Source organism: Muscardinus avellanarius (genome assembly GCF_963383645.1).
Source record: "Muscardinus avellanarius genome assembly, chromosome: 12".
Lineage (NCBI taxonomy): Eukaryota > Metazoa > Chordata > Mammalia > Rodentia > Gliridae > Muscardinus > Muscardinus avellanarius.
In genome coordinates this window covers 19,711,938-19,784,026 of record NC_137798.1, presented here as the reverse complement: position 1 = coordinate 19,784,026, position 72,089 = coordinate 19,711,938, and the positions used below count along the sequence as shown (strand labels likewise).

The 72,089-nt window shown below is 37.5% G+C and overlaps 5 protein-coding genes and 2 pseudogenes across 7 annotated transcripts; 3 read left to right on the top strand and 4 right to left on the bottom strand.

Moving 5' to 3' along the window:
• Positions 1–21,251: 21,251 nt before the first annotated feature.
• LOC308271372 (olfactory receptor 4F3/4F16/4F29-like) lies at positions 21,252–22,193 on the top strand (the record flags this gene model as incomplete). The annotated part of the gene is made up of 1 exon (XM_080707670.1): positions 21,252–22,193. The coding sequence occupies exon 1, from the start codon at positions 21,255–21,257 to the stop codon at positions 22,191–22,193; it is 939 nt and encodes a 312-aa protein (XP_080563796.1). The 5' UTR covers positions 21,252–21,254.
• Positions 22,194–27,600: 5,407 nt separating this feature from the next.
• On the bottom strand, positions 27,601–28,566 carry LOC308270892 (olfactory receptor 4F15-like; the record flags this gene model as incomplete). Its single annotated transcript, XM_080707048.1, has 1 exon — positions 27,601–28,566. The coding sequence occupies one exon, from the start codon at positions 28,564–28,566 to the stop codon at positions 27,601–27,603; it is 966 nt and encodes a 321-aa protein (XP_080563174.1).
• Positions 28,567–30,676: 2,110 nt separating this feature from the next.
• On the top strand, positions 30,677–32,683 carry LOC308271345 (TGF-beta-activated kinase 1 and MAP3K7-binding protein 2-like; annotated as a pseudogene). Its single transcript has one exon. The product of its transcript is annotated as a TGF-beta-activated kinase 1 and MAP3K7-binding protein 2-like (transcript).
• Positions 32,684–39,417: 6,734 nt separating this feature from the next.
• LOC308271371 (olfactory receptor 4F3/4F16/4F29-like) lies at positions 39,418–40,359 on the bottom strand (the record flags this gene model as incomplete). Its single annotated transcript, XM_080707669.1, has 1 exon — positions 39,418–40,359. Exon 1 carries the CDS (start codon positions 40,354–40,356, stop codon positions 39,418–39,420), a length of 939 nt encoding a protein of 312 aa, XP_080563795.1. The 5' UTR covers positions 40,357–40,359.
• An 11,214-nt stretch (positions 40,360–51,573) lies between these two features.
• On the bottom strand, positions 51,574–52,515 carry LOC308271374 (olfactory receptor 4F3/4F16/4F29-like; the record flags this gene model as incomplete). Its single annotated transcript, XM_080707672.1, has 1 exon — positions 51,574–52,515. The coding sequence occupies exon 1, from the start codon at positions 52,510–52,512 to the stop codon at positions 51,574–51,576; it is 939 nt and encodes a 312-aa protein (XP_080563798.1). The 5' UTR covers positions 52,513–52,515.
• Positions 52,516–58,461: 5,946 nt separating this feature from the next.
• LOC308271376 (cofilin-2-like) lies at positions 58,462–58,955 on the top strand (annotated as a pseudogene). Its single transcript has one exon. The product of its transcript is annotated as a cofilin-2-like (transcript).
• Positions 58,956–61,382: 2,427 nt separating this feature from the next.
• On the bottom strand, positions 61,383–62,324 carry LOC308271375 (olfactory receptor 4F3/4F16/4F29-like; the record flags this gene model as incomplete). Its single annotated transcript, XM_080707673.1, has 1 exon — positions 61,383–62,324. Exon 1 carries the CDS (start codon positions 62,319–62,321, stop codon positions 61,383–61,385), a length of 939 nt encoding a protein of 312 aa, XP_080563799.1. The 5' UTR covers positions 62,322–62,324.
• Positions 62,325–72,089: the final 9,765 nt, after the last annotated feature.

Genomic DNA, 72,089 nt, shown 5'->3' with positions numbered 1-72,089 from the left:
TGGACACATATAGAATATTTCACCCAACTACAGCAGAGTTTACATTTTTCTCAGCTGCTCATGGAACCTTCTCCAAAATAGATCACATCCTGGGACAAAAAATGAGCATTAGGAAATTCAAAAAATGCAACATACTTCTCTGTGTCATTTCAGACCATTATGGAATGAAATTAAAAATCAACTATAAGAAGATCCAGAGAAACCACATAAACATGTGGAGACTGAACACCACACTTCTGAATAAAGAAAAGGTCATAGAAGCCATAAGATGTGAAATCAAGAAATTTCTAGAAACAAACAAAAGTAAAGATACAACATATCAAAACCTCTGGGACACTTTGAAGACAGTATTAAGAGGAAAATTTGTAGCACTGAGTGCTCACATAAGAAAAACAGAAAATCTTCAAATAAATAACCTAAAGACACACCTCAAAGCCCTTAAAAAACAGGAACAATCTAACCCCAAAGCCAGTCGAAGACAGGAAATTATTAAAATTAGAGCAGAAATTAACAAAGTAGAGAATTTTAAAAAACAGTACAGAAATGAACAAAACCAAATCTGGTTTCTCAAAAAAATTAACAAGACAGATAAACCACTAGCCAATGTAACTAAAAAAAAAAAGAATCAACTCAAATTATGAAGATAAAAAATGACAAAGAAGTCGGGCATGGTGGCGCACGCTTGTAATCCCCGCGCTTGGGAGGCGGAGACAGGAGGATCACGCTAGTTCGGAGCCACCTTGCTGGCTTAAGAGACCCTGTTTCCAAAATATGTATATATATATATACATATATATAAATATATATATACATGTATATAAATATATATATATTTTATATATATATATATAAAATATGTATATATATATATATATATATATATATATATATATATATATATAGCCAGGCGTGGTGACACACTTGTAATCCCCGCACTTGGGAGGCTGAGACAGGAGAATCACACAGGTTTGAAGCCAGCCTCAGCTACTTAGTGAGGCTCTCAGCAACTTAGTGAGACCATGTTTCCAAAAAAGGTCTGGGATTATAGCCCGGAGGTAGAAAGCCTCTAGGTTCCACCCCTAGTAACACACACACACACACACACACACACACACACACACACACACACCATATATATACATATATATGTATATATGTATATATATACGTATATATATATATATATGTATATGTATATACACATACATATATATATTAGGTCTGGGAGTGTAGCCTGGAGGTAGAAGGGCTTCCAGGAACCACAATACCACCAAAAAAAAAAAAAAAGAAAGAAATAACAAAGGAGATATTACTACTGACAGTGTAGAAATCCAGAGGATTATCAAACTGAGTCAAGAAGATATAGAAAATTTAAATCAACCAACAGCAATCAAAGAGAATGAACAGCAATAAAAAGCTTACCATCAAACAAAAGCCCAGGACCAGATGGTTTTACAAGTGAATTCTATAAAACCTTTATAGAAGAGCTAACCCCAATACTCCTCAAATAATTTTGTGAAACAGAAAAAAACAGGACTCTCCCAAACACATTCCATGAAGCCAAAATCTCACTAATACCAAAACCGAATAAAGACAGTTCAAGAAAGAAAAATTACAGGCCTATATTTCAGATTAACTTGGATGCAAAACTATTAAACAAAATACCAGCAACACGCATTCAAACCACATGAAGAAAATCATACACCAGGACTAGGTAGGGTTCATCCCAGCGATGCAAGGCTGGTTCAACATACAAAAATCAATTTATGTAATTCATCATGTAAACAGAATCAAAGACAAAAATCACATGATCATTTCAATAGATGCTGAAAAGGCATCTGATAAAATTCACCTTCCATTTATGATATAAACACTGCAGAGCATTGGAATAAAAGGAACATATCTCAACAACATAAAGGCAATTTACAATAAGCCCACCGAAAACATCATATTAAATGGGGAAAAACTTCAAGAATACCTCTAAAAACAGGAACAAGACAGGCTGTCCATTATCATCACTTCTCTTCAATATAGTACTAGACACTTTGGCAAGAGCAATAAGGCAAAAAAAAGGAAATCAAAGGAGTACAAATAGGGAAAGAAGAACTCAAACTTTTACTATTTGTAGATGACATGATACTACATTTAGAAAACCCAAAAAATGCAATAAAAAGGCTTATAGAACTGATCAACAAATTCAGCAAAGTGTCTGGATACAAAATCAATCGTAAAAAATCAGAAGCTTTTCTGTATACCAACCATAAATCCACTGAAAAAGAAATTCAGAAAACACTTCCATTCAGCATCTCCCACAAAAAAATAAAATACTTAGGAATAAACTTTTTTTTAATTTATTTTTTATTGGTGCACTGTATTCATACATCATAGTGGGATACAAACTTTTGTAGACATACATGCACACATCGCCCAGTCAGCCCCCACCCGATCCCCACCCCATTCTCTCCCCATCCCTCCCTCCCATGCTTGGCTTAGTGGTTGACATCTAGTATTATAGCAATTTATCCAAAATTAAAAATGATAATCTCACATAACAGTTTCATTTGTCTGATACCAAGCTTTTGATGACTTAAAGATAACATTTCAATATTTCTTTTTGCTTTCTTTCTTACCAGAGAATATTTTTTCCTTTTTTTTAGGTGAAACTATCATATATTTATTTTTCATAAAAAAATCTATCCTGATATGGAATATGTATTCTAGATACCCAAAACAATCTCGAAGCAAAAACAAAGCTAGAAGATGTATATTTTCTGATTTCAAACCATATAAAGCTACAATAATTGAAACAGTGTAGTACTGTTCTAAAGGCAGATATATAGACCATTGGAGTTAAATACAAGCCTAGAGCTAACTTCTTCCCTATATTGTCAAGTTATTTTTGACAAGGTTTCCACGAAGATTTGGTGGTGGAAATAATAATCTTTTAACTAAATATTGTTGAAAAATAATAATTACATGGAAAAGAATAAAATTGGACCCTTACCTAATCCCACATACAAGTATTAACTCAAACTAGATAAAAGACCTAAATATAAATCTTAAGACTATAAACTTTTAGGAGAAAATCTGGGTCATAAAACCTCACAACATTGAAATTGGCAGTGATTTCTTGGATATGATTTCAATGGCACAGGCAACAGAAGAATATACAAACTCCCTAAAAAATAAAAGAAAATATTGTATATCCAAAGACAATGTAAACAGAGTTAAAAGTTAAGAACTCAGAGAGAGCCAAAAAGAGATAAAGGATGCAATTAATGAAGTAAAGACCTCAATTCAAAGCACAAACAACCGATTAGACCACATGGAGAACAGAATCTCGCTCTTAGAAGATGAGCAATCCAAAAATGAATGCATAGTTTCTAATCTAGAAAAAGATATCCAACAGCAGGAATCTGACATTGAAGAAATATGGGCCCATCTTAAGAGAGCTAACCTAAGAATAATTGGAATAGAGGAGGGAAAAGAAAGTGATACCAAAGGGATCAACAATCTCTTCAAGGAAGTAATAGCAGAAAATTTTCCAAATATAGAGCAAGAGGTTGATACACAGATCCAGGAAACTTATAGAACTCCCTTTAGACAGGATCCGAGAAGAGGATCCCCACGCCATATAATTGTCAAAATGACCAATGTGGAAGCCAAGCAGAGAATCTTAAAGGCAACAAAAACAAAGGGCCAAGTGACATTTAGAGGCAAACCAATTAGAATCACTCCAGACTTCCCAAACCAAGTCATGAGAGCCAGAAGGGCTTGGAGTAATATATTCCAAACTCTGAAAGAAAACAACTTCCAGCCAAAAATTTCCTATCCAGCAAAACTTTCTATCAAATTAGATGGAGAAATAAGAAGCTTCCATGACAAACAGAAACTGAAGGAATTTATGTCTTCAAAACCAGCGCTAGAGAAAATACTCAAAGAGATTAACTACAAAGAAGAAATAGGTAACACTCACCAGAACCAGAGAAACAAGAGTTTCCATCCAACAGACAACTAAGATTGGTTATCTGTGGAGATTCATTATTTATGTTAGTCTTTTACCTATCTCTAAATTGTATTGTTTGCCTTTATTGTTGTTAATTTTTAGGATTTCTAGTTGGAATATTAATATACCTTCAGATATAGCATTTGGAAATATTTTATCCAATTCTATTAGTAAGGAATAAACTTAAACAAGGAGGTAAAGGATCTCTACAAAGAAAATTATAAAACATTGGAAAAAATAATCAAAGAAGATCTTAGAAGATGGAAAGATCTTCCATGTTCAGATAGGCAGAATAAATATCATTAAAATGACCATCCTTCCAAAAGTGATCTATAGATTCAACGCAATGCTCATTAAACTACCAAGATCATTCTTCACAGACATAGAAATATCAGTTCTTTAATTTATTTGGAATAACAAAAATCCCAGAATAGCCAAAGTAGTTCTCAGCAACAAAAACCATGCATGAGGAATCAAAATCCCAGACTTATAATTATACTATAGCCAGGCATGGTGGTGCACACTTGTAATCCCCATGCTTGGGAGGCAGAGACAGGAGAATTGAGCAGGTTCAAAGCCAGCCTCGCTGGATTAAGAGACCCTGTTTCCAAATAAATATGAAATAGGACTGGAAGTATAGCCCTGAGGTAGAAGGGTTCCATCCCCCAGTACCACAAAAAAAAATTATACTAGAGAGCAATAGTAGTCAAAAGAGCATGATATTGGCACAACAACAGGCATACAGACTAGTGGAACCGAATGAAGATACAGAAACAAACCCACACACCTATAGTCAATTAATCTTTGACAAAGGGGCCAACATCATATACTGGAGAAAAGACAACCTTTTCAACAAATGGTGCTGGGAGAACTGGCTATCCATTTGTATAAAAATGGAACTAAATCCTTACCTCTCAACATTCACATGAATCAACTAGATATGGATCAAAGACTTAGAAATTAGACCAAAGACTGTGAAGTTATTAGAGGAGGTCATAGGCTCAGTACTCCAACATATAGGCACAGGCAGTAACTTTCTCAACAAGACCTCCAATGCTCAGAAAATTAAAGCAGGATTTAATAAGTGGGATGGCATCAAACTAAAAAGTTTCTTCTTATTAAAAGAAACCATCAAGAACCTTAAGAGAAAGCCTACAGAATGGGAGAAGATCTTTCCCAGCTATCACTCTGATAGAGGGCTAATATCCAGAATATACAAAGGGCTCAAAAGACTCTATATTAGCAAAACAAATAACCCAATCAAGAAATGGGCTACTGAATTGAATAGACAATTTACAAAAGAAGAGATACACATGGCCAATAGATACATGAAAAGATATTCTACACCATTTGCATCTCAGGGAGATGCAAATCAAAACTACACTTAGATTCCATCTAACCCCAGTCAGAGTGGCAAGCATAAAGAAATAAAATAACAACACATGCTAGCTAGGATGTGGGGAAAGATGAACTCTTTTAAACTGTTTGTGGGAGTGCAAACTATTTCAGCTGCTATGGAGATCAGTGTGGAGATTTCTTAGAAAACTGGGAAAAGATCCACCATATGATCCAGCTCTACCACTCTTGGGTATTTTTCCAAAGGGGTTAAAATCAGAGAACTACAGTAACATATGCATACCTGTGTTCATTCAGCACAATTGGTAATAGCCAAAACATGGAACCAATCCTCCATCAACAGATGAATGGATTACAATATTATGGGAAATACACACAATGGAATTCTATTCAGCCATAAAAAAGAACAGAATAATGGCATTTGCAAGAAGATGGAAAATTCCTGGAGAACATTATGTTAAGTGAGATCAGCCAAACACAGAAAGAGAAAGGACCTACGTTTTCTCTAATATGCCCAAAATAGGAACCATTGGGGTTACCAGAGGGACTCCAGACAATGGAGGGGAAATCTCAGCAAAGCTAGAATGAAAGGATAGCAGAAGAAGGCTGAAGTTGAGTAAAAGTACAAACATAGCATGGTTAACCTGGACACTCATTGTTGGAAGAGTGGAAGGAAAAATGGGGGTGAGGGAGAGGGCATCAAGCACAGTTTAAATGTATGGCAACCAAGGAGGAAGCACCTATCAGTCCTGCTGACATGTTGCTGTAAAAGCAGCATTCTGACAAAAGAAAGAAGCCAGCCTTAATTTGAACAAAGCACTGACAAGTGAAAGGTGACAGGAAAGAAAAAAAGCTAGATGGCAGAGCAGAGAGCAAACAAGTACCCTGCCTGACTCCAATGGCTGGCCATTGACATCTTGCCTCACCTTGCTGGGACTGCCAAAGATCCACAGCAAAAAGAAAAAAGAAAAAAAGAAAGAAAGTCAACAACTTGAAACAAACTAAGCAGTTGCAGTTCATCAAAATTGTAAGCCGTCTTCTCCTGTGCAGAAACAAGTTTTGACTTGCCTCACTGGTGGCCAAGCTCACCCTACCCTCCAGAGATCCAGGGTGGCATTCAACAATACCATAAGTGAAACTGCCATCCCTGCAGGAGACCACCCAGCACAGCCACAGGGACTTGCACTTCAAGCCATAGACTTGCAGACTCTGAGACTGGGATTCAGCCTGCTGTTGCACATAGCAGAGGTTTGGATTAGCAGACTGCCCTCAGGGTTAACAGGCAAAAAGGCCTATAGTCCCCAGGGCTCAGATCCCTGGTAGGACCTTAAGAGATCACCAGAGACCACCCAATTGTGGTGACGGAGAAGTCAGCCCAACCCAGCCCTAATTGTGGAGAACATATACAGTGGGTCTGCTCCTAGTGGTAACCACCACCTACACAGGCAGGGAGAAATTTTGGCTCAGCATTGGGGGAAAGCATGGAAGGAGACCTTCATTTAACACTAGATCCAGCCACATTGATTCTGGCTGCCTGCATACACTGAAAGAGTCTCAGAGATAGGTCCATTCTAAGAGTTCAGAGACTTGGATCGCAGCAGGAAAGATGCCAATGGCACTTGGCGCCTGCATAGAGACTGCAGAGGCCAAGTTTACTCAGTATTCATATACTTGTAGGGTTGCATTATTTTGTTGTTGTTTTGTTTGTTGTTGTTTATTTTGAAAGTGTGCCTGTTTACTCTCTTCCCCACCCTTTTCACAAGCCTCTTCCCTCCTATATAACTTTGTTCCTTTTTTATCCTTTTTTTTTTCATTTCACTTCTTTGTCTTGTATTAAATCCACTTCATATCACTATACTAGATACTCTACATTGGTTACTAGAATTCTACTACATATACACTATCTCTAATTTCCACTATGTACCACCTTAGCAAACTCATACTCTCATTGTATTAGATCCTATCTGTGACTTTATTCTTGCAGTTACAACTTCATCACTTTCCTTCAAAACTTGCCCTTGCATATACCAGCTGATACCTACAGACACCTACTGAGAGAACTCTATCAAAAGCAACAAAGAAGGAGGAATAACAAAAAAAAAAAAACAATGAGCTCCCACAACCCCACAATAACAGAACCCAACAACAGAAATGCAGAGATTGCAAGAAGGACAAATCAGAAACTGAAAATTAGAAATGATACAAGATTTCCAAAAAGAATTTAGAGAGCCTAAAAGAAATAAAGGATGCAATCACTGAAGTGAAGGCATCGATACAAACTATAAACAATAGATTAAACCACATGGAGAACAGAATCTTGTTATTAGAAAATGATTACTCTAAAAACGAACATATAATATAATTTAGGAAAAAATTGACAGCAGGAATTGAACATCAAAGAGATATGGCCCCATCTTAAAAGAGCTAACCTAAGGAGATGGGGAAGATGGTGAATGAGTAAAGCAGTGTCTATGAATACTGCTGACACTCGGTCTCCATAGCTTCAAAAATAATGCCTTACATAGCCAGAAAATACTATCAATAGAGCAATAAAAGCTATAAATACAAGTAACAGAGAAAATGAAGACTAGAAGAACAACCAGAGAGCAGAAAAGAAACCTGCCCGCCTTGTGGTGGCAGCTGCCCGCTGACACCATCTTGCCTCAAAGAACCAGATTCCAGGAATGAAAGCAAGGAGCTGAAGTGACCAGTTGCAGTCCAGTCAGTTGTAATTCAGCAGTTCTTTCAGGGCAAAGACCGGCTAGAATTTCCGTTGGCCAAGCCCATCATGCCCTCCAGGGATTCAGAGCAGAGCTCAAAACCAGAAAAGAAATACACCAGCTTCACGGCCAAGGGCATGGCATTAACACCATATTGCCAACAGTGGTGGCAAGTTTACCACGCCCACAAGAGCTCCAGCCCAGCACGCACCACAATCATAAGTGAAATTGTGGCCCCTACAGGAGAAATTCCAACACTGCACCACCAGGGACTCGCACAGCTTAGATAAACTCCCTGGGTCTGAGATCTTGCAGTTCAACCCAGGGAAGGAGTAGTGGTGGCAAAAATTACCACACCCTAGTCGCAGTTTCCTGAGGAAAAGTGCCCCACCAGTCACCCTCAGGGCACATTGGCAACTAACTCCCTGGGTCTGAGACTTTGCAATACAACTCAGGGAAAGAGTGCTGGCAGCTAAGATTACCACACCCTTCAGAGATCCAGAGCACAATAAGTGAAGTTGTGGTGATGTATTCACTCTGAGCCAAGTCATTTCCATGATCCACATTCTCAGCAGGTAAGTGAAGATGCTATTTGAAAAGAAAATGGGCATAAACACCATGCTGAAGTTGATGAAGGAAGTCATGGAAAACCACCTGTTCTTCCCCCTCCACAACCCCAGGTAGATCTTGATTACATTGCTGAATGCTTTGTTTATGGTCTCCCTGTTTACAGGAGATGAGGTGGAGCAGGGCAGGCAAGATTTAATCAGGGAGTTAGACACACTTGATTCTATCTATGAGGATACAGCAGCCCCCAATGGCCATAACTCAAAGTTCCCATAAAAAAAACTCTATTGGAAGGGAAAATCTATGGTTTCTCATGAACAAGGTGGGAAAAAAAAGATCAGAAGGAGAAGATACCTGAAAATAATACAAAATAAAAAGTTCAACAAACAGATAAAAAAATATAAAAAGAATCGCCGGGTGTGGTGGTGCACGCTTATAATCCCCGCACTTGGGAGGCAGAGACAGGAGGATTGCGCAGGTTTGAAGCCAGCCATGCTGGCTTACGAGACCCTGTTTCCAAATAAAAATATAAAAATAGGTCTGGAGGGTAGCCCAGAGGTAGCAGGGTTTCCAGGAACCCCAGTATATATATATATATATATTTTTTTTTTTTTTTTCAAAACAAGTACTCAGTAATTAACTAAAAAATTACACAGAGCTTCAACAGAAAACTTGATCAATAGAATGAAGAACCAATTAGCTTAAATATTGATTTAATATTGATTGATTCTTTTTTTTTATTGGTGCACTGTATTCAAACATCATAGTGGGATACAAACTTTTGTAGACATACATGCACACATCACCCAGTCAGCCCCCACCCGATCCCCACCCCATTCTCTCCCCATCCCTCCTTCCCATGCTTGGCTTAGTGGTTGACATCTAGTATTATAGCAATTTATCCAAAATTAAAAATGATAATCTCACATAACAGTTTCATTTGTCTGATACCAAGCTTTTGATGACTTAAAGATAACATTTCAATATTTCTTTTTGCTTTCTTTCTTACCAGAGAATATTTTTTCTATTTTTTTGGTGAAACTATCATATATTTATATATTTATTTTTCAGAAAAAAATCTATCCTAATATGGAATATGGACTCTAGGTACCCAAAACGATCTTGAAAAAGAACAAAGCTAGAAGATATATATTTTCTGATTTCAAACCATATAAAGCTACAATAATTGAAACAGTGTAGTACTGTTCTAAAGGCAGATATATAACCCATTGGAGTTAAATACAAGCCTAGAGCTAAATTCTTCCCTATATTGTCAAGTTATTTTTAACAAGGTTTCCACGAACATTTGGTGGTGGAAATAATAATCTTTTAACTAAATATTGGTTTTTGTGTGTGTGTGTGTGTGGTACTGGGGTTCCTGGAAGCCCTTCTACCTCCGGGCTACACTCCCAGACCTATTTTTACATTTTTATTTGGAAACAGGGTCTCCTAAGCCAGCGCACGAGGCTGGCTTCGAACCTGCGCGATCCTCCTGTCTCTGCCTCCCAAGCGCGGGGATTACAAGCGTGCGCCACCACGCCCGGCTAACTAAATATTGTTGAAAAATAATAATTAGACTTCCGGGAAGATGGCGACCGAGAAAAGCGGGGCTTAAGAGCCCTGCTAACAACCAATCTCCATTACCACAAAATCAGCACCTTTCATAGCCAGAAAACACCATCACCAGAGAAATAAAAAAATCACCAGGCTCCAGAGAGAAAGTGGACTGAGAACAGAGCTCAGAGCCACAGAGGAGATACACGGGCCTCACACCCGAGGACGCGGCAGCAGCGCCATACTGCCGGCGGCAGCGGCGACTTCACCAGACGGCTACAGCAAGCCGAGGTGAGCCGCTGTGGAACAGCCAGGCGGGATTTCTCGCCGCAGGTAAAATCTAAAGCTCCCAGTGGCTGAGCTCAGCACACTCTGCAGGGATTCAGAGTGGAAATCAAAACGAAGAAGAAATACACCAGCCTCACGGCCGAGGGCGTAGCAGCAGCGCCATATTGCCACCGGCGGCGGCAGCAGCGAATTCACCGAGTCCAGTACAGCTACATCTGCGAACTCAAGAACAGTGAGTCAAATTGCGGGCCACAGAGGAGAAATCCCAGTACTGTACTCCCTGGGACTTGACCCAGTGGGGGAGGGGTGGTGGCAGAGATATCACACCATAGGAGAACGTGCAACCTGGCACCCCCCACAGTCTAAAGCAGCCTCTATCGACTCTCTGGGTTGGAGACTCTGTGATAAAACCCAGTAAAGGAGTAGTGGGGTCTGAGATACTACAGACTCGAGATCCAGAACACCTTAAGTGAAGTCATAGTGACCCAAGGGAAGAACCCAGAGAAGGCACAAACTTCCGAAATCATGGGAAAGAGGAATAACACTGGAGCAATGAATGCCCACAACCCCACAACATTAGAACCCGACAAAACAGAAAATCAGAGATTTCTAGAAGATCAAATCAGGAAAATAACTGTAGAAATAATAGAGGTGCTTCGAAAAGAACTCAGAGAGAGCCAAAAAGAGATAAAAGATGCAAGATAAAAGATGCGTTCATTTTTGGATTGATCATCCTCTAAGAGCGAGATTCTGTTCTCCATGTGGTCTAATCGGTTGTTTGTGCTTTGAATTGAGGCCTTTACTTCATTAGTTGCATCCTTTTAATTTTTTCAAACATGGAACAAAAGATCGATACACAGGTACAGGAAACTTAGAGAACTCCCTTTAGGCAAGATCAGAGAAAAGGGTCAACACACCACATAATAGTTAAATTCAACAATGTAGAAGACAAGGAGAAAATGATAAAGGCAACAAAAGCAAAAACAAAAGACCAAGTGACATTCAGAGACAAACCAATTAGAATAACTCCAGACTTCCCAAAGTAAGTCATGAAAGCCAGAAGGGCCTGGGGTAAAATATTCCAAACTCTGAAAAAAAAAAAAAAAAAAAAAAAAAAACTTGCAGCCCAAAATAACCTACTCAGCAAAACTATCCCTCAAGTTAAAGAGGGAAATTAAAATCTTCCATGGCAAACAAAAGCTGAAGGAATTTGTCTTCAAAACCAGCACTAGAGAAAATATTCAAAGAAATTAACTGCAAAGAAAAAATAAGTAATAGACTCCAGAACCAGAGAAACAAAAATTTCTACCCAGCAAAAAACTAAACAAAAAACAAATCCTACCTCAAAGAGAAGTTAAATCTCAATATGTTTGGAATAAAAAAAATCTCTCACTAATCACACTGAATATAAATGGCCTCAATTCCCCAATAAAATGACATAGGGTGGTAAATTAAAAGCCAGAATCCATCTATCTTCTGGCTGCAAAAAAAACACACCTCACAAGTAAAGATAGTTACAAACTAAAGGTAAAGGGCTGAAGCAAGGTAATCCATGACAATGGAATTCAAACACAAGCACGAGTAGCAACTATGATATCAGATAAGTTAGACTTTAAGCTCAAGCTTATTAGAAGAGACAAAGCAGGTCAATTTTTACTGGTAAAAGGAACAATCCAGCAAGAGAAAATGATAGTCAACATTTATGCCCCAAACACAGGTGCAGATATTTTCATAAAACAAACTCTTTGCCACAGTAAGTCATGCAGAAGTCCCAATACAGTAATACTGGAAGACTTCAAAACCCCTCTCACACCAGTAAACCAATCTTCTAGAAAAAAAGTTCAGTAAAGATGCCTCAGATCTAAAGAACACCATCAACCAAATGGACCTACTAGATATATATAGAATAATCCACCAAACTCTATCAGAGTTCACATTTTTCTCAACTGATGAAACCTTCCTCAAAATAGATCACATCCTGGGCCATAAAGTGGGCACTAGCTAATTCAAAAAATGTGACATACTTTCCTGTGTCTTTTCAAACCATACTGGAATGAAACTAGAAATCAACTATAAAAAGACCCATAAAAACCACATAAACAGGTGGAGACTGAACACCACACTGCTGAATGAAGAATGTGCCATAGAATAAATAAGGGAAGAAATCAACCACTAAGCCAAGCATGGGAAGGAGGGATGGGGAGGGAATGGGGTGGGGATCGTGTGGGGGCTGACTGGGTGATGTGTGCATGTATGTCTACAAAAGTTTGTATCTCACTATGATGTATGAATACAGTTCACCAATTTAAAAAAAAAGAAAAGTTAAATGCAGGAGTAGATGTGAATATGGAAGAGGTGAATGTGATTTGGTGAGAGGCTTTGAGCTGCCACTGCTGTAGACAAATGGAGTCAAGGAGTGTGGATGGAAAAAAAAAGAAATTTCTAGAAACAAATTAAAATAGAGATACAACATCTCAAAACCTCTGGGACACCCTGAAGGCAGTATTAAGAGGAAAATTCATAGCACTGAGTGCCCACATAAGAAGAACAAAAAATCACCAAATAAGTAACCTAATAATACACCTCAAAGCCCTTGAAAAACAGAAACAGACTAACCCCAAAGCCAATAGAAGGCAGAAAATTATTAAAATCAAAGCAGAAATCAATAAGTAGGCTGAGGTTGATTAATAGAGGAGCTACATCTGAATATGTGTAAAAGTATAAATATAGCATGGTTAACCTGGACACTGATTGTTGAGAGGGGGGAAAGGGGAGTGGGGGGCACCAAGCACAGTCTGAATGTATGCCATTTTCAATATGATTCACATAAAAATAAAAAATAATAATAAATATTAAGAGGAGTCACAATACCTGATTTTAACTATACTAAAAAGCCATAGTAATAAAAATAGCATGGTAATTGCACAAAAAACAAATACATAGACCAATGGAGCAGAATAGAAGACTCAGAAACAAATACACACACTTACAGCCAACTGATTTTTTACAAAGAGGCCAAAAACATACACTGGAAAAAAAAGATAACCTGTTCAACAAATTGGGTTGGCAAAACTGGTTAACCATATGCATAAAAATAGAAATAAACCCCACTTTCTCCCTTGCACAAAAGTCATTTCAAGATGGATCAAAGACTTGGAAATTATATCAGAGATTCCTTGAAGAGGACATATGTCCAACACAGCAACACATAGGCACAAGAAACTAAAAGGCAGATCAATACATGGGATTGGATTAAACTGAAGAACTTCTGTAAAGCAAAGTAAACTATCAAGAACCTCAACAGAATGGGAAGAGATTTTTGCCACCTACTCCTTCAAAGGAAGACTAATATCTAGACTATACAGAGAACTCAAGAAACTCAGTATTAAGAAAACAAATAATCCAATCAAAAATGGTCAAGTGAATTAAATAGACACTTTACAAAAAAAGAAATTCAAATGAACAATAAATGCATGAAAAAATTCTCAATATCATTAGCAATCAGAGTGAAGCAAATCAAAACTACCCTGAGATTTTACTTAACTCCAACTAGAATGGAAAACTGTATGGAGGATCCTCAGAAGGATAGAAAAGAACTTACCATATAGTCCAGAAATACCACATCTGGTATCTACTAAAAAAATGGAAACCAAACTATCAAACTAATATATGTGTATCTATGTTCATAGCTGCACAATTTACAATTGCCAAACTATGGAACCAGCCAAGATGTCCATCAACAAATGAATGGATTACAAAACTATGGCATATGTACACAATGGAATTTTACTCAGCCATAAAGAAAAACACAATTGCATCATTTACAGGAAAATGGATGGAATTGGAGAACATATGCTAAGTGCGATTAGTCAGTCACAAAAAAGTAAGAAATCAGATGCTCTCCCTAATATGTGAAAGTTAGGGAGAAAATGGGTCATAGAAAGAACTATAGAAGAAGGAGATTCTGTAGATGAGCAAATAAGGTGACCTAAATGAGGAAGATGGGAGGGGGGAGAAGAAAATTTTCTAATGTACATGACATACATTTACAAACATATCAAAGTGAACCACTAAGCCCAACATGAGAAGGACGGAGGGAGAAGGAATGGGGCAGGAATTGAGTAAGGGCTAACTGGGTGATGTGTGTATGTATGCCTCCACCATCTCGTACTCCATTAAGAAGTATGACTACAATGCACCAATAAAAAGGTTTTTTTTTAAAAGAGAAAGTAACATAAGGTATCCAAACATGAAAAAAGTTAACTATTTGCTGGTGAAATCATCTTATACAGAAAAAAAATAAATAGCTCTAAAAAACTGGTAAGACTGACAAATTTAGTAAATTCCTTATATGCTCAGAATATACAAAACTACTGTGAAAAAAAGTCAATGAAATATAAAACCAAACAACATCAGGGTAAAAGTGTATGCCTTATATTCTTGTGAACACTTGTTATTGGTTTGAAGGTCCCTGTACTCAGAAAATAATATGGAATACAACTGATAATGGACTCTGACCACCTGAGATTTCTCCTGTCACTAAACCAAAGTTGGGAAACAATCTATCTGACACTTTGTGGTCTGAAATAAGATTAAAAATGGAAACTATCTAGCCATTTATGGAAATAGTGTTAAGTTTCTATATCAAGACAATTAATTCTCCAGTATAGTATATTCTATCTTCCCATGTTAGTAAATGCATGTTAACTCATACATGCATATTTTTACCTAACCCTTAAAATCAAACTTGTGGGTTTGGGGGCTGTTTGAAAAGAAATGCTTCTGTTTGGGGGACAAGAAAAAGATTATAATGAAGAACATGGGGTTCAGGTAAGTTCATCTCTTTTGCCTCTCAAATTCTTCATCCATGTTGAAGGTCATGGCTGGGGAATGGTCAATTTAGGGTCTTGTGTGGCATGAGTCCCAAGCAATGTATTTTTTTTCTTGGGATCAAGGATAGCAACACCTAATGGCATAACACATCACAATTACCAGGGTGTCATTTTTCATCCACAAAAGGAAAGGGAGTATTAAATCCAGAATGCAGGGGATTCATTGCTATGTTCTTTTTTACTGTGGATTAAACCCAGGCTCATTCTACTCCTAGTTATACCCTAGCCCCATTTTATTTTTATTTTGAAGCAGGGTCTCACTAAGTTAAAAGTCTCACTATTTGCTGAGGCTGTCCTTGAGCCTGTGATTCTCCTGTCTCAGCCTTGTAATTACTGGGATTACAAGTGTGCACCACTGCACCTAGCCATTTTTATGCTTCTTAGTATTCCATTTTCTAGTGGTTCTCACTAACTGAAAATTAGTGGTATCCCATTAATAAAGGATCATTTCAAGATTAATACACTACAGGAAACCCTTTCACTCCACCAAGTAGAATACTCAGCCTATAGTAGGTACCAATGAAAGATAAGGTAAAATTGGAATTCTTTTGTCAAAATAGCATTCATGAGCAGCTACACAACGTGGGGATTATTAGAGCTATGCATTAATTATATATTTCCTTCTAGTGAATTCATAAGAAGTATACACATGGTGGGTCTCATTGGGGAATTCAATCATTTTGCAATGACATAATAATTAATCATTTTTGTATGAAGTTCAGTTTCCTCATTCTCTTCCTATTGTCACCTTGATAAAAAGAGAAGAGTTTTTACAAAGCATAAAAATAACCTCCTTTCATCCCTTTGGTTTCAGTCTCTTTACTTTGTGTCTCGGGGATCTGATCTCAACAGGCTGTGCAAAACAGTCTTCGCTGCCCTCTATTTTCTTTTATTAATAAATTTTTATTGGTGAATTGTAGTCATACATCTTAATTGGATGAAAAAATTGTGAATAACCAGGCGTGGTGGCGCACACTTGTAATCCCCGCACTTGGGAGGCGAAGACAGGAGGATTGCGCAGGTTCAAAGCCATCCTCGCTGGCTTAAGAGACCCTGTTTCCAAATAAAAATATAAAAATAGTTCTGGGAGTGTATCCTGGAGGTATAAGGGTTTCCAGGAACCTCAGTACCACCAAAAAAAATTTGTGGATATATGCATGCATACATCACTCAATCAGACTTACCCGGCCCTATCCTCTTCCCTCCCCTCCCTCCGTCCCATGCTTAGTTTTCTGATTAATGCCCTATATTTTCTGTTGGGTTTGGCAAAAGTATAACTATGACAAGAGATTTGATACCTAGAATCAGATGTTTCATTTATTTCTCTTCAGTGTCACAATGAGATGGGTGTCTATTTCTATATTTTCAAAACTACTCTTTGCCCTTGTCCCTTTAGACCCAGGAATGGTAATGTTACCCTTGCTGTCACTAGCCTAGGGTACTTCACTATTTCTCACTTTTCCTTACTCCACTCACAGCTTTGAGAACATTCTCGTTTGTCTCTCTCTGTTTATTTAGTTTGAGTGTGCCATCTATCTCTTGTCCTGGCAGGATCCTGACTGATACAAGTGTACAAAATTAAAAGTCAAAATCCTGGTTTGCCTAACATTCCCACTGTCCTGAAGTATTTACTGAAATATTTATTGTCTGTTTGTCTAGAATATCATTTACTTGTTTACTTTGTTTATTTGTTGTTTATAGGTACTGGTGATTGAACCTACAGACTCAGAAATGCTAGTCAAGTACTCTACCACTGATCTACATTCTAAGCCCTTTAAAAAGAAGTCTAAGACAGGGTCCTAGTAAGCTTTCCAGGCTGGCCTCAAACTTATGATCTTCTGCCTCAGCAGCCTCCCAAGTAGCTAGAATTACAGGAGTGTGCCACCAAACCTGGTTCATATAAGTAAATATTTATATGTACAGCAACATAGCCTACATGCTGGTTTCTTATTCATCATTTTACTCAAGAGTGTGTTTGGTTGTCTTTACATAGAGTCTAAATCTTTTTCCTTTTTAATAGATGTTTTAGGAATTCCTTCTAATCAGCAATTGTATTTATAAACTATTCAACAATCTAGCATAAATCTATTAAAAAGATAATATTCGACTCTTGTTTCTTCTTTTTCTCTGGTGTCTTATTACGAGTTTTCAAGATGTTTGGTTTCTATGGTCAAATCAAATAGGGCTCTAGGGACAAAGTCCCTTGACCCATGAGGATTATCCAAACTCTTGTCTACACAGTATCCCTTGGTCACTGTCCTCTAGAGCTGTATTCAGCTTCATTTGCACTGGTGGCTGGATTTTATGGCACTTTGTGCTGGAGAACACAGCAAGATCTCAGACTCCAGGAAGATGCTCTTTTTTTCATGTAGGTAAAATGGCAGATTAGAAATAAATAAAATAATAAGGAAAGCCACTTTAGTTTTTTAGTCAGACATGATTCTTTTATTGGAATTCCTGTGGACAGAAACTATCTCCTAAAGCGTGTAAGCACCAGGAGAATAATTGTGGAAAATGAAATGGTTATGAAAATTGGAAACGGCTAACTGATCTGGGTTTTTTTATTCTATATTTTTAATTGGTGCATTGTAGTCTCATATTCTAATACAGACCATGTTGACAATGGCATATAATCACACAGTACTTGGTGCCCTCCTCCGCCACTCGCCTCCCCATTTTCTTTCCTTCCAATACCAAGTGTCCAGGTTAACAATGTTATGTTCACATGTAAACAAAACAGGGAAGATTTGATATGGACTTTTAACCAGACTTATACTGTATCAGATTTATGTGAAAAAATACTAGAAATAGTCAAATAGTTTTATAATGTTTTGGATTTAGCACATTGTTATTTAATCACCTGGTTGCAAGTGATGATTATATGAATCATGTTCACCCTCTTAATTTAATAAATAGGTAAGATAAAATTTGTGACACATATTAATGAAGCAAGGGTTGCTATAATTTTCTCTTCATTGAAGTTTCAAAATTATAAGGTTTATATATTGTTACTTCTCAATGGAATCTAAAAAAGTTGAACTGCTAGACAAAAAGAGTAAAATGATGGTTACTGGATATTGAGGGCTGGGGAATCCGTGAGCTGTTGATAAAAGATCACAAAATTTCAGTTAAATGGAAAAACTAAGTTTAAGAGATTTTATTATACATCAGGATGACTACAGTCTATAAGAGTAGATTTTAAGTGCTATCACTACAAAAAATAAGTATATGTGACAATTTATATTTTAAAGTTTGATTTAGTTATTCCACAATATGTATATATAGTAAAACATTATGTTGTTCAATATAAATATATAAATTTGTATTTGTCAACTAATCATTTAAAACAAAATGAATTATAAACCATCTGTGAAAAGAAAAACAAATTTATTGGGAACTTGACAAGTTTGAAAGAAAAAAAAGATACCTAAATAACAGAAGAGCTCATCAATGCAATCAAATATTATAAGGCAAAAATAGAGAAATTCAAAGGAAGACATAATCATATGCAGAATCTACATTTAATATGAAGCCTGAGGTAGAATCTGGAATCTTGTACTCACACTGAGGTTGATCATCAACCTTAATCTACTTTGACTCAAATGAGAAATTCAAACTAGTCACTGAGGACCTTTATGTGTGACTACTCTTCTAAGCACTGTGGAATTCAGAAAGAAAGATGTTTCGTGGAGTAGAGTTGCAACCCATTGACAGAATTAAAAGAAAATCCTAGAAACAAAATTACTATCACTGAGTGTCAATGATTACATGTAGGAAATAGAACTTAAACTAAGGCAGCATGTGGAGGATTATAAGTGGTTGTAGTATACTAGACCCCGTTCAGAGGTTTTAGTACCTCTGTATATAGAAAGTTAACTTTGTGGTTTTGGTCAAGTATTTAAAATATTTGGGAATTGATTTAATTTTCTGATCTGTAATGATTAGATACTTTCTTAAATTAACAATCTTCAATTTATTGGTAGGTTCTAAAGTTAATGTCATTGATTTAGGTTTCCTATACTATGTTGAAAACTTCCTCTTAATCTAAGTTCTACTTTTGTTTGGACATATTTCTCAGGGTTTTTCTCCACCTTTTCTTCTGCACTCACCTGTGTCAATCTATACCCCCAAACAAGTGAATTTTATTCATTGTTTTAGCAAATATTTGCTTGTCCCTGTTGAATATCTGGTGTGATTCCTAAGTTTTGATACACTGTATTGAGTAAAACACACATGATCTCTAATGTTTTATGGATATAACCTGTAGGTAATGATGAATTAAATAATAAATCACATTTTGGTAAATACTACTAGTAAGTAAAGTACTTTTTGAAAGCAATTTGATTAAACTTATGTAAGATAATTTTAATTTCCATCACTAACAGAATGTGAATATTGTACTGATCAGAATCCTTTATTAAAATATCTTTTGTGAGTCGGGCTTGGTGGTGCACGCTTGTAATTCCACACTTGGGAGGCAGAGACAGGAGGATCGTGCAGGTTCAAAGCCATCCTCGCTGGCTTAAGAAACCCTGTTTCCAAATAAAAATATAAAATAGGTCTGCGAGTATAGCCAGAGAAGGGTTCCATCCCCAATACAACAAAAAATAAGTAAAATAAAGTATCTTTTGTGATAAGAAATTTTTATGGTTTTTGCTGGACAGTAACATCTTTTCATATTCATTCATTCATTTTATCTCATGAATGGAATGCTATTATGGACAAATACAATAATGAGAAATAAACAAATGCTACAGTCATAAGATTCTCTAATTTTTATCAGCTAAATTTTATGAATTAAATAAAATTAAGCTCAAAAAGTTTAAGTAACTTGCCCAAGATCAATATTTAGATGGAATACAAACCTTGGTTGTATGAATACAAAATCCATATTCTTTCTGCTGTGCTATATGGCTTCTCTAAATAAATATTAATTATATGATACTGTGATAAATTACATAAAGATTTGCAAAAAAAAATCCTTTCTACTGAATACTGAAGCTTTTCATAGCTTTAAGCATTTCAGAACATGAATTATTTTCACTGCTCAAATTACCTGTATCAAGAGACCAGTTCTTTTTCACATTAATTTTTAGTTCTCCATGGATAGATGCTTTTAGAAAATACAAATCAAAAACATGGGTACCTCTGTAATGCCAATTGCTACAGAAGTTTCTAAACACTTATTCCCGAGCTGTGTGCCTAACGTGATGCAAAATGGTAACAGCACACAAACCTGCACCTTTCTGCTAACCTTTTGTCATTGATTTCAGGATCCCAATTATGGATAAGTCATAATGCATACTTTCAAGAAGCTTACAGTTTCCTTGATGAATAAGATGTATCCAGTTTTCCATAAGGGACAGTAAAAACTGCTAGTAACAATAAGGCAATACTTCACAGATGGGATAAACTTTAATACTGAAGAATATATTCCCAGAGGTACGAAATGGAAGGAAAGGTGTGTTTTCCCAATGAAAGTTTATTCACTTGAAAGGGGATAAAATAGTGACCAGTGCCAACCATCTTAGTTTTGAACCAAAATCAGAGGGTTTTAATTTCTCTTATCCATGGTTTGGTCTGGATCACTCCTATGTTGATCTTCTTATTTCTCATGATCATGGATATCTTGGCATCTAGCTGTAAGGATCAGACAGGTAATAAATACAGAGAGAACTCAGGGGTAGAGAGGAGATGCACACAAGAGCCACCCACTTTACATCTCAGAGACCATGAGCATGTTAGATCAGTTAAAATACTAAAGCATTAGATTTTGTGACATTGATTTCTCTCCTTCTGCTCTATTATTGATTGTCTCAATTCAGGTTTTCTCCTGTCATTCTTCCTTAGGTAACACTGTGAACAAAGCCGATGGATGGAGTGAATCACTCGGTGGTGGCAGAGTTTGTGTTCCTGGGACTCACCAACTCCTGGGATATCCAAATACTCCTCTTTGTGTTCTCCTCCACATTTTATGTGGCCAGCATGATGGGAAACTCCCTTATTGTGTTAACCGTGGCTTCTGAGCCTCACCTACACTCCCCCATGTACTTCCTCTTGGCCAACCTCTCCTTCATTGACCTGAGTTTTTCTTCTGTCATTTCCCCCAAGATGATTTATGACCTTTTCAGAAGGCGCAAAGTCATCTCCTTTAGAGGCTGCATCACCCAGATCTTCTTCATCCATGTTACTGGAGGTGTGGAGATGGTGCTGCTCATGGCCATGGCCTTTGACAGATATGTGGCCATATGCAAGCCTCTCCACTACCTGAGCATCATGAGCCCACGAATGTGCATCTTCTTTTCAGTGGCTGCCTGGGTGGTTGGCCTTATGCACTCTGTGGTTCAATTGGCTTTTGTAGTGAACTTGCCCTTCTGTGGCCCTAATGAGTTGGACAGCTTTTACTGTGACCTGCCTCGACTCATCAAACTTGCCTGCACAGACACCTACCGACTGAAATTCATGATCACAGGCAACAGTGGTTTCTTCTCTGTTCTCTCCTTCTTCATACTAATCATTTCTTATATTGTCATCATATTCACAGTTCAGAAACACTCTTCAGGGGGCTTGTCCAAGGCTCTATCCACACTTTCAGCTCACATCACTGTAGTAATCTTGTTCTTTGGTCCTTTAATATTCTTCTATACACAGCCATCTCCCTCTACACACCTGGATAAGTTTCTGGCCTTCTTTGATGGAATTCTTACTCCTTTTCTGAATCCCATCATCTACACATTAAGGAATCAAGAAATGAAGGTAGCAATGAGGAGAGCATGCAGACAGCTAGTGAGTTATAGGAAGATCTCATAAGAAATTGGTGGTATTGTGAAGCACACTCACAGACTACTGAGGTTCACTGTGATGTCAAACTCAGATAAAAACCTCATTTTGTCTACTTTTATTTGATCCACCACACTGCTATTAGCTTTATTCTTTTTCTTTCATTTAAGAGTGAGGAATATTCACTTCTGAAAGGCGAGGAGGAATTATATCTAAAGTATTTATAAACCAAAAATTAATCTCCAACTTTAATTCCAAAGAGCTAATATCTGTATGAAATAATTATTAGAAATATCTAAGAATAGCTGGGCATGGTGCACACGCTTGTATTCCCACACTTGGGAGGCTGAGACAGGAGGATCACACAGGTTCAACGCCAGCCTCAGCTACTTAATGAGGCTCTCAGCAACTTAGTGAGACCCTGATTCCAAATAAAATATAAAAATAGGTCTGGGAGTATAGCCTGGAGGTAGAAAGCCCCTGGGTTCCACCCCTGGTACCACAAAAAAAAAATTATCTAAGAATGCAGGCTATTTAAAGACCTTCAGAAAAGTGAGAATTCTCTCCTTTATTCATTTTAATACAGTATAATCTCATTTTAATGACTACACCTACAAAAGATCCCATTTGAAAATAATTTCATAATCACAGTTTTGTTTTAAAACTGCAATGTATCTGTTAGACACAAGTAAACTCATAATAATATTTTAAGTAGTGTAGGTGTTAGGAAATTAAAGTGGCTTGAGTATAGCTACAGAGTAAAAATATATTTGAAATTAACACAGTAGAAGTAACTTTAGCTCTTTCATGGGCAAATAACTATTTCTTAAAAATAACAGAGCCTATAATGACAGCACAAAGTACAGAAAATTGTGACTTATAGAATCTCTGCCTGCTGGTAATATTATATAGAAAACAGAGAATAACATCTAGTATTTATAGATAAAAATGAATAATCCAAGATAATTCTATGTCTTTCTAGTAGAGAGAAAACTGAGTTCTAGTCTTGCTTTAATATATTTGATAATAAAGCACTTTTTTAGTAAATTCATCAAAATAGAGCTATGTAAACTTTGCCAAATTTTTGTCATTGCTTCTTTTCAGAATCATTATTTTAAGTAATATATATCAAGCTAAAGAAAATAAAATTTAGTTCCTTAAACTTTTATATGTTTTTTTTTCTTTTGCTAAAGCTGGCTTATGCACACTATAAAGTTGAGACCTATCTTTTGTAACAGCCAATCCTTATATCTTAGGATAAATGCACCTTTTTCCCCTTGAAAAATAAAAACAGATTCTATTAAATTGCATAGTCAGACATATTTTGGACATTATTTCAGGGCTCAGTCACTCATTTAATTATGACTTTTACCAAAGCAATCAATGTTTATTTCATAGCATGTACATGTTAAAGACATCTAGAGCCTGACCATAGTCAAGTGATAAAAAAGCATTTTATCCAAGAACTATAAAATACCTTCCAACCAAGATTACTATACCCAGCAAGGCTATCCTTCAAAATAAAAAGAGAAATTAAAACCTTTAATTAAGAGAGAAAAAACTAAGATAATTTATGACCACCAAAGTAGCCTTACAAAAGATGCCTAGGGGAGTCCTCCACCTATAAGTGGAAAAAATATCATTCCTACTAAAATTAGCAACTGCTATAAAAGATTTGCTTGGAGTGTTCAATACATTCCTTAATGAATGTTGGGTATTTACAAAATCAATTAGACAATCAGTTGCAAAATATTGATATGCAGTTCTCTTAATATACCTTACAATTTAGTGAACAAGGATATCATTGGTTAAACCCTGCTAATTTGTTTTTCTGATTTCAATATTATAATTTTTATTATTGCTGGAGTAGGCAATTAATTATTTCTAATGTGTATAGGGGAAATTTGTGATATTGAATGGTTATGTCATCAAGTTAATGAAAAATGTAAAACTCTAATTATAATGGGTCTACTGGCAGATGCACAATTGAATATGTTCCATGCCTCAGTTCTTAATAAGAAATAGGGAAATGTAGGGACCCAGACCCATAGTGTGTTTTCTGACTGGATAGTTGCCAAACTCTGGGAACGAAGGGCTTGCCTTGACTGTAGCTAAGGCTTCAAAGAAGGCTTCAGAGAAAGCTTACGCATAACTTGAAGACTTAGAGTTCTGCCTAACAAGAGTCTGTGGGTCTAATGTTGTTATAGATTGTTGTGTGGCACCTGCCCTTTTCTTCTTCCTCCAAATTATCCCCACGAAGTTACTTTTGTATTAACACATTAAAATCTCTTTGTATCCAAGTGTGGTGGCACATGCTTGTAATCCCAGTACTTGGGAGATTGAGACAGCAGGATCATAGGTTCACAGCCAGCCTCATCAACTTATGAGGCCATCCACAATTTAGTGAGGCCCTGTTTCAAAATAAAATATAAAATAGAGATTGGGGTATAGCTCAGAGGAAGAATGCCCCTGGATTCAATTCCCAGCACTACAAATAAATAAATAAATGAAATCTCTTTGTTCCATTTGCTATATAAGTTGTTATATTCTTAATAAAGACAAGAATGGCCCTCAACAAAAAAATAAGGAATGGTAATTGTTACATGGTAGGTATGGGGTGGGGTGGATAGGTGGATTGGCTAGGTGTTTATTAAAGAATACCAAAATTTAGTTAACTAAGAATAGGTTTAATAGCTCTACTAAACATAATAATGATTATAGTTAATAAGCACTTTTGATAATAGTTAAGAGAGTATATTGTGTTCTCAAAAAGTAAAAAAAATGTGACATACTACATATGCTAATTAATTCAGGTTAATTAGCATATAATATATTCATATTGTCATCATAAAACATATACATATTTCCAAACAACACATGCACAATAAGTATATACTATTTTGTTATTTTTAAATAAATAATAAAATGTAAAAACAGAATTTATATCGCCGGGCATGGTGGCGCACGCTTTTAATCCCCGCGCTTGGGAGGCGGAGACAGGAGGATCGCGCAGGTTCGAAGCCAGCCACGCTGGTCTAAGAGACCCTGTTTCCAAAATTAAAAAATAGGTGTGGGAGTGTAACCCGGAGGTAGACAGGTTTCCAGGAACCCCAGTACCACAAAAAAAAAAAAAAACAGAATTTATAGAGATAGTCAAGATAGTAAAACTGCCTATAATTTCTTCTCTGGAGAAATATCACTAGCAATATTCCAGCTTGCATTCATACATTATTTTTAAAATATGTCGAATTTAGCTGCTTGTGGTGGTGCACACTTGTAATCCCTGCATTTGGGAAGCCGAGAAAGGAGGATCACAGTTCCTGAACAACCTCAGCTACTTAGTGAGGCCCTTTGCAACTCAGTGAGACCCTGTTTTAAAATAAATAATACAAAATAAGGCTAGGGATGTAGCTCGGAGATAGAATGCCCCTGGGTTGCATCCTAGTACCACAAAAATAAATTAATTAAATAAATAAATAATCAAATAAAATATGTCAAATTTTAAACTTTGTTTTTATATTTTCCTTTTTTACTTAATGATCATCTTGAGCATCTCTCCTCATTACTAAATATTAGTCTATAATAGCTAAACTGTATGCACATAATTCTACAATTTGTTAAAAAATAATTCATTTAATTCAGAATTATTTCACTATCAACAAGGCGGCACTATTCCAAATACATAGAAGAAAAGGGGTATAAAAAATTGGCTTGGGTTCATCAGTATCAATATTCAACCTTTTGTGTGTGTGTGTTTTCTTACGGGTCTGGGGATGGAAACCAGGGGCATTCGACTCCGAGACATACGCCCTGCCCTATTTGTTATTCTTTACTTTGAAACAGGGTCTCACTAAGTTGCAGAGGGCCTCACTAAGTAGCTAAGGCTGTCCGCAAACTACAATCCTCCTGTCTCAGCTCCTGAATGCTGGAATTACAAATGTGTGCCATCATGCCCAGCTCAACCTGTTTTATGATATGAAAAATGACATAATGATTAGGAAACTAGGCTATGGAGCCAGCCTGTCTGGGCTGAAATTCAAATGTACCATTTACTAGTCTTCAAAAAAGTTACTTGACCTCTGTGCCTCCCTCTCTGGACCTGAAAGATGAGGATGATAATGTCTACCTCAAGGACAATTATAAGATTAAATGAGTTAAGTCAGGTAAAACTAAAAACAATGCTTGCAATTTGGCATATACTCTGTAAATACTAGTCATTATTAATTTTACCAAAGAAGGAAGCATTAACACTTCAGTTCTACAGGTGAAACCAATCTATGAAAGTACACACTACAAAAAAAATTGAAAGACAAGATTATGGAGATACACAAGATATTTGTGTGAGAGAGAGAAAGAGAGTACAAAAAATGAGAAAATTTTAATGTGTGATACATAAATTAGAAGAAAAAACTTGTTGTCAAGTTGATAAACTCCAAGCAAATAATCACTGTCCTGAAATAATTTTTAAACTGATAAAGACTTCTCATATACCAACTGCTAAAATAAATGAAACTGTGAGTTCAATAGCCAACTTTAAAAAAGAATTGAATTTCATACAGGTTAAGTGAGTTAAGTAAAATGACACAATAAATTGCTGATGCTTTTGGACCAGAATTTCTGTATTTAAACTGCAAATGTTGTGTTATGCTATACTACATTTCACTTTACACTCTTGCTAAGACAAAGACAGTTACATTGGAGAGAATGAGTTTAACTATTGGGCAAAACACTTCTGGACTTCTTAGACCAAAGGCTCTGGGTCAAATCAAAGCTTCTGCCATTTAATAGTTTTACTGGACCTGAGCTGTGCCCATTCACTTATGTGATATGTATGGCTATGTCCACATTACAATAGCAAAACTGAGGGGCTGTAACAAAAGCCATGTAGCCCACAGTGGTAACCTATTTACAATCTATTACTTTGCAGAACATTTGCCAACACCTGACCTATTTGACTAAACATAATGTAGAAAATATTCTTCAACATCTGGAACAGAATGTGAAGCAACATCTATAGATCAGAAAGCGCATGTGATCACAAATCCTAAAGGATAATAAAACAGATAATGAAACATGGTGTTAACATGTACTCCAATTATAAGACAGGATGGCTGATAGTAGTCGTATAGTTATCCTGAGAAACAAATTTACTGACACCATGAATATATGTCAAAGTTATGTTGGCACTGTTCTTTCGAAATTAAAAGTAAGAGTTAATATAATCCTTGGTTTCTATATGTTGTATATAAAAATCCCTCTTCCTATTCAAGGAAGCTTGTCGCCCGTTCTTCCATGGTAACAAAATAGATTCCACCAGATAGGTGAGGAGTCCTGTGAGCACTCAAAGCAAGGCCTAGTTTGAAGTCCCTTCCTCAAAGGGATTAGTTATTATAGTCTTCCCATAGTTATTTGTAAATTTTGTGTTTCAGCACATCACTTAAGTAGTTTTTCTAACAGCCAAGAGTGTCCTGAACAGTCTCCTCATTGCTACCTTCATCTCTCTGTTCCTGAATGTGTAGATGACTGGATTTAAAAATGGAGTCAAGACTGCATCAAAAATGGCTAGAAATTTGTCTAGATGTGTTGATGGAGAGGGCCACATATAGAAAAACATCAGTGGACCAAAGAATAAAACCACCACTGTAATGTGTGCTGACAGAGTGGAAAGAGCCTTGGATGAACTTGCTGAGGAGTGTTTCTGAAGAGTAACCAGAAGGAAGATGTAAGAGAGGACGAGCAAGAAGAATGCAACCACAGAAATTAATCCACTGTTGGCCATGACCATAAACTCCAGTCTGTAAGTATCTGTGCAAGCCAGTTTGATGAGCCGAGGTATGTCACAGTAAAAGCTGTCTAATACATTAGGGCCACAGAAGGGCAAGTTTACAATAAAAGCCATCTGAGCTGATGAGTGAATTAAACCAATGGTCCAGGAAGCCACTAAAATCAAAATGCACATCCGTGGGTTCATGACGGTCAGATAGTGGAGAGGCTTACATATGGCCACATATCTGTCAAAGGCCATGGCCATGAGCAGCACCATCTCAGTGCCCCCAACAGCATGACTGAAGAAGATCTGTGCTATGCAGCCCCCAAAGGAGATGACTTTTTGCTTCCTGAATAGATCACACATCATCTTGGGTGCAGCAATGGAGCAAAATATCAGATCGATGACAGAGAGGTTGGCCAGCAAAAGATACATGGGGGAATGCAAGTAAGGATCAGAGGTTACAGTGATGACTATGAGGAGGTTTCCTGTCAAACTAGACACATAGAAGAAACATGAAAAGCAAAAAAGAAAAATCTGGATCTCCCAAGAATTAGAGAGTCCCAGGAACACAAATTCCGACACTACAGAGCTGTTTGTTTTGCTCACTTGTTCACTTGATAGATTCACTTTCATGTTACCTAAGGGGAAAAGTAAGAAAATTCAAATTAATAGAATATATTTGTACCCTGTATGGAAAAGTACATAAATTGTGGAAGCCAAATTTTATCAGAGCTTTTGACAAAAATTGATAACTTTCTGCTGGCCACTAGATGGATATTGTCCCATGTGACTGCAAGAGAGTTTCCTCAGGGATTGCTAGTACAAGTAATGGTAAGTGGTCCAGTAAACTAATACACCCGTTGGACTTGATAAAACCACAATGAGCACTGGTGTCAACTTGCTGTACTAGAATAATCAATGTTAACCATCCTCTCCTTGGAGGAGTAATAACCACTCCCATATTCTGGACAGACAAAGAAGGCTATCATATAAAAGAAATTTGTACGATCCTGTGACTCGGGTTTTGTTGTTAAATCCAGAAATCACCTCTCTCTTTTCAAGATATTTTCTCTTTCTCAAGATATCATTTATTCTTTAATATTCAAATCAAATAGCAAATCATCTGCCATACTTCCCCATGACCCACTTATACATCTTATAATACTTGTTGATACCATATTTACTTTTTGTGAGCTGATTATAAACTGAACGATACTAAAAACCATTCCTTTGCACTTTTATTTCCAAACACTCCCCAAATAGTGCCTTGCAAATACTAGTAATCAAAATAAAGTTTTCTGAGTGAATGAATGACTGTCTGAAGTCGTTCCTGTCGACTTATTCATCACATTGTGTGCCTGAACTAAACAATAGGAATATAGCAAAAGCAAGCCAGGACAAAGCCCTTACTATCCTCCTACATTTCCATTTTGACAGATAGACCAATAATTTTAAAATATAGGCGTAAATAAAGATACAAAGGGCATCAGATGATAATTTTGCTATGGAGAAAAATTAAGCAAGGAAATAACAGGAGTGCTATCATAAAGTAGGAGTGCTAGGAAAGTTCTTGCTGACCTGTTAAACCAGCAGAAATCCAAGGAAATGAATTAAAAAGTCATGTTAATATTTGAGGAAGGAGTATTCCAAAAAGACATAAAAGCAAGACCAAAGACCTGAGGTGTGAGCTAATGTGGCATGTTCTATAGAACTATAAGAAGACTGAAAACTTTGAACCGACTTATGCAAGGAATGAGTGCCTAAGAGGTAAGGTTTGAGCGGTAATGGGAACACAGATCATGTGGGTCTTCAGAAGCCATTATATTAACTTGTTTTCCTAAGTAATATTATTCCTGAAACCAAAAAAATAATACTAGCCTTTCCTTAGGGTCACTTAATCTCCATATTTTTAGAATTTTAAAAAATAAACAGCTCAGAGGTACTATGCCCCTGGGTTCAATCTTCAGCATAAAAAAAAAAAACATATAAACTGGGTGGGTTGGCCCATGCTTTTAATCCCAGTACTTGGGAGGATGAGATAGGAGAATTGTAGGTTTGAGGCCAGCCTCAGAAACTTAACAAGACTCTCACCAACTTAGTGAGACCCTGTTTCAAAATTAAATAAAAATTTAAAAAGCTGTGGGTGCCGCTCAGAGGTAGAATGACCCCGAGTTCAATCCACTCTAAACCCACCAAAAAATAAAGCTTACACAACCACACAGACTTCTCTACAAAGTAAAATAAAATTATTTATCAAAAAATTAAGAAATGACTCCTGAGGCATGGGGCTGTGACTGTCTTCGGTATTTCTATCTTTTTAATAAACTCATTTAAGTCTTAAAAATCAGAAATGCAAATAAAGGACCAAATACTAGATTAATTTAAAAAAACAAGGTTCTACTTCTAGCCAGAAAAATATCAAGTCAGTATAACCATCTTATAACCAATTAAATTTAATATAATTTATTTTAATTATTGATAATTATGTGACATAAACCATTGTGCATGAAAAATCTATTAATATAAGTGTAGTCAGTATCAACTAAATGTGATAATAAAATATGCTTTAAAAACAGAAAAATTGGGGGCTGGCAGAGCGCAGGCAGGCAGCGGGGCAGAGGGTTGCCGGTGGCGGAGCAAGCTGGAGGAGGAGGAAAAAGTTTGGACAGAAGAGATAACTACTAATTCCACTAAGGCCTAGAATTGTCTACCGTACAGATAGTCCTGATCAGGCAGTATACAAATGGACCAAAGAAGCCACCAAATTGATTTTCAGGTTTTACATGGCCTGCGACAAAATTTCCCTGAAGAACCTGAAGTTGTATCCAGGTGCATGCTACAGAATAATAACCTGGATGTCTGCTGTGCTATTCTCTCTCAGGAGAGTACAAAATATCTTTATGGTGAAGGAGACTTGAATTTTTTTGATGATTCTGGAATTTCTGGTCTATGCAATCACATGATTTCTCTCAACTTGGACTTGCAGTCACAGAATGTTTACCATCATGGAAGAGAAAGAAATAGAATGAATAGTAGTCAAATGGACAGCTTCAAAGTGGTCAGTCCATTAATGAATTGTATCAGCTGGAGCCACAGACAGCACCAGCTCACGTTCCTCAAGGCTTTAATGTTTTTGCAATGTCCAGTACATCTGGTGCTTCAAATTCAACACCACATCTGGGACTTCACTTAGGCAGCAAAGAAACATCTAACTTCTCAACAAACTCCAAGGTTTAATCCAATTATGGTAACGTTAGCCCCAAATATCCAGACTGTTCATAATACTCCTACATCTTTGCACATACATGGTGTACCTCCACCTGTACTTAACAGCCCACAGGGAAATTCTATCTATATTAGGCCTTACATTACAACAACTAGTGGTACAGCTCGACAGATGCAGCAGCATTCTGGCTGGGTATCAGTTTAATTCCATGAACTCCCCTCAACAAGTCTATCAACCTTCACAGCCTGGTCCCTGAACTTACCCTGTATCTCATACTCTGCCACATACCTCAGCCCAACAGCCAAATCAGCTAGGCCACCAGACCTCTCATGTCTCCATGCCCATTAGTTCACCAACTACTCCATAGCCACCAACAATTCATTCCTCTGGTAGCTCACAGTCCTCTGCCCACAGCCAGTATAACATTCAAAATATCTCAACAGAACCTTGAAAGAATCAGATTGAAATCAAACTTGAACCCCCACAAAGAAACAGTTCTTCAAAATTGCATTCTGGACTTCAAACCTCTAACAGTTCCTCTTCAGTCTACAGCCAGACTAGAAATGAGCCCACTGTTTACATAGCTGCCAGCCCAAGTACTGATGAGATGATCTTCCTTAGTCAACCTAAGGTCTATATTTCAGCTGATGCTACCACAGGAAATGAATAGAACATGCGGAATCAGCCCACACTGTTCATATCCACAAATTCTGGGGCATCTTCTGCCTTTAGGAACATGTCTGGACAAGTGAGCATGGGTCCTACCTTCATTCATCACCACCCACTCAAAGGCCAAGCATTAGGCAATAACTCTGCAACTTCTCCTTGAGTGGTGGTCACTCAACCCAACACAAAAGTACACTTTCAAAATTATAGTTTCTCCCAATAAACTTCCTGCAGTGTCACCAGGAGTGGTGTCCCCTACCTAAATCATCCTAATCATTATGTAGAAACATAGTATTCATCACCTCACAGATCCTACTTTAGCACGTGGATAGAATAAGTGAAACATGGAAACTGAGCATGGGATCTGATGATGATGCCTACTCACAAGCACTACTGGGACACCAGAAGGCCAGAATGAAATGACTTCAAAGAGAACTTGAGACTCAGAAGAAAAAGCTTGATAAACTAAATCTGAGGTCAATGAAATAGAATCTAATCTAATTCAAAGGTGCCTGAAAAGATCAAATTCCATAGCCCAGATAACTTCACTCAAAGAAATGCAGCAGTTGAGAAGCTGTAATAGACAACCCCATTCACTGCTTAACCAAAGAAATTGATCTTTTTTAAACCCGAGGACCACATTTTAATCCCAACGTTATTCATAACTTTTATGACAATATTGGATTTGTAGGTCCTGTTCCCACCAAAACCCAAAGATCAAAGGTCCACCATCAAAACACCAAGACTCAATACATTGAAGATGATGAGGGTGCTCTGTGGAGTTGCACTGCCTGTACTTTTCTGAACCATCCAGCCTTACTCCTCAGTGAACAGTGTGAGATGTCTCAACTTTTCTGAGCCAGAAGGCCCTACGTCTTCTCTAAAATCACATCCTAAAGTTCAAGAAACTAGTCATCAGAGAAACGTTTCACTGCTACAAATGGTTTGACAAGATGGTGTTGTGCTAATATTAAATGTCAGCCCACAGAGCTAATAATACCTCAGTATAATATTCTGGGCAGCTGAAATTCATCATATGAAAGGTAATCTGCTGAAAGACTTGGTTGCAGGCTGCCTAACCATATACAGTGTTATCAGTATCCGCCTATACATTATTCTCACTCCCTTAGTGCCTAAGTGTTCCCAGTTCTTTTCTTCTCTCATGTCACTACTGAGTTTTTACAAGAGGAAGGAATAAATAATAGCTTTTGGGGTTTTTTGGTTTTGTTTTGTTTTGTTTTGCTTTGTGGTACTGGGGATGGAACCCAGAGTCTTTCTAACCTCCGGGCTATACTCCCAGACCTTTCTTATATTTTATTTGGAAACAGGGTCTCACTAAGTTGCTGAGAGCCTCACTAAGTAGCTGAGGCTGTCTTCGAACCCGTGTGATCCTCCTGTCTCAGCCTCCCAAGTGCAGGGATTACAAGCATGTGCCACCATGCCCGGCATAGCTTTTGTTATTTTTGAAGCTTTCAGTGAAACACTACATCCACAAAGAGAAGGAACAAGGTTTGTTCAACTGTTTTCTGCCGCAAGTGCCAGTGGACAGGGAAGAACTTCACCAATCTTTGATACTCTTGACCTTGACTTTGTCTTCCTTGAACCCATCTCTGTAAAGCAGCTTCTAGCTCCTCAAGATGGGAAGGAAAGCAGCATGCATCATCTTACACACGTGCAGTGAAATACCCCTGCCTTTCCTACTGTACAGATCCCTCCAATCTGCTTTAAGTGATTTCTTCTTTATTACTTTCTTATATTTCTATATATATAGTATAATAGCCTTTTGTTAACTAATTTTCTTTCTTCCTTTTAGCAATTAAGCATTATCATGTCCCTTTTTAAGCCTTACCTGAGAGAAGAATGGATTTTGCTGAAATAAGGCAAGAGATAGGATGTAATGTAGACTGTCACCCACTGTAAATGTTTGCAAGTGGCCGTGTTTTAAATAATCAGGATTATTACAGGTGATCTTTATGAATGCCAAAGCCTCGCTTTCCAGGATTTATATTATGTATATGGAAAAAAGATACAACAGTCATAGGTGATTATACAATAGGCACAAAGCCTTTATATTTGATGCATTTTGTTTTAAAAATAGGCTTTGTTTTTCAGCTTCATCTGCAGTTCTATGTGAATATTGATAAATCAATTTTTACTTATTTTATTAATAAAATGTAATTCGGATATCTTGAGTTGATGGTTTTGTGATTTAGCTGGGTAAACTATCTTTGTAACAGATAAGTTATTTATAAGAATTAAAAATCTTATATTCTAATGTGAAAAAACAGAAAAATCCATTTTACTGAATTTGATTAGAAATTTAAGTTTGTCCTACCCTGTCCTATATATTGGGCTCATTTTCTTTTTTCAACTTTTTATTGCTACATTGTAGTCGTATATTATAGTGAGATTCACAGTGGTATATTTATATGTGCATAAAACATCATTTGGTCTGTTTTCTTCCTGTACCTTCCTTTTCCTTCCTCTCTTCACTTCCCATACATAATAGAGAGATTGACAGCAATGGATTTATATATGTATATAAATTATTTGTCCTCTTTCCTTCCTTACAACTCCCTCCTCCCTTTCCCAATCTTCTCAATAAATTCTTTAAAAATATAATTTCTGCTAAATGTCTCCTTAAAATCTTTGAACAGGAACTACATCTTTACTATACTTGAGTTAAGTAATCAGTTTTTATTTTAAGGTTAATTTCTATGTCCCTGGATTCATGAATTTGCTGTTTTCCTTGAATCTTGTCTGTATCTACTTTACATTGTGGTGACCAAAATTGGAGAGGAAGAATGAAAGCACTAAGATAACCAACAATCAGATCATAGCTGAATAATGAATTTCCTCTACTAGTGCCATTACAGCAACTTTCTATAACACAGATTAACATAATGGCAGGCCTATAACTAGACATGTAGGTCAGAGGGATTCTCAAAAAGGCAGTTTACCAGTCACTCCTTCAAATTCAGTGTATATCACAGGGTTTGGTCCCAGCAAATGCCACAGAGCACCATTCTCTAGTGGATATTTTCTCTTCTTAATTTTTATGAAAAGATAGAACTAAAACAGAGCAGCTCATCCTGAATTTTAACTTCTGCAGGTTATTAATTTCCCTTCACCCATACTAAAGTGGTTTAATGACATAAAAATAAATGAATAAATATTTTATTAAATCATATTTCAACCCCCCAAATCCTTTTCTTATACTAAAGACAGTACATTTTGCTGACCCCAAACTCTCCCACGTAGCTTTACTGTCATCTTTGAAAACCGACACATTTTTATTACCAGGTAAAAGCCAAATCAGTCATTTGCCTTTTCCCACAGTGTACAGCCTCTATGTGTTCCCTACCTAATATGATATGTTCCTTCTTCTCTGCATTATAACCTACCAGACTGCAACCAAAACCCTATTTGATATCTCCAAATGAAGACTTTTCCACTAGACCATATTTCTGCAACTGAATTTAGTAGATCAATTCCAAAATTTTCCTATTGTTATCTTTACTTTCTATCTTTCCACCTACCTGTTCCCAGACCACAGAATCTTCAGGTAATTAGGATCCCTTGGTAGCTGACCTTCAGCTTGTGTGATTCCTACTATATAAAAAAAACTGAACAATTCAAAAAAGTGATTAACAGCAGTAGAGAATAATGGCCAAATACTTTTGCAGAAACCTGGATTTGCCAACTTTGCTCATATGGTCGGGGGAATTGTCCCTGTAACTCATTAGGTTTGGGAAGAATAACCAAATGAAAAATCTTGTAATGAGTCACTGGAGAGGAAACAAAACTGAAACTGGGGGTTTTAAGAGTATCCCTTTTGGCGATTTTATCTGTCAATTATGATTTGCTTGTTGGTGGATTAAAGTGAGGCAGAATGTCTGCAAAATATGAATACAGAAAAATCATGTGGCTTTTACTATCAACTTTAATCAGCTTTAGTATTATAATGTAGAATATGCAGGAAATTTTACTTGGATTTCTTTTGCATTAAAAAAAGTGGCCTACAATGTATAATTTCCAGAATGACACCAAAAGCCAATTTTTTACCAAAGCCCATTAAATTTTAAGTCTCTTTTGAAAGCTGGGATCTAGACATAGAGTTTTTCTGGCACATTCTTTTACCCATATGCCAGTCCCTGCCCAAGAAGCTGGGAAGCTCACAGGGAGACACATACATCCAAACACCACTTTAACCCATTCTGAATAATAGCTCTATTAAAAGCATGATCGATTCAGTGGTGAGAACATTGAAGAAAGAAAAAGAACCTTTATGCCTGTGAGGATCTGGGCAGATGTCCCAAGGTAGGTAGCATCTGAGTAGAGACATTGGAGTAACAGACAGGAATGAGGGTCATAAGGGTTCATTCCAAGAAGAATCAATGGCATGCAGAATAAAGTATGGTGCATTCAGCAAATGTGAGAAACAACAGCTTAGTATTAATGGAGCAATAACTGAAGGGTAGAGAGTGGTCAGGGGTTTTCTTCAAATAATGGATCAGTTCTTTGGTAAAAGAACCAAGATACTCAATATTTTTCCTTTTTATATTTTATTGGTGTACCATAGTGTCATATCATAATATGGATCATTCACGCAGTACTCAGTGCCCTCCCTGGCCCCCCTCCCTCCCAATACTGAGTGTCCAGATTAATAATGTTATATTCACATATTCACATGTATGCACATATTAGAATGTAGCTTTTCCATTAATAAAGCTCAGCCTTCTTCCTCCTCTACCCCTCAGCAAGACTCAATTTTATTTTTTCGGTACTGGGGATGGAATCCAGGGGCATTCTACCTCCACGCCACACCCTCAGTTCTTATTTTTTATCCTTTATTTTGAAACAGGGTCTCATTGAGTTGCAAATGACCTCACTAAGTAGTAGCTGAGGCCATCCTTGAACTGAAATCCTCCTGTCTCCGCCTCCTGAATACTGGGATTACAAGCATGCGCCACCATGCCTGGCTAAGACTCAATATTTTTTTGAAAATGCCTCAGGTAATCACGGTTATGGTCAAGTCACTGATGTGCTCTGTAGTCCCATAGCATCTTGTGCATATGATCACACTAATCTTGTGGCATCAAAAGGCTCTCTTTCTCTCTTCACACCCCACAGAGTGAAAGTTTCTCGAGGGCAGGAGTTGTTACCTTATCTTTCTACGTGTCTTCAGTAAAAAGTCTTGCACATTTTCTGGCATATATTAAGCACCCCATAAATATTTATTAAGCTAAATGAAACTGGAAAATGCATCATAAAATTAATAATGTAAAAATTTTTTACATTAATCCAAAGTTAACATGTAAAAAAAAGCAAAGAAATGGTTTTTAAATAAAATCATAAAAAAGATTAAAAGAGAATCATAAACCACAATAAACTGTGTCAAAATTATGAATTTTAGAGATAAGACATCAAAAATAGAGCTTATAATAAGCAAATAACTGACATCTTAACACTTCCTTTCTTTAAAGAAGATATAATATTCAAATGGACAATTTAAGAGAATAGAATGAAGGAATTATACACAAGAGTTTGGGCAGGGTTATGAGAACCCATAACAGATGGCAAAGGAACCTGGGGCTGGTGAAGACCATGAGCTCTTATCCTCAGGGCAACAGGGCTACAGGAAGGAAAGGATTTCCAGAATCACAAGTAATCAATAGCTACAGAAGGGCGTGACCCAACAGGAGCTGTAAACAGAGTGGAACCATTCCATGAGAGGCCTCCTCATCACCTCAAGGTGTGGTGCCCAAAATAGCCATCTAACTATACCTTATCAGACTACTCCTCTTATCTATCAAGTTGGTTACACTGAGAGATGGAGCATGCGGGTAGACTAGGGAGTCCTATGTATTGTGAACTCCATTTGCTGTAAAATGTGTCCCCTCTTCAGACACAATTTTGAGTAGATATCATATACATTGATAAGGCATTCTGTAAATCCAGAAATGATTAGGTTGCAAGATGTGTTGTATGTATCACTAAGAGTTTGATAAGGGAAACAGAAAGACCCAAGAGACAGATAACACAGAATTGCTTATAAGGATTAGAATTTATGCAACAGTAGAAGCCATTAAGCAGATCACAGAAGTCTTTTGCCACCTTATGCTGAGCCCAAAGCCAGTGGAACCAGCATTAGGGAAGGTGGGTCAGCCTTAAAGAAAGGAAGGCATTAAAGCACCATGCCCATGAGACATTCCTCTGAGTTCCCAAGAACCTAACCATGCCATGCTGTCACTGCTTCTGCAGCCTGGCATATAAACCCCTCAGTGCTGACTAGGGAGGAACTGAGGACACTGGAAAGGAGATGTGCGACTCATCCCATGGGCCACCATTGGACAAAACGCCCTGAGGGAGAGGAAGTGCTGTCTGGCAAAGGACGTGAGAAACAGAGGTGCTGCCTGTTCTCCTGGCCCTCCCCTTAAGCGTTTTCACAATAAAGCCTATGCCTCATATGCCATGTGCAGGTATTTTCTTTGGGCTCTCATCATGCTATCACTGCCCTGGCACAACTGGATTGTGGACTTAACAGTAGGAAAATTGACATGAAGCAGAAATTGAGGATAATCTAATACTGTACAGGTCTGTCTTAAAATGCTTCCAATTTCAATGATGCAGGTGACTGCCTATCATGAGAGATTTCATCATAATCACGCACTTGCACTTGGCTAGGACTTGGAGGAACAGAAGGGAGAGATCCAGTAGGAGGTAGAGGAATTGCAGACCCAGTTGCTGATCCGCAACATCATGGTGCATCATCAGGATGCAGGTGCAACATCAGCCTGCATACGAGTAGCAATATCTGTAAGTTGTCTTGGTAATTACCCAGCACCACCATTCAGAATAGACATGAATATTGCTTCACCTCTACTTTACAAACGCCACAAACAATTTTATGGTGAACTCTGACATGTAAATATTCAGGGGAACAAAGAAGGAGGAAATAGGTGGGAAAATGGAATGGAAATTGGATGAATTTGAGTAGCATAATGCCAATCAGGCAGAAAATTTGATGTTTTCAGTTCCTTCTTGATGTTCCCAAAACAATTCAACACAGCTTTTACCTTTCTGTCTAAAAACATGCATCCATTGTACTGTGTGTGCTCTCAATTTTTTAACTTCTTTGCACAGCATGGCAAAGACTCAAAACTGAATAGAGCATTAACAATCTACAAACTACAGAAAGAAAAATCAATTCAATATTCCTTCAATATTCCTCATGGACTTCTGTCAGAAATTCTTCTATATGAGATAGACAAATGTTAAAACAGAATATTCTCCCTATTCTTTAGTTCTAAATACTCTTCCCTTCTCTCTATGTCTAAGAATTTACTTCATATAAACATTGTTCCTTAGGAATTGAGATTCAGGATTATTATAATCTTTGGTTTCCAAATAATTGATATGCAATTTCTTCTCTGTTTTCAGAAGACATTTTCCCTTCCTCTTGAGTAGAAGACAAAATGCTCTCATTAGTGTGGATAAGCAAATCAGAGTAGGCAAAGAAAGACTTTCCTCTGAGTTATCATCAACAATGAACTTCTATATTCAATGAAGACTGTTCACAATACAATCATTTAAGAGATTTTCCTATAACTCATTAGCTGTCTGCATGCTCTCCTCATTGCCACCATCATTTCATGATTCCTTAATGTATAGATGACAGGATTCAGAAAAGGAGTGATAACTGCATCAAATATGGCCAGAAACTTATCCAGGTGTGTGGAGGGAAATGGCCATGTGTAGACAAATATCAAAGGACCAAAGAACAAGACTACCACAGTGATGTGAGCTGAAAGTGTGGACAGAGCCTTGGATGAGCCACCTGAAGAGTGTTTCTGAACTGTGAAAATGATGACAATATAAGAAATGATTAGTATAAAGAAAGAACCCACAGAAATGAAACCACTGTTGGCTGTGACCATGAATTCCAGCTTGTGAGTATCTGTGCAGGCAAGTTTGATGAATCGAGGCAGGTCACAGTAAAAGCTGTCCAACACATTAGGGCCACAGAAGGGCAAGTTCACTACAAAAGCCAGTTGAACCACAGAGTGCACAAGGCCCACCACCCAGGCAGCCACTGAAAAGAAGATGCACATTCGTGGGCTCATGATGCTCAGGTAGTGGAGAGGCTTGCATATGGCCACATATCTGTCAAAGGCCATGGCTATAAGCAGCACCATCTCCACACCTCCAATGACATGGATGAAGAAGATCTGGGTGATGCAGCCTCTAAAGGAGATGACTTTGCGCCTTCTGAAAAGGTCATAAATCATCTTGGGGGAAACAACAGAAGAAACACCCAAGTCAATGAAGGAGAGGTTGGCCAAGAGGAAGTACATGGGGGAGTGCAAGTGAGGCTCAGAAGCCACGGTGAACACAATGAGGGAGTTTCCCGTCATGCTGGCCACATAAAACGTGGAGGAGAACACGAAGAGAAGTATTTGTATATCCCAGGAGTTGGTGAGTCCCAGGAACACGAACTCTGACACCACAGAGTGATTCGCTCCATCCATTGGCTTTGTTGACAGTGCTACCTGAAGGAGAACAAGAGGAAAAGACCTGAATTGTGACGATCATATTAATAGACCAAAAGAGAGGTTAAAGATATGAAAGCTTATTTTTATATTTGCATTAAAACCTAAAGGACAACAGGTATATGTACATGTGCTCAACAACACTAATTATCAGAGAGGCGCATACTAAATCCCCATCATTTATACTTCCTAAAATAGATACTATCAAAAAGTCAAAAGATAACAGGTTTGGAGTAGATGTACAAGAAGGGATTTCTTGTATACCATTATTGGTAGTATAAATTAGTAAAACCCTTTTGGGAAATAATACAAAATTGTCTCAAATATTTAAAAATAGGGGCTGGGAATGAAACTAGAACCAAAAGAGAAAGAGAAAGAGAGAGAGAGAGAGAGAGAGAGAGAGAGAGAGAGAGAGAGAATAAAAATAGAGCTACCATATAATGCACAATACATTTGGGGTATATAGCATAAGAAAATGACATCATTATATCCAAAAATATCTTTGCATATTCATGCAACATTCTTTACAATATCCAATACTGGAGACAACCCAAGTGTCCATAGACATAAGTGGATGGTAAACATACACATGCACAACCTTAAATATACACACAATAGAATATTCTCAGCCTTAAAAAAGAAGGAAGTCCTGTGTTTTGTGAGAATATGAATGAACCTGGAAGAAATTATGCTAAATTAAATTAAAAAGAAACAAAGACAAATATTGCAGGGTCTCATTCACATGTGAAAAATAAGTCACACTCATAGAAGGAGAGAGAGCAAAGTTGGTGGGAGGTGGAATGGTAAGATATTGGTCTAAAGGTACAAATATTCAGTTAGGATGACTAATTTATAGATAGATATTGTGTAGCATGATGATTATGATTACTAATAACAATAATGCACACTTTAAAATTAGTGAGAATAGCCAGGTGTGGTGGTGCACACTTGTAATCTTAACATTCAGGAGGCTGAGACAGGAGGATAATGTTTCACAGACAGCCTCTGCTACTTAGTGAGGCCCTTTGCAACTCAATGAGACCCTGTTTCAAAATAAAGGATAAAAATAAGGCTGGGAGTGGAGCTCGGAGGTAGAATGCCCCTGGGTTCCATCCCCAGTATCGCAAAAATAAATAAATAAATAAATAAATAAATAAATAAATAAAATTAGTGAAAATAGATCTTGAATGTTCTTACCCCAAACAAGTATGTGAGGTGATGAGTATATTAGTTTGATCCAATCATTTTACAATATACACATATATCAAAACATCACCTTATATACCATAAATATATACAATATTTGTCCTTTATATTTTAATGAAAATGGAGAGAGAAAATTCTCTATTATGCTCATAGATTTTGAAATTGTAATTACACAGAGAAGCTTATGGCTATATATAGATTTATTCTGTTCCATGTAGTGCTGTCCGAAATTAATATCACTCTGCTGTCTTCCAGAGTGGTTACAATGATATTCTTGTGTGTTACACTGGTCAAGCTGAAAAAAAGAAATTCAACTCCAAGTTCTTTGAATTTTTGCTTCAAGACTTACATACAGCCTCATTCAGTCACACTCAAGGCTAAATAGATAGCCTTGTTCAGTCACACAAAATTACTCACCTTTTGTCTACTATTGTATCCACCAAGACTATAAGACATATTCTGACAAATAGTTCTTCCTTCCTACTCCCCAGTTCTGGAAAACACTTAATATGAAGGTCTTTCTTCATATTATTAGTATTTATATTACTATCCCTTTAATTTAGTCAACTGATCACAAGACTAACTCACCAAGTAGAGGTGAACTAATTAAAAGCAGAGATTATGACTTACTTGTGTTTGGATTCTCTAATGAAAAAAGTGGCCCACAGAGAACGTTAGTTAGCAGTTCACATCATGATACAGAAATGGTGAGGGGTTAGAATTTGTATAGCAATTCGACATAACAGCAAAACACAAATGTCTGATTTTTCATTCTACTGAAGTATCAGCCCACGAAGTTCTGGGGTTAGAGGGAATGTAACCCAAGGTACTGTGAGAATCCCTGCCCTGAGTACTTAGCACATGATCTAAAGCTCAGACCTGTGAAGGGCATAGGCCATAGTAGAGAGCACTTTGTTCAAAGTTCTATAAAAGGACTTACACTTTACACTGTGATTTTATTTTTATTTAGAGAAGAAACATAGCATAGTGGAAAGAATGTGGGCTTTGGAGTCAGAAAACCGAGATTTATACAATGGTTCAGCCATCAACAAGTTATCACTTTATTCATCTACTAAAAAATTTAAAACATTGACTTCTCATAGTAAATTATAGGTAAAAATAATTAAATATCATAACCATATATTCAATATACAGATATTCCATTTGTAAGTATTCAGTAATACCTACTATTTAATTCAGTAATATTAAAATAACTTTTCTTTCTTTCATTTACCTGTCATGGTGCACAATGCAGAAGATAAATGAATGAATAAAAATATATTATTGACAAGCAGAGAGCATCAAAGTAGCTAAAAGATACTTCAAAATACATGAACTACCTCCTTCTGTTCAATAATTGAGTATAATATTCATTCTTTAGTGATCAAAAAGCAAACTTTAGAATGTAAATTAAATACATTTTCCCTCGAAAAACATGGTTTTTTTTTTCAGTAATTGCTACAGATGTTATTCATTAAGTTCTGCTTCTCAACTAGGAGAGAGGCAAGTATACTTGTGCAAGGGGATGGAGGAGGGAAGAGGGCAAGAAAAGATGGTTGGGGAATGAAAAAGACCAAATAATGTTATATGAAATATAAATATGAATCTGTCATGTACAAATATAACACAATAAAAATGTTTTATATGTTTAATGATGGATTGTAGCTATGCTTCAGAGTATATTCATAGTGAGGTTCAAAGTGATGCAAACATACGTGCACACAGGACTTGGTGTTTTTCCCTCCAGGCGACCCCAACCCACTGTCCATGCCAGTGAGATTAATAGTGATACCTCTATATACAGACGTAGCATTATTTGAACTGTTTCTTTCCTTATGACCTAACTATTCCACTCCTCACCAATAAAACCCATCTAACACTTCTCACACAAAAAATATTATCTCTTCAATAAAAATTATTAGAGAGAAGACAAAAAGTTCTTCTCAACTAGACTTCAATACCCATAAAGTTAAGAACTACATTTGTCTTCTTTCCAGTGGTCCTTAAACTTAGAATTATAATAAGTATATAATAGGAACAAATAAATATTTGCTGAAAAACAGAAAAAGATGTATTTGAATAATTTATAATGTACTGTAATATGCCTAATTATATAATTTTAAAAGATAGGCAATAGAGTGTGTAGAGTTCTAAAGTGAAAAAATGGAAAATAAGGGATAAATTTGTTCCTATTTTACGGAAGATGATCAGGTTATACTCATCTCTTTTGAAAAGCCAATAAAAAACATAAAACCTGTTATATTTTAAATTTTTATGCCATTAAATTTTTGTCTATTTAACAAGTGGATGAGTTCATTCACATAATCATCACTAATAACAAAATGATTAGTTGAAACCTATGCAGAATCTAGAATACTATAAAACCATTTGACTTTTTCTAGGGTCTTTCACATTTTCCTAGGCAGAGTGTTGTTCGGTTCCAGTGCAGAGTCAGCCAGCTGGCCTTTTCTAATATGTCAATACGTTTGTTCACAATTATTCTCCTGTGCTATTTAATCCCTTTTCCTGGACACTATCCACTTTGCTTTGATAGTCTCAAGCACTTCAGGATATGACTCATCTCAATAGCAATTCCAGCCACAGAACCATGTCTGAAACTAAAGCCACTCTACCAATTGTTAAATGTATTTCTACATGTCCACTTACCTGTATAAAGAGAACAGCATCTTCAGAGACTCAGATTCCCTTGTGTTCTCCTAACATAAAAGGCCATATAAGATCCTGCCATAGGAATATATAAAGCTAATTATGTATACCTCAAGAGGCCAGTGACCAAGTAAAAAAACAAGAAAGCTCATGGTTCAGGGACTTTTCTCCCTGGAGGAGCATTTGTTTTGGTCAGTGTGACAAAGGATCTAAGGGGAAAAGCTCACCTACTGCTGTGTGCATGCATATCACTTTCAACTTGCAACTGTAATGCACCAATAAAAGCATTTTTAAACTGATAATAAAATAGTCAAAAGAAAAAGCAAAAGTGGAAAGTTTCTTGGTATTTTGTTTTAAATATATTGATTAACACACATTACAATCAATCCCTGACAACAGATAAATATTAACTGAATAAAATTGACAATAATCACTAAAATTGCTAAAGAGAAGTATACTAAATTTTTAGTAAATTTCAATTAGTAAAAGAGTGTGAATTCTTTATTTATACAAAAAAATATATTCTGTAATTATAGAAGTATACTTAGACTTATTTGCACATAAATTCACTTTAAGCCAGGCTTGGTGGCATATACTTGCAATCCCAGCATTAGGGAGGCTGAAACAGGAGGATAGTGCTTCATGGACAACCTCAGATACATAGTGAGGCCCTCTGCAACTCAGTGAGACCCTGTTTCAAAATAAAAAATAAAAATTAGGGCAAAGGTGTAGCTCGGAGGTTGAATGCCCCTGAGTTTCATCCCCAGTACCACAAAAATAAATAAATAAGTAAATAAAGAAATAAAGAATTCACTAGTGAGTAAAGCCAAAAAACAAATGAAATGACTAAAATATCTAGCAGTTGATAGTAAATTTAAAAAACTGTGGTATACAGAAGGAGAAGGTACATACATATGTTTCCTCTGAAATGCCCAAACTAGGGAACTTAGAGGATACCAGTGGGACTCCAGATAATGGAGGGGAAATACCAGCTAAGCTTGAATGGAAAGATAGGAGAGGAGGAACGCTGAACTTGATTAATGAGGGTCTACATCCGAATATGTGTAAAATTATGAACATGGCATGGTTACCCTGGACAATCATTGGTGGGAGGGGGAAAGGGAAAACGGGGGCGGGGGGGCACCAAATATAGTTTAAATGTATACCGTTTATGTTCAATAAAAATTTAAAAAAAAAAGAAAAGCAAAAAAAAATTGTGGTATACCCATCCAGTCAAATTCTTGAAGCCACTGAAATGCAAGTTTAAACTCAATATGGTTAAAAAGAACTGATCCACGAGGGCAGAGACCAGGTAGACTGCAGACCTCAGCTCCTGCACAGGTTGGAATCAAAGGACAGAGAGAGCTGATCAGAGGTGGCTGATGGAGGGAAAGCGCTGACTCACAGCACTGGACGCCCAAGGCCAATTCTGACCGCTGGAACACAAGACAGGAAAGAATTTGTCAACCCAGAACCAGCACCTGCACCACCAGGGGAGGTCAGGAGGAAGGGGTAACAAAGGGAGAAAGAGGCAGAGGAAAAACTGACAAGTTTAATTCAGAAACAGCAGTAGAAGAGAAAGTTGAACTGAGTTTAGCTGGAACAGGAACTGCTAAGCACCTGCTGATGGAGAAACCCTCTGCTCTTCGCAATTGCTGGTGGAGACCTGAGGCAGGCAGCCACCTCGCGGGGACCACGTCTACGCATGCAGATGGGGAGGCAGTTCAGTCTCTACGATTTCATCCCAACTAGAGGTACTAGTTAATTATACCACAGGGGACGCCTTTGACTTGGGCTGGCTGAGAAATCTGTAAAATGGGCCGCTGCGAGCTGAAGACTGTGAGCACCCGCCCGGCGTCTACCACAGGAGGGCGGTGGAGCAGAACCGAGCTCACAGCACTTCTGCATTCCCGCGGTGTGGCCTAGGGTCCCTGCGGCGCTGCCTGGCACCTCTGACAGGAAGGGTGGGCTCAGCTCAGCGGCCGGGGGCCTGTGCCCAGGAGCAGCGGCCAGCTCTGCCTCCACCACCAGGCTGCCGCCAGGGATGACAGATCCAGAGAAACTGAGGCACCTCTGCACCACTGCAGGGGCCTGGGGGCCATCAGCACGTCCGCCAAGGAGGGTGGTACCAGAGAGCAGCTCCGAAGCTGGCAGCCAGCACAGGAGGGAGAGCCCAGGAGGAGGACCCATCCCTCCTCTACCACCGAGGGCAGACTAGAGAGCAGGTAACCAGGCAGACAGGGTGGAGTCCATGAGGCTGCTGCACCTCTTCACCTCCGTGGAGAGCCTCACTGAGCATGTCTGCCAATGCCGAGGGAGCAGCTGAGATAAATATCTATAAAACAATGATAAACATGCAAGTGGGAACTCTAGTACATTGTTGGTGGGATTGCAAGTTAGTGCAACCACTTTGGAAAACAGTATGAAGAATCCTCAGAAGAATGGGAACAAATCTACCATTTGATCCAGCAATACCACTTCTGGGTATCTACCCAAAAGATAGGAAACCAAACTATCTAACTAATGCATGTGTGTCTATGTTCATAGCTGCACAATTCACCATAGCCAAACTATGGAACCAGCCAAGATGTCCATCAACAGATGAATGGATTACAAAACTGAGGGACATGTACACAATGGAATTTTATTCAGCCATAAAGAAAAACAAAATTATGTCATTTGCAGGGAAAAGGATGGAAATGGAGAACATTATGCTGAGTGAGATTAGTCAGTCACAGAAAGTAAAAAATCAGATGCTCTCCCTAATATTCAGGTCTTCTAGGAAGAAAATGGGTCATAGGAGGAACTCTGGATGAAGACAAAGAAACCATAGATGAGCAAATAAGTCGACCTAACTGGGGGGTTCGAGGAGAGAAGAGGGAAACTCCCTAATGTGTATGATGTTCATTCACAAACATAACAGAGTCACTCACTAAGCCAAACAAGAGAAGGAGAGAGGCAAGGGATGGGGTGGGAATTGAGGAAGGGCTGAGTGAGTGAGGTGTGCATGTATGCCTCTCCCATCTTGTACTTCAAGATGTATGATTATAATGCACCAATAAAAAAAAATCAATGGCAGAGAAAAAGGGTCAAAATATAATTTCAATTTTTAAAAATTGGGAAGCCAGGCTTGGTGGCGCATGCCTGTAATCCCAGCACTTGGGAGGCGAGGACCAGAGGATGGTGGTTCTCACACAGCCTCAGCTACGTAGTAAGGTAACTGAGTGAGACCTAACACAACTCTGTGAGACCCTGTTTTAAAAATAAAAAGACTAAAAATTTGTACTGGGGGTGTAGCCTGGAGGTACAGTGCCCCTGGGTTCCATCCCGTGCTGCAAAAAATAAAATAAAATAAATTTAAAAAGTGGGAGACACATCAAATGATGTGTGTGTATGTTTATATCACTTTGAATCTCATTATGATGTATAATTCCATTGCATCAATAAAAATACAATAAATTTTTTTAAATCAGAAAAAATAGAACAATAAAACCGCTTGCACTTGGCCTCTGCTGCTGTCTTGGACAGCCATTTGAGGTCCACTTACTAGATTAAGTTCTCCAGCACATTCCAGACGTTCTCACTTGCTCAATAACCTATACCAATGATGTAACTTTTCAGCCCCAATGCTTTAGTCTCCTGCAGTGAGTGATACCCTGGCCCAATGTCTCTCTCTGCCTGTGCAGGGGTGCTGAGTGCCCTGGGGCCCATCCCCAAGGAAGCAAAGCACCCCATGCTTCCCATATAGAAGGCTGGGTTGGTCTGTAGCTTTCAGACCTTGTGTACTTCTCAGAGTTTCCCATGCAGTGTACAACCACAGTCACTCTGTGTTCTCTCCCCTTTTTATGGACTCTTTTTAGTTGCCCATGACGATTCAGCACTCACCTCCCTCGGTGCACTCTCCTCTGGCCACCGGGTGCCTGTGCCGAGGGTTGGATGTATGGGGACCTGAATGTGGTCTGTGAAGTAGGTCTCAGGTTGTTGATTATGAGATTTTTTTTCAGGTCTTCCAAAGATTTCCCCCCGTTCACCAAGCCTGGTCATAGTCCACAGAACATGCTATTATTCTACCTTCTCTGATTGGTTGATTTGTTTTTCTTTTTCTTTTTCAGCTTGGTGTTAAAATGTGGTCTCTTAGGTATTGTTGAGTTTCTGTGTCTGTAGTTAGCCCTCCCATGAGGGTAGTCTGAAATGGGAATGCTCCTCAGGTTGGAGCTCCCCAAGACAAGTTAGAGACAGGCCCATCTAAGGTTCCTTACTCCGTTTCAATATCCCCCCTCTATCCCCATTTTTTTCTCTTGTTATTTTCCTTCTTTTTTCTCCTTCCTCCAATACAATGTAGTATTAAGTATACTACCATTAATGCTTAACTTTTTAGCCTGCTCTAAAGGTTTTTTTATTCATTTTTCTCATTAATTAATGTTACAGTTGTAATGGTGCCATGGGCTCTTTTCCTCGATTCAAATAGATAAACTGAATAAGGAAATTAAAACTAATAGCTCAGTTGGAACTACAACAAATTTTTATTACAAAGTCAGTAGTAGATATAAAAGGAAGAGAATGAAAGCAACATGCTTGGAGACATGCTGGAGAGCCTGAAAATGGAACTCTGCACCTTCTGTGACCTTGGCCTTTAAATACAGTTTTCTTATTAGTATGTTCTTATTGACATCACCAAGACAATGGGCCAGAAATATTTCTTAGATCAGTGCTGACTTCTTATCTCCAGATAGTGCATTTATTAAATGCAGGAGATAATATTCTTCTTGGTTTTTTTTTTTAACCTCTGTTGTATTGGGCTGTATTGGGCTCATCAACTATGGGTAATTTGAAACAATGCATGTTTACATTCCCATACGAATACTAGGTCACAAAGAACAGGAGGGAAACAGAGGCTCTGATGTCTCTGTGTATTTTTAAGCCTAAAGGCTTTCATTTCCTCTACAGTCATTATGTCTCAGACCTAAAGAACACCATTAATCAAATGGACCTGTTAGACACATATAGAATATTCTGCCCAACTATAACAGAGTTCACATTTTTCTCAGCTGCTTATGGACCTTCTCCAAAATAGATCATAACCTGGGACACAAAGTGAGGACTAGTAAACTCAAAACATGGGACATACTTCCCAGTGTCATTTCAGATCATGATGGAATAAATTTAGAAATCAACTATAAGAAGACCAAGAGAAACCACATAAACAGGTAGAACCCAACACTGCTGAATGAAGAATGTGTCATAGAAGTAAGGGGTGAAATAAAGAAGTTTCTAGAAACAAATGAAAATAGAGATACAACATATTAAAACCTCTGAGATACTTTCAAGGCAATATTAAGAGGAAAATTAATAGCACTGAGTGATGACATAAGAAAAATAGAAAATTATCAAATAAATAACCTAATGACATACATCAAAGCCTTTGAAAAACAGGAATAATCTAACCCCAAAGCCAGTAGAAGGCAAGAAATTATTAAAATTGGAGCAGAAATTAACAAAGTAGAGAATAAATAAAGGAAATAGAAAATCAACAAAACCAAAAGCAGTTTTTTAAAAAATTTAACAGATATATAAGCCACTAGCAAACTTAACCAAAAAAAGAAAAGAAATGCAAATTACAAAGATAAGAGATATTGTTATTTGGAAACAGGGTCTCTTAAGCCAGCCGCGCGATCTTCCTGTCTCTGTCTCCCAAGGGCGGGGATTACAAGCGTGAGCCACCACAACTGGCACAATTTTCCATCTTTGATGGGAAAGACTCTCTCTTACCAAAATTTAGTCCTCTATGAGCCCTATTCTACTGAGGTCTCAGCCTTGGCCAAAGTCCCTGCTGGATATACATAGTTCGATTTTGCAAAATCCTGCTAAGTCAGTTTAGAGAGAATCACTCATCTGTAACATCTCTTCATTCTAATCTTCAGTCCACTGATCCACAATGCACTTCATGGCTACAGAAATGCCTACTTGTTCTTATTGTATTGGGAATTCATCTCAGTGCTATGCTAAGGTCGTTTTCCCCCTATTATGATAGCTCTTGAATGAAAATCTATTTTTATTACATGACTATAGTCAGGTTCTCATTTTTAAAACATTTTTATGAATAAAAGTTACTGTTGTAAAAGTCATAATTTAAGTGGGTGACTGAGACTAGAAGTAACATTAAGTGGCCCAAAAATAAAAATATAACCAGTTATGGAACATAATAAAATATGATTTTCCGTGTGTGTGTGTGTGTGTGTGTGTGTGTGTGTGTGTGTGTGTCTGTTTGTGTTACTAGGGATTAAACCCACAGAAAGTCTACCTCCAGGCTGTACCCCTCAGCCCTATTTTATTTTTTATTTTATGCAAGATCTTCCTAGCTTGAGAGTCTAACTACTTACTGAGGCTGTCCTCCAACCTGTGATCCTCCTGTCTCAGCCTCCTAAATACTGGGATTATTGGGATTATTGGTGTGTGTCACCACACCCAACTTTTATTTTCCTTTTCAAATGAAAAAAAATAGATTCATTGTGAAATAAAATGACTGATTATTCCAGAATAGAGGTCTCAACCTTAGCCCCCTCCCCTGTAGATGTGCGTAGCCCAGTGTTAGCAAAAGATGAAACCCAATGAGTGTAGAAGATTCCATAAGTAAATTTCTATTTTCCTTAGTTACATATGTAAAACTTCAAGCAATTAATGTGAATACCAGCAATAAGTTAAAATTTTGGCAAAGGTTACACAGCTTGGCTTTGGTGGATCTACTAAAAAAAACCACTTAGGGATGCTTCATTACTACATGTTATATTGGAAACAGGGTCTCTTAAGCCAGCAAGGCTGGCTTCGAACCTGCGCGATCCTCCTGTCTCCACCTCCCAAGCGCAGGGATTACAAGCATGAACTAACACGCCCGGCTTACTTTGAAGTTTTAAAACACAGTACCAGTGAGTGTGAGATTATTTACAAATGGGATCTTTTTCAGACATGGTCATTAAGATGAGCTCATGTTGGATTACACTGGATAGAGAGAATTATCCCAGTTACCAAGGCCATGAAGTAGCCTGCCCTCTTCATATAATAAATACTTCATATAAATATTATTTCCCTTGGAATTGAGGCTCAAGATTATTGCAGTCTTATGTTTCTAAATTCTTCATATGTAGTTTCTCCTTTCCTTCCAAAAGTGAATTTTCCTCCATTCTAAGTGAAAGATAAAATAGATATAATAGTAATATGAATGATCATATCAAGGTAGGACAAAGAGACACTTGTATCCGAGTTTGACATCATAGTAAATCTCAGCACTCTATGAGAATGTGTGTGCTTCACAATGCCACAAATCTCTTAGGAGATCTTCCTATAACTCACTAGCTGTCTGCATGCTCTCCTCATTGCTGCCTTCATTTCTTGATTCCTTAGTGTGTAGATGACGGGATTCAGAAAAGGAGTAAGAACTGCATCAAAGAAGGCCAGGAACTTATCTGAGTGTGTGGAAGGAGATGACCGCGCATAGACAAATATCAAAGGAACAAAGAACAAGACGACCACAGTGATATGAGCTGAAAGTGTGGACAGAGCCTTGGATGAGCCACCTGAAGAGTGTTTCTGAACAGTGACGACGATGACGATATAGGAAATGATCAATACAATGAAGGAGCCCACAGACACAAAACCACTGTTGGCTGTGACCATGAATTCCAGCTTGTGAGTATCTGTGCAAGCAAGTTTGATGAACCAAGGAATGTCACAGTAAAAGCTGTCCAACTCATTAGGGCCACAGAAGGGCAAGGTCACTACAAAAGCCAGTTGAACCACAGAGTGTACAAGGCCAACCACCCAGGCAGCCACTAAAAAGAAGATGCACATTCGTGGGCTCATGATGCTCAGGTAGTGAAGAGGCTTGCATATGGCCACATATCTGTCAAAGGCCATGGCCATGAGCAGCACCATCTCCACACCTCCAATTACATGGATGAAGAAGATCTGGGTGATGCAGCCTCTAAAGGAGATGACTTTGCGCCTTCTGAAAAGGTCATAAATCATCTTGGGGGAAATGACAGAAGAAAAACCCAGGTCAATGAAGGAGAGGCTGGCCAAGAGGAAGTACATGGGGGAGTGTAGGTGAGGCTCAGAAGCCACGGTGAACACAATGAGGGAGTTTCCCGTCATGCTGGCCACATAAAATGTGGAGGAGAACACAAAGAGGAGTATTTGAATATCCCAGGAGTTGGTGAGTCCCAGGAACACAAACTCTGACACCACAGAATAATTGGCTCCATCCATTGGCTTTGTTGACAGTGCTACCTGAAGGAGAAGGACAGGAGAAAATCTAAATTGAGACAATCATATTAATAGACCAGAAAGAAAGAAATCAAAGATATGAACGTTTTCCCTGTAGCATTAAAACAGCATATACCTTTTATGAACAAGTGCTCATTATCACTAATTATCAGGGAAGTGCATACTAAAACTACAATGAAATATCACATTATACTTGTTAAAAGAATTTTTATCAAAAACTCAGAAGTAATTATTTTATACATTAGAGGGGGCTTAATGTAATACAGAGTTTTGGGGTTTTGAATGTGGTGTGTGTGTGTGTGTGTGTGTGTGTGTGTGTGTGTGTGTGTGTGTGTGTTGTTACTGGGGATTGAACCAAGGAAAATTCTATCTCTGAGCTATAACCCAGCCCCATTTTAATTTTTATTTTGAAACAGGTCTCACCAAGTTACTGATGGCCTCACTAAGTTGCTAAACTTGGCCTTGAATCTGTGATCCTTCTGTCTCAACTTCCCAAGTATTAGGATTACAGGTTTGCACCACCATGCCTGCCTTAGTACAGCTATTATTTTTAAAGTTCACTTTCCACATAAAATTAAAATTTTAATTAAAAATAGGGACTTAATGTCAAACTCAGTGTTGAAGCACTTGCTTAGCATACACAAGACCCTGACATAGATACATGGTACCATAAAAAAAGAAAAACAAAAAGATTAAAAACAAAACTACTATATAATCCACAATACACCTTTGGGTATATACCCAAAGGAAATTATATCCTTATACCCAAAAATATCTTCTCATATTTATTGCAGCATTATTTATAATATTCAATATAATGGGAATAACCCAAGTTTACAGATAAGTAGATGATAGATACACACACACACACACACACACACACACACACACCACATACACACCATGAAGTATTCTTCATACTCAAAAAAGTAGGTAATCTTTTTTTTGTAACAACATAACTGAACCTGGAGTGTATTGGGCTAACATTAAAAGGACTTAGAAATTAAATTAAGGACTTAGAAATACATACACTTAAGTATTTCATTTATACAGAAAAAAATAAAGATATAAAGAGTACACTGGTAGACCATAGGCACATGGGATGCAGTGAGAAGGTTAAATGGGAAGATATTGGTCAAAAGTTACAAATATTCATTTAGGATGATTAATTTCTGGAGATCTGTTGTGCAGCATAGTACTTTTGGTTACTGATAATAGTGAATTGCTTACCTAAAAATTCCTAAAGAGTAGATCATGACTGTTCTCACAACGAATAAGTAGAGGAGATGATAAATCTGATAACTAGCTTGATTCAAACATTTTACAATATATACATATATCAAAACCACATCATACACAACAAATATGTGTAATGTTTATTTGGCAATTAAACTGTAATGAAGCTAGAGGGAGAATAAGACCTCCTATGCTGATAGATTTTGAAATTGTGGTCACACAGAGAAGTTGGTGGCTGTCATGTGGAGTTGTTCTGTTCCATGTAGTGTTGCCAGAAAGTACTGTCCCTCTGCTGCCTCCCAGAATGGTTGCATTGATGTGTCTAATGAATTAGACTGGTCAACCTAAGAAACAGAAATTCAACCCCAAATTCTTTTTATTTTTGTTTCAATACTAAAATATGGCGTGTTTCAGTCACACCAAATTATTCACCTTTTCTCAACTATTGCATCCACCAAGCCTAAAAGACATTCTGAAAAATATCATATGGCCATACCACCCTGAACATGCCCAATCCCATTTGAAAAAAATAGTTCTTCCTTCTCACTCTACAACTCTGGAAAATATTTATCTTCAGGTTTTATTAAATGTTTACCATTGCTTTGAAGTCTTGCTTTATATTGTTAGCATTGTTTTACTATCCCTTCAATTTAGTAAACTGGTTAGAAGACTAACTCCTAACGGTAAGCTAGTTACAGGCTGGGGTTTTAAATGACTCATGCCTGGGTTCTCTAAAGCAATGGAAAAGTGGCCCACAGAGAGGGGCAGGTCATGTTTTTATCATGTTTGTCATAATGTCAGATTGTATCATGTTAGGTACAGAAAGAGTAAGTATTTGAAAACTTCTCTAGCAATTTAACATAACAGCAAAAACCTAATGTCTAATTTTTTATTTTACTAAAGTATCAGCCCATGAAGCACCATGGAGAGAGGAGAGATAATGTGAGAATTATTGCCCTAAGGTACTCTGCACATGATCTGAAAGCCCAAAGCGATGATGAGGATCATTGCATAGTAGAGAACATTTACTCAAACCTTTATGAAAGGACATACACATTATATTGCAATTTGGGTTTTAAGTCAGTTTCTTTTTTTTTTTTGAAGGTCTTTGCAATGATTTTTATTGTATTAGTTACATGCATTTTTAAGTAACTGAATATGCATGATATAGAAGACAAGACCTAACTCTTTGCCCTGTGTTGTAATTGACCCTTTTTCTTCATCTATATAAAATTGATTAATTCTCTAAAATTGACTCTTAGTCAATTAATTCTCTAAAATTGACTCTTAGTCAATTAATTCTCTAAAATTGACTCTTAGTCAATTAATTCTCTAAAATTGACAGACACTTAGTCCTTGTAGACTAAGGACAGACATATTTGGTATTGAAGTTCCAAATAAAGAGTCACCAAGTTCTTTGGAACCTATAGACATCTTCTGGGTTTCAACAAGGTGCTCATCAAAACCATCATCCTTGTATATTTCTCCTCAGCCTAGAAATGCTGAAAGTTCATTATCTCTCTCAACTCAAACTTTTTGCATTTTTTACTCTGTAAATTGTCACAAAACTTTCTTTTATATCTGGCAAAATCTAGACTCCTTTAATTTAGAAACACCTATCTTCTTTTTTTATTACTATAGGAAAAATAAGTTTTGTATTCTCTTTAAAAAATGCATATGTTCATAAACAAAATGTCACCCTAGAGATTTCAGCTTGAAAACCAATGCCTTCAACATTTACTCTTTGATTCTCTTTCTCACTTACCTTCACCACCAGAAAAATTCCCATTGCTCTACACTCTTTAAATTCTTCTTACAGTTCTACTTACCATTCAGAGATAGAATTAATATAAGTACTCTGATTCAAAACATAAGAAATCAAGAAAAATTGATTTCTGGTAGCTTTAAGTGTCACTTTGTTTTCAATTTTTCTACATCATATTTTAAAATGATAATACATTGCAAATTGTCTCTGAGCCTCTTTTCCATCTGACAAACTTGCCAAGTTCCTAATAATTTTTTTCTTCTGTTTTATAGAAGACAATCAGGTTATATCCATCTCTTTCAAAAAGTTAATTCAGAAAACATATAACCTTTTATGTTTTTAGTTTTCGTGTGTCATCATATTTTTGTCTATCAAGTGGTAGAGAATGAGATCATCCACATAGTAATCACTGATAACGGAATGATTAAATGCAACCTCTGCAGAATTCCAAATATTACAAAACTGCTTTCTAATGTCCTTCACATCTTCCTAGGCACAACGTGGTTTTGTTCTAGCTCAAAATCAAAGTCAGTTAGCCTTTTCCAATATGCCAACATGTTTTTCACAATTACTTTTCAGTGCTATTCAACCTCTATTGCTGGACACTATCTACTTAACTTTAGACTAATCTCATGTACTTCAATATATGATTCATATTGATAGCAATTCCAACAAGATAACTGTGTAAGAAATAAAGTCACCCTTCTTACTGTTCAATGTATTCCCATATGTCCCTTTTACCTTATAAAGAGAACAGTATCTTTGGGGACACAGATTTTTCTGTGTTCTCTAAGATAAAGGACCATATACTATCCTTCCATAATAAGCTATGAGGCTAATTATATATACCTCAAGAGGCCAATGACCAAGTGACACTAAAAAAACAAGACAACTCATGGTTCAGAAACTTTTTCCCTAGAGAATCATTTGTTTTGTTCAGCAAAGCCAAAGACATAAAACTTCAAAATACAAGAAAGAAAAAATGAATGAATTTTGGTATTTTGCTATAAAAATTGAAAATTACATATTGCAATCAACCCCTGAAAATAGGTAAATGTTAAATAAAATAATAACTATTTTATCAATTCTCCAAAAGTGTGCTAAATTTTTAGAATACTTTAAGTATTAAAAGGATACAAATTTTTTTTTTTGCAGTACTGGGGATGGAACCCAGAGCAATCTACCTCTAAGCTACATCCCCAGCCCTATTTTTTATTTTTTATTTTGAAACAGGGTCTCACTAGGTTGCAAAGGGCCTCATTAAGTAGCAGAGGCTGTCTGCGCACCACAATCCTTCTGTCTCAGCCTCCCAAATGCTGGGTTTACAAGTGTGTGCCACCACGCCCAGCTTACAAATTCCTTGTCTGTATATAATAATATATTGTGTATTTCTGAATATGTACACAGATTTTGCCTGTACAAAGATTCATTCTAGAGAATAAAAAAGTAAAAGAAATAACTAAAGTATCAGTTGATAATAAATTAAAGAATTTTGCTACACCCAAAGCAAAGTAGATAGGGAGAAAGAGTAAAAGAAAAACTTACCAGCTTAGTTTACAAACAACAGTAGAAAAGAAAGTCTGACTGAGTTAAGCTAAGACCAGAGCTGCTAAGCCACCTGCTGATGGAGAAGCACTCTGCTGTTTTTAGTTTGCTGGTGGAGAACTGAGCCTGGCAGCCATCTTGCAGGACCACATCTAAATATCACAGCTGTGGAGGCAAATAAATCTGTTTAATCCCAACTAGAGATACTAGTTAATTATATCATAGAAAATTCCTTTGAAGTCAGCTGGCTGTAATCTGTCAAGGGATCTGCTACTAGCTAAAGGCTGCAAGCACCTGCCACAGCATCTACAAGTGTAGGTAGAGAACCTAGTCCTGGTCCCTGCCACTGGCTGCCTGATTACCTCTCACAAGAAGGGTATAGCCTGGGGAACTGCCCAAGCACCTCTTCAGTGGACCTATCCTCCCAGAGGAAAGGATAAATTTCTAGTAACATACAACCTAGCAAAACTAAATGAACAGGATATGGAAAACATAAACAAACCAATAATAAGCAATGAGAATGAAGCAAAAACAAAAAGCTTACCAACAAAGTAAATCTCAAGGCCAGATGGACTCTCATCTAAATTTACAAAATCTTTAAAGATAAAATAACCCCCACATTCTTGCATACACAAAACAAATATTAAGAAGGTCAGATAGGCCAGGCATGGTGGCACATGCTTGTAATCCCCGTGCTTGGGAGGTGGAGACAGGAGGATCGCGCAGGTTCGAAACCAGCTGTGCTGGCTTAAGAGACCCTGTTTCCAAATAAAAAAGTATAAAATAGGTCTGGGAGTGTAGCCTGGAAGTAGAAGGGTTTCCAGGAACCCCAGTACCACCAAAAAAAAAGAAGGTCAGATAGCCAAACATAATCTACAGATTCAATGCAATACCCATCAAAATGCCAATGTCATTCTTCACAAAACTAGGCGGGGGAAAGCAGCCTAAAATTCACATGGAAGAGCAAAACACCCAGAATCACAAAAGCATTTCTGAGAGAAAAAAAAAGCAATGCTGGTGATTTCACAATACCTGATTGCAAATTATACTATAGAAAAATAGTAACAAAAATACAACATGGTACTGGCATAAAAGCAGACACATGAACTAATGGAATATAACAGAATAGAAAGCACACACAGACCCACAAAGGTAATTATTTTATCCTTGGCACAATTCTAAAACCATACTTTGAAGAAAAGACTGCCTACAGATTGGGTAAAAATGTTGACTACCTATTCTTGAGATAGAGGACTAATATAGAGAGTACATAAAGAATTCAAAAGTCTTAAAACACAAAAACTGACCCAATTAAAAATGACTTATTGAGAACCACCACGCCTGAGCCGGGCTGCCACAGTTGAGCTGCAGCCACCACAGCATCTGAAGTTAGAGTGAATGATGAAGTCATCAAAGTTTTTAATAATATGAAAGTTAGGAAATCTTCTACATAAGAGGAGATCAAAAAAAGAAATAAAGCAGTTCTCTTCTGCTTAAGTGATGACAAAAGACAAATAATTGTAAAGGAAGCAAAGAAGATCTTGGTGAGTGACATTGGTAATACAGTGGAGGACCCCTACACATCTTTTGTGAAGTTGCTCCCTCTGAATGATTGCCGATATGCGTTATAAATGATGCCACATACAAAACAAGAGTCTAAGAAAGAAGACCTAGTAATTCTGGGCTCCTGAAAGTGCACCCTTAAAAAGCAAAATGATATATGCTAGCTCTAAAGATGCCATTAAAAAGAATTGTTTTTAATTTCTTTAAAAAACATGAGTGGCAAGTAAATGGCTTGAATGACATTAAGGACAGTTCAGCACTTGGAGAGAAAGTAGGAGGCACTGTAGTAGTTTCACTTGAAGAAAAACCATTGTGACAATGAAATGCCATCTGGACCTTAAAGGACTTTCATTTCTCCAGCTCAGTCCACTGAAGTAGCATTAGCCTTTGTTTTTTTCCACTGGGCCCTTCCAACACAACGAATGAAGGAGATGTCATTCATTTAAGTAGCCTGGCAGTAATTGCCATTAGACTGTTTAATATAGTTACTTTTATGTAGACCTCAAGGAATGTCTTTCTGTCTTATAAGCCAAAACAACTGGCTCTATGCCTCTCTTGCAGCAAGCACTACAATGAATGTGACTGTCAATGTGAATACCTTAGACTACTGCAAAGGGCAATAAACTAATGGAATGCCTTGAAAACATTATCCACTGGTCAGATAGTAAACATTTTTCAGTATTATTTGCAGTTGCTTGATTGTAGTTCTGTGAGGCGCTGGAGCATTCACACACCTCACCTGCCTTGCAAGCCTATTTTATGACATGGCAGCACAGATATAACACTATGCATTAAGAGCACGTTTTTGTAACAAATTTAATCCCTCAAAAGGAATGCCAATTACATTTCACTAACTGTGTCATCAGTGTATCCTAGTACCTCAGTGTTCATGGTTGTTACCTGCATAACTTCTTCAAGGCAATAGCTGTTATTAATGCCTGTTTTCCATCAAATGTACACTGCTGGACAAGTGTAGGCGTTTTATGTTTACCATGTTATCATGTGAGTCTTGCAACACTAAAGATATTTTGAATACCAGTCATGGTAGCAATTTCTGTATAAAAGAGCCTTAAATGGAACATTGTTTTGAGATCAAACTCCCCACCCTCACAAAAATGGCCACATTGCAATAAAAATTGTGACATATTACAAAAGAATGGGTTATTAAAATCAAGTCACAGCCGGGCATGGTGGCGCACGCTTGCAATCCCAGCATTCGGGAGGCTGAGACCTGGAGGATCGCGGTTCGCGGACAGCCTCAGCTACTTAGTGAGGCCCTCTGCAACTCAGTGAGACCTGGTTTCAAAATAAAGAATAAAAAATAGGGCAGGGGATGTAGCTCAGAGGTCAAATGCCTAGGTGTCTGTCAACAGAGGAATGGATAAGAAAAAACTGATACATAGGTAGAGATGTAGCTGGTATAAATATAGATATCAATAGATATAGATCAAGACACACACTCAGAGAAGTTTTACTCAGCCATAAAGAAAAAATTATGTCATTGCAGAAAAGTGGGTAGAACTAGAGAACATCATGTTGAGTGAAAGTCAGGTTGACTCAGAAAGTCAAAAAACATGTTTCTCTCATATGTAAAAACTAGAAATTTTAAAAAGGAATAAAAGAGAGATCCCACGAAAATAGAAGTGAGACCAGGAGAGTAAAGGATGGGAATCAGAGGAAGAAGGAAGAAAGTTGGAGGTACTGGGAAATTAAATCAACCAAATTATGTTACATGCATATATGACATATCACAATGAAAGCCACTATTAAAAAATGGTTAAAATAATATTTAGGCAAAAATGTGGTACCGGTGATTGAACCCAAAGACATTCAACCTCTGAATTATACCTGTAGTCCTATTGTATTTTTTATTTTGAAACAGGGTCTCACTAAGTTGTGGAGGGCCTCACAAGGTTGCTGGGGCTGGCTGCAGACCTGCAATCCTCCTGTCTTAGCCTCCCAAGTACTGGGATTACTACATGTTTGCACCACCACACATAGCTATAAAGCAATCTTTAACATACTATTTTATTGAATTCTTCAAATGGCATAGCAAAATATTGTTATCAACATATAATTTCAACCTGTATAACTAAACCAAAATATATAGCTAATAGTAACTATAATTCATAATTGAACCCAGAACTGAAAAGAAATTTTTTTCATATACAATACTACTTTGATACAAGTTGTCTCCAACAAAAGATTCAATATTACCTAACATCTGTGTGTGTGTGTGTGTGTGTGTGTGTGTGTGTGTGTGTGTGTGTGTGTTTATTGACCCAGGGGAATTCTACCTCTGAACTACCTCCCACCCTCTGTTTTTTTATTTTTACTTTGAAACAGAGACTTGCTAGGTTAATGAGTCTCACTACTTGCTGAGGCTGTCCCCAAACCTGTGATCTTCCTGTTTCAGCTGCCCATGTACTGGAATTACAGACATGCACCACCATGTCCACTCCCAAACATCTTTTATAAACCAAAATAAAATATCAGAGAAGAATCACACTGAAGAAAATTAGCTGAAGCTTACAATAGTCTTGGGTTTCTAAATACTTCACATGTAATTTCTCCTTTCCTTTCAGAAGTGAATGTTCCTCCATCCTAAGTAAAAGATAAAATAGATCTAATAGTAATATGGATGATCATATCAAGGTAGGACAAAAGACACTTCTGAGTTTGAAATCACAGTGAACCTCAGCACTCTATGAGAATGAGAGTGTTTCACAATGCCACAAATCTCTTAGGAGATCTTCCTATAACTCACTAGCTGTCTGCATGCTCTCCTCATTGCTGCCTTCATTTCTTGATTCCTTAGTGTGTAGATGACGGGATTCAGAAAAGGAGTAAGAACTGCATCAAAGAAGGCCAGGAACTTTTCCAGGTGTGCAAAGGGAGATGGCCGTGTATAGAAGAATATCAAGGGACCAAAGAACAAGACGACCACAGTGATATGAGCTGAGAGTGTGGACAGAGCCTTGGATGAGCCACCTGAAGAGTGTTTCTGAACAGTGAGGATGATGATGATATAGGAAATGATCAATGTGAGGAAGGAGAACACAGAGAAGAAGCCACTGTTGGCTGTGACCATGAATTCCAGCTTGTGAGTATCTGTGCAGGCAAGTTTGATGAACCAGGGAAAGTCACAATAAAAACTGTCCAACTCATTAGGGCCACAGAAGGGCAAGGTCACTACAAAAGCCAGTTGAACCACAGAGTGTACAAGACCAACCACCCAGGCAGCCACTAAAAAGAAGATGCACATTCGTGGGCTCATGATGCTCAGGTAGTGGAGAGGCTTGCATATGGCCACATATCTGTCAAAGGCCATGGCCATGAGCAGCACCATCTCCACACCTCCAATGACATGGATGAAGAAGATCTGGGTGATGCAGCCTCTAAAGGAGATGACTTTGCGCTTTCTGAAAAGGTCATAAATCATCTTAGGGGACATTGCAGAAGAAACACCCATATCAATGAAGGAGAGGTTGGCCAAGAGGAAGTACATGGGGGAGTGTAGGTGAGGCTCAGAAGCCACAGTGAACACAATGAGGGAGTTTCCCGTCATGCTGGCCACATACAATATGGAGGAGAACACAAAGAGGAGTATTTGGATATCCCAGGAGTTGGTGAGTCCCAGGAACACGAACTCTGACACCACAGAGTGATTTGCTCCATCCATTGGCTTTGTTGACAGTGCTACCTGAAGGAGAACAAGAGGAAAAGACCTGAATTGAGACAATCATATTAATAGACCAGAAAGAAAGAAATCAAAGTTATGAAAGTTTATACTGTAACATTAAAACAGATCTAACATGCTCATGGTTTCTGAAATGTCAAGTGAGTGGGGTTGTATGGATCTCCTCTCTACCACTGACTTCTCTCTGTATTTAATACTTCTCTACTTCCTCTCCACTAGATGATGGAATGCTTTGCCTCATGAGACAGAAGAAGATTAACATAAGTAACAGTAGTTCAAACCCAAACTCTTCTGATTTTGGTTCAAAATTAAGATGGTTGGCCCCAGTCACTATTGCATGCATTTTCAAGCCAATAGACTCTCATCTGGAAAACACACCTCTTCTTGCTTTCCTTCTACTCTCTACCTCTGGGGGAAAAATTCATCTTCAATATTAAAATTTAACACATCTGTGAAATTTTGCTTTATTATAATTATCATTTGTACCATCGTTTAGGTCAGAGTGAACTAAGTAAAAATCTAACTCATCAAGGAGACTGTAAACTTCTTAAAGGTTGGCATTATGACTTATACATATTTGTGTTCCCAAAATCAAAGACAAAATGATCCACAGAAAGGTGTACATCTGGGCGACGGAGAAAAGCGGGGCTTAAGAGCCCCGCTAACAACCAATCTCTATTACCACAAAATCAGCACCTTTCATAGCCAGAAAACACCATCACCAGAGAAACAAAAAAAAATCACCAGGCTCCAGAGAGGAGGGAACCCAGAACGGAGCTTAGAGCCACAGAGGAGATACGCCAGCCTCACAGCCGAGGACGCAGCAGCAGCGCCTTACTGCCGGCGGCGGCAGCGGCGAATTCACCGGATGGCTATGGCTACAGACCAACACACTCAACAGCCCACCAGGCTCCAGAGAGGAGCGGCGGGCTGAGCCGCTCAGCCGAGGTGAGCTGCTGTGAAACAGCCCAGCGGGATTCGGCAGATTTTTCTGCACAGGGAGTGTCTAAAGCTCCCAGTGGCTGGGCTCAGCACACGCTGCAGGGACTCAGAGAGGAGCTCAAAACCAGAGAATAAAAATGCCAGCCTCACGGCAGAGGGCGTGGCAGCAGCACCATATTGCCATCGGCAGCGGCAGCAGCGAATTCACCGAGTCCACAACAACTCCATCTATGTACTCAACAACAGTGAGTCAAATTGCGGGCCACAGAGGAGAAATCCCAGTACTGACTCCCAGGGATTGACCCACTGGGGGAGAGGCGTTGGCAGAGATATCACACCATAGGAGAACACCCAACCTGGCACCCCCCATGGTCTAAAGAAGCCTCTATCGACTCCCTGGGTCTGAAACTCTGTGATACAACCCAGTAAAGGAGTAGTGAGATCTGAGATACCACAGACTCAAGATCCAGAGCACCTTAAGTGAAGTCGTAGTGACCCAAGGGAAGAACCCAGAGAAGGCACAAACTTCCGAAATCATGGGAAAGAGGAATAACAATGGAGCAATGAATGCCCAAAACCCCACAACATCAGAACCCGATAAAACAGAAAATCTGAGATTTCTAGAAGATCAAATCAGGAAAATAACTGTAGAAATAATAGAGGTGCTTCGAAAAGAACTCAGAGAGAGTCAAAAAGAGATAAAGGATGCAATTAATGAAGTAAAGGCCTCAATTCAAAGCACAAACAACCGATTAGACGACATGGAGAACAGAATCTCGCTCTTAGAAGATGATCATTCCAAAAATGAACGCATAGTTTCTAATCTAGAAAAAAATATCCGACAGAAGGAATCTGACATTGAAGAAATATGGGCCCATTTTAAGAGAGCTAACCTAAGAATAATTGGAATAGAGTAGGGAAAAGAAGGTGAAACCAAAGGGATCAACAATCTCTTCAAGGAAGTAATAGCAGAAAATTTTCCAAACATAGAGCAAGAGGTCGATACACAGTTCCAGGAAACTTATAGAACTCCATTTAGACAGGATCGGAGAAGAGGATCCCCACGCCACATAATTGTCAAAATGACCAATGTGGAAGCCAAGCAGAGAATCTTAAAGGCAATAAAAGCAAAGGGCCAAGTGACATTCAGAGGCAAACCAATTAGAATCACTCCAGACTTCCCAAACCAAGTCATGAGAGCCAGAAGGGCTTGGAGTAACATATTCCAAACTCTGAAAGAAAACAACTTCCAGCCAAAAGTTTCCTACCCAGCAAAACTTTCTATCAAATTAGATGGAGAAATAAGAAGCTTCCATGACAAACAGAAACTGAAGGAATTTATGTCTTCAAAACCAGCACTAGAGAAAATACTCAAAGAGATTAACTACAAAGAAGAAATAGGAAACACACACCAGAACCAGAGAAACAAGATTTTCCATCCAACAGATAACTACGATTAGTTATCTGTGGAGATTCATTATTTATGTTAGTCTTATACCTATCTCTAAATTGTATTGTTTGCTTTTATTGTTGTTAAATTTTAGGATTTTTGGTTGGAATATTAATATACCTTCAGATATGACATTTGGAAATATTTTATCCCATTCTATCAGTAACTTTTAACTCTGTTTACATTGTCTTTGGATATACAATATTTTATTTTTTAGGGAGTTTGTATACCCTTTTGTTGCCTGTGCCACTGAAATCATATCCAAGAAATCACTGCCAATTTCAATGTTGTGAGGTTTTATGACCCAGATTTTCTTCTAAAAGTTTATAGTCTTAAGATTTATATTTAGGTCTTTTATCTATTTTGAGTTAATATTTGTATATGGGATTAGGTAAGGGTCCAATTGTATTCTTTTTCATGTAATTATTATTTTTCAATAATATTTAGTTAAAAGATTATTATTTCCACCACCAAATGTTCGTGGAAACCTTGTCAAAAATAACTTGTCAATATATGGAAGAATGTATCTCTAGGCTTTTATTTAACTCCAGTGGTTTATATATCTGCCTTTAGAACAGTACTATACTGTTTCAATTATTGTAGCTTTATATGGTTTGAAATCAGAAAATATGTATCTTCTAGCTTTGCTCTTTTTAGAGATCATTTTGGGTATCTAGAGTCCATATTCCATATTAGGATAGATTTTTTTTTCTGAAAAATAAATATATAAATATATGATATTTTCACCTAAAAAAAATATTCTCTGGTAAGAAAGAAAGCAAAAGGAAATAGGAGATACACCGGCCTCACCCCCAAGGACGCGGCAGCAGCGCCATACTGCCAGCGGCAGCAACGATTTCACCGGATGGCTACAGCAAGCCGAGGTGAGCCGCTGTGGAACAGCCAGGCGGGATTTCTCGGCGAAGGAACATCTAAAGCTCCCAGTGGCTGAGCTCAGCACACTCTGCAGGGATTCAGAGTGTAAATAAAAACCAAAAAGAAATACGCCAGCCTCACGGCCGAGGGCATATCAGCGGCGCCATACTGCCACCGGCGGCAGCAGCAGCGAATTAACCAAGTTCAGTACGGCTACATCTGTGTACTCAAGAACAGTGAGTCAAATTGTGGGCCACAGAGGAGAAATCCCAGTACTGTACTCCCTGGGACTTGACCCAGTGGGGGAGTGGTGGTGGCAGAGATATCACACCATAGGAGAGCGTGCAACCTGGCACCCCTCATAGTTTAAAGCAGCCTCTATCCACTCCCTGGGTCGGAGACTCTGTGATACAACCCAGTAAAGGAGTAGTGGGGTCTGAGATACTACTGACTCGAGATCCAGAACACCTTAAGTGAAGTCATAGTGACCTAAGGGAAGAACCCAGAGAAGGCACAAATTTCCAAAATCATGGGAAAGAGGAATAATACTAGAGCAATGAACGCCCACAACCCCACAACATCAGAACCCAATAAAACAGAAAATCTGAGATTTCTAGAAGATCAAATCAGGAAAATAACTAGAAATAATAGAGGTGCTTCGAAAAGAACTCAGAGAGAGTCAAAAAGAGATAAAGGATGCAATTAATGAAGTAAAGGCCTCAATTCAAAGCACAAACAACCGATTAGACGACATGGAGAACAGAATCTCGCTCTTAGAAGATGATCATTCCAAAAATGAACGCATAGTTTCTAATCTAGAAAAAAATATCCAACAGCAGGAATCTGACATTGAAGCAATATGGGCCCATTTTAAGAGAGCTAACCTAAGAATAATTGGAATAAAGGAGGGAAAAGAAAGTGAAACCAAAGGGATCAACAATCTCTTCAAGGAAGTAATAGCAGAAAATTTTCCAGACATAGAGAAAGAGGTCAATACACAGGTCCAGAAAACTTATAGAACTCCATTTAGACAGGATCGGAGAAGAGGATCCCCACGCCACATAATTGTCAAAATGACCAATGTGGAAGCCAAGCAGAGAATCTTAAAGGAAACAAAAGCAAAGGACCAAGTGACGTTCAGAGGCAAACCAATTAGAATCACTCCAGACTTCCCAAACCAAGTCATGAGAGCCAGAAGGGCTTGGAGTAACATATTCCAAACTCTGAAAGAAAACAACTTCCAGCCAAAAATTTCCTACCCAGCAAAACTTTCTATCAAATTAGATGGAGAAATAAGAAGCTTCCATGACAAACAGAAACTGAAGGAATTTATGTCTTCAAAACCAGCACTAGAGAAAATACTCAAAGAGATTAACTACAAAGAAGAAAAAGGTTACACACACCAGAACCAGAGAAATAAGATTTTCCATCCAACAGACAACTAAGATTGGTTATCTGTGGAGATTCATTACGTATGTTAGTCTTTTACCTATCTCTAAATTGTATTGTTTGCTTTTATTGTTGTTAAATTTTAGGATTTCTAGTTGGAATATTAATATACCTTCAGATATGGCATTTGGAAATATTTTATCCCATTCTATCAGTAACTTTTAACTCTGTTTACATTGTCTTTGGATATACAATATTTTATTTTTTAGGGAGTTTGTATACTCTTCTGTTGCCTGTGCCATTGAAATCATATCCAAGAAATCACTGCCAATTTCAATGTTGTGAGGTTTTATGACCCAGATTTTCTCCTAAAAGTTTATAGTCTTAAGATTTATATTTAGGTCTTTTATCTATTTTGAGTTAATATTTGTATATGGGATTAGGTAAGGGTCCAATTTTATTCTTTTTCATGTAATTATTATTTTTCAACAATATTTAGTTAAAAGATTATTATTTCCACCACCAAATGTTCGTGGAAACCTTGTCAAAAATAACTTGACAATATAGGGAAGAGTTTAGCTCTAGGCTTGTATTTAACTCCAATGGTTTATATATCTGCCTTTAGAACAGTACTACACTGTTTCAATTATTGTAGCTTTATATGGTTTGAAATCAGAAAATATATATCTTCTAGCTTTGTTCTTTTTCAAGATCATTGTGGGTATCGAGAGTTCATATTCCATATTAGGATAGATTTTTTTTCTGAAAAATAAATATATAAATATATGATAGTTTCACCAAAAAAATAGAAAAAAATATTCTCTGGTAAGAAAGAAAGCAAAAAGAAATATTGAAATGTTATCTTTAAGTCATCAAAAGCTTGGTATCAGACAAATGAAACTGTTATGTGAGATTATCATTTTTAAGTTTGGATAAATTGCTATAATACTAGATGTCAACCACTAAGCCAAGCATGGGAGGGAGGGATGGGGAGAGAATGGTGTGGGGATCGGGTGGGGGCTGACTAGGCGGTGTGTGCATGTATGTCTACAAAAGTTTGTATCCCACTATGATGTATATATACAGTTCACCAATAAAAAATTTAAAAAAATAGTTGTTATTCACAAACATCAGGACTATTATTTTAACTTGGCCTATTTTTATGATGTGATCAAAACCCCAGAAGAGCTTATAGATAAACAGTTCTAATTATTGCGTAGCACTGAGGTTTTAATTAGTAATATGAAGCTAATTTAATGCTGACTTATTTTCCCTCAGAATTACTACCACAAGCAATTTATTAGTAAGAACTATGCAGACTTCTCCTCTATTTTTCTTGAAAATCTCTAAAAATTAGGCTTTGTAATCTTATTGATGATAATATAAGTATAGCAAATAAATTTTCTGTAATTATAAGATATGAAATTACTATATACAAAACCAAAAAAAAAGAAATATTGAAATGTTATCTTTAAGTTATCCAAATCTTGGTATCAGACAAATGAAACTGTTATGTGAGAATATCATTTTTAATTTTGGATAAATTGCTATAATACTAGATGTCAACCACTAAGCCAAGCATGGGAAGGAGGGATGGAGAGGGAATGGGGTGAGGATCGGGTGGGGGCTGACTGGGTGATGTGTGCATGTATGTCTACAAAAGTCTTTGTATCCCACTATGATGTATAAATACAGTGCACCAATAAAAAATTTTAAAAAAAGGAAAGGTGTACATCTGTGCACTGTTCCATTTTGTATTACGTTAGGTACACAAATTAAGAATAAGTGTTTAGAAACTTCTCTAGAAATTGACACTACTGTGACACCCATGTTTTTGATTTCTTATTTTCCAAATGCATCCATCCTTGCAGGGCTGAAAATTAATGAAGAAAAGACCTGGTCCCTCAGTACAGGTCATTTGAGAAGTGCTGGCTCAGAGTGCTTAATTCATGTTCTGAAAGCTTAAAGCTATGAAGAGCATCAAAATGTAGTAGAAAGCTTTTTTCAAGCTTCTATGTAATAATTTATCACATTATCTTATAATTATTTAATTTCATTTGGAGAAGCCACATAGCATAGCAGAAAGCATATGGGTTTGGAATTCATACAACCAAGATGTGCTCCATGACTCATCTACTAATAGGGTGATCTTGGGAAAGTTACTTAAACTTTTTGAGTTTAACTTTATTTTATCCATGAAAATTGGTAAAATAACTAGTGTATTTTAATCATATGACTATAGCATATATTTAGCTAATTTTTATTTCTCTTTATTGTACTTGTCCCTAATAGTTAATTCATAAGACAAAATGAATAAAAGAAGAGGAAAATTATTATGCTCTGAAACCACTGCCTCTTGGAAATTGGCTTTTCACAAAAAAATAAAATGTTAAAAGAGTTTTTAATGCATCAATATCATACATTTCTTTCAACTAATTAAGAATACATTATATAAGCACTAGCTTTTATTATTTTTATTATAATTAATCAAAACACTTGATCCACATAGAATTAACCAGTCATCCAAAGATTCTCAAACATTTACTTTTTTGTAAATGAATTAGTGTTAACCAGATTCCAAATGAGAGAATCAGTTATTCAGTGAAAAGGAACTAGACAGCTCCTAGACTTGGAAATCTAAACCAATGTTCATATAACTTCTCTCCTGAGCCTAAAAATATTGAGAAGTTAGAAATGCTGCCATGCAGGGTGGCAGACGCTTGTCATCCCAGCATTCGGGAGGCTGAGACAGAATGATCAAGATTTGCGGACAGCCTCAGCTACTTAGTAAGGCCCTTTGCAACTCAGTGAGACTCTGATTCAAAATAAAGAATAAAAAATAGGGCTGGTAGGGCTGGGAGTATAGCTCAAAGAGAGAATGGCCCTGGGTTTCATCTCCAGTACTGGGGCGGGGGAGGGGGGATGTCCACAGGTAAAATTCAGTGCCTTTTTATTTTTTAAATTGCCACAATATAAGCCAGGCATGTTGCCACACACTTGTAATCCCAGCAATCGGGAGGCTGAGACCAGAGGGTCGTGGTTTGCAGACAACCTCAGCTACTTAGAGAGGCCCTCGCAACTCACTGAGACCCAACAGGCTAAAAAAAATAGAGCTATGGCTGTAGATCGGAGATAGAATGCCCTGGATTCCATTCCCAGTACCACATAGAAAAAAAAAAATTGCCACAATCTCCCTCTACTCACCTCAAGTTCTGCCTTCCCTAATTTAAGATTACATCTACTTTTTAATTGTCTCATGGTAGTTTATGTTTTGTTTTCTGTTAAGTTTTCAGCATCTTACTTTAAAGAAACATTTACAATGGCAACAACTGATTCACTTTTGGGTTTTGGGATGTTTCTCCTATTCTTTGGGTGTCTCTTCCATCCTGAAAACTTGATTAGTTCCTAATACATTTGTTTTCCTTTTCGTAAAATAAAATCAGTTCATGCTTCATTTTATTTTTAATTACAAATTTTATGTAGTTATATATCTGGCATAATGTTTTAATATCTATACATTATGAAATGACTAACTCAAACTGCTTAATATATGCATTACCACATATAGTCTCTTTTTTGGAGTGAGAACACTTAAAATATACTCTCCTAGCAATTTTCAAACATACAACATATCATGATTAACTGCTGTCATCCTGATATATAATAAATTTCTTAAACATATTTCTTCCATCTAACTGAAATTCTGTGTCCCTTGACCAACATTTCCCTGATCCCCCACCCTTCACTTCCAACAGCCACCACTTTACTCTGTGTTCATAATTTCAACTTTTTATATTCCACATACAAGTGATATGATACACAAATTTCATTTCTTTTGACTCTACAATGAAAAGAAAATTATAGTAACCCTCATTTCCTTAATTTCGCTTGTCACAAAATTTCTCTTACCTGCTTATTAAATTAAGAAGGTATCTGGGCGTGGTGGCACACGCTTATAATTCCAGCATTTGGGAGATGGAGACTGGAAGATCGAGGTTTGCAGCCAGCCTCAGCTACTTAGCGAGAGAGGCCTGTAGCAACTCAGTGAGACCCTGTTTCAAAAAAAAAAAAAAGAATAAAAAATAGGGCTGGGGATGTAGCTCGGAGGTACAATGCCCCTGGGTTACATCCCCAGTACCACAAAAAAATTAATAAATAAAAAAGAATGTATGCATCATTTATATAATCATCACTGCTAACTGTGTGGTTAATTATATTTTTCACACTACCCTGACATAAGTGGGTCTAGTTAAAAGTCCAGGTGAATGCCAGGCGTGGTGGCGCACGTTTGTAATCCCCGAGTTTGGGAGGCAGAGACAGGAGGATCACGCAGGTTAGAAGCCAGAGGCACTGGCTTAAGAGACCCTGTTTCCAAAAATTAAAAAAAAAAAGTATGAAATAGGTCTGGGAGTATAGCTGGGAGGTAGAAGGGCTTCCAGGAACCCCAGTACCATATATATATAGATAGATGATAGATAGATAGATAGATAGATAGATAGATAGATAGATAGATAGATATAGATATAGATATATAGATATATAGATATGTATATCCAGGTGAGTTAACCTTCTCCAATTTTCAGTTACTTCATTTTTCCACAATTATTCTCCGGTGATTTAATTTGTTCCCCTAGAAGCTATCCCCTATGCTTTAAGATGATACTCATACTCTTTAGGAGGTGATACATATTCACAGGAATTTCCATGACAATCATGTCTTACTAAAAAGCTAAAGCTGTTCTCCTATTGCTAAGTTTATTTTCAATCCTTCATTTTACCTATATTTAAAAAAAGATTATTCATTGAATCTGAGATTTTCCTGGGTTCTCTAACACAAAGTGCCTTCAAAGGTATCCACAGGCGGAAAGAAAGCTGAATACAGCTCTAGGGGAGCGTGTCCAAGTGATACTGAGTAGACATGAGATTAGTCAGTCCTCGTGGGTCAAGGACTTTGTCCCCAGAGACCTATTTGATTTGGCCAGAAAAACCGAAGTTCCTAAAAACTCTAATAAGACACTAGAGGAAAAGAAGAAATGAGAGTAGAATATTATCTTTTTAATACATTTGTGTCATTTTAGTCAACATTTTGCAAA